At 45.8% G+C, this 70,731-nt stretch overlaps 2 protein-coding genes and 1 long non-coding RNA gene across 5 annotated transcripts; 2 read left to right on the top strand and 1 right to left on the bottom strand.

Moving 5' to 3' along the window:
- Positions 1–15,774: 15,774 nt before the first annotated feature.
- On the top strand, positions 15,775–30,462 carry DYNLL2 (dynein light chain LC8-type 2). 3 transcript variants are annotated; one of them, XM_079955943.1, is made up of 3 exons: positions 15,775–16,097; positions 25,581–25,719; positions 28,842–30,462. In XM_079955943.1, exons 2-3 carry the CDS (start codon positions 25,588–25,590, stop codon positions 28,977–28,979), a joined length of 270 nt encoding a protein of 89 aa, XP_079812069.1. In that variant the 5' UTR covers positions 15,775–16,097; positions 25,581–25,587; the 3' UTR covers positions 28,980–30,462. The 3 variants fall into 3 exon arrangements, with proteins under 3 accessions (XP_079812069.1, XP_079812070.1, XP_079812071.1); XM_079955944.1 differs by having other exon boundaries at positions 15,796–15,899; XM_079955945.1 differs by having other exon boundaries at positions 15,820–15,843.
- On the bottom strand, positions 29,235–31,301 carry LOC307204324. Its single transcript, XR_013833583.1, has 2 exons — positions 30,791–31,301; positions 29,235–30,614 (listed from the first exon to the last, which is right to left on the bottom strand). It is a non-coding gene; the product is annotated as an uncharacterized lncRNA (long non-coding RNA).
- Positions 31,302–47,809: 16,508 nt separating this feature from the next.
- HEATR6 (HEAT repeat containing 6) lies at positions 47,810–68,616 on the top strand. The gene is made up of 20 exons (XM_079955426.1): positions 47,810–48,074; positions 48,435–48,542; positions 49,611–49,751; positions 50,011–50,126; positions 50,221–50,335; positions 52,273–52,374; positions 53,475–53,612; positions 55,067–55,347; positions 55,558–55,735; positions 56,363–56,569; positions 56,894–56,993; positions 57,370–57,734; positions 58,437–58,559; positions 59,275–59,361; positions 59,864–59,998; positions 60,535–60,657; positions 63,938–64,062; positions 64,759–64,855; positions 66,274–66,478; positions 67,603–68,616. Exons 1-20 carry the CDS (start codon positions 47,847–47,849, stop codon positions 68,154–68,156), a joined length of 3,528 nt encoding a protein of 1,175 aa, XP_079811552.1. The 5' UTR covers positions 47,810–47,846; the 3' UTR covers positions 68,157–68,616.
- The last annotated feature ends 2,115 nt before the right edge of the window (positions 68,617–70,731 follow it).

Below are 70,731 nucleotides of genomic sequence, written 5' to 3'. Positions count from 1 at the left end.
TTGGTGGGGTAGTGTCATGGACTGGCTGGACGCAAAGGAATGGTGGGAGGAGCCAGCTGGATAACTCCCAAGGGAAGAAGGTCCAGAGCCCCAGGGATGATGATGAGTGGTCAGAGGGAGAAGAGGGAGAAGACTGGGAGAAGGAGATGTCAGAAGCTGAAGAGGCAACAGGGCTTAGTGAGCTGGGGGAGTCCGTGGCAGAGAGAAGTCCAGAATCAGAGGCAGAAGCTGAAGCAGCAGAGGAAGGAGGCCAAGAGGCAGAGATGAGTCTGGCTGGTGAAGAGGCATGGGTGTCTCCCCCTCCTGCTACAACAAACTCCCCTTCCCCCTGTCTCCCTGAACCAAGAGAGACATGAAAAGGGGGGAGGAGAGGTTGGCTGCATGTGGGCTTAGTCTCTGATTGCTTGGGAAATGCCTTGGAGAAGAGGGAACTTAGGTGGCTGTTGGGAGACAAGGTGCCTAGTGGTCATGGAATGTTGGGTGTCTGTTGGGGAGAAATGGAAAGCTAAGGAGAAGGAGAGTGGAATAACCTGGAGGCAGGCTGGAACCCTGAGCAAGAGAACTCGATGCCGCAACATTTTATTGCAGCCCCCAGTTGCAACCTGCTTATTTGCAAATGTGCAGGTTGAGCAATGGCCTAGCAACCCCAACATAGTAGAAGATGGCACCAAGAGGAGGCAGAGATGAAGGGGGGAACTGGTGTCTGAATGCTGCAGCAAGTTTAAAAACAAAAAATGTTGGCCTTCACCAGAGTATGTATGAGTGCGTGCATCAATTTCAATTTCTCTCAGATTCTTCTTTTTCCAGGCTTAAGTTCAATTCTCCACACTTCCACACCAGTTTGCAAGCTCTGTTTTTAAAAAGTCCTCATGAGAACCCATCATGTACACACACAAGATTGTATGAAATTTTGCCTAATATAGAAGTTTTATTGCAGAGCGCTTCCTCCCAACATAATGCCTTTTCATATGTTGGTTTCATAGATATACAGTGGTACCTCGGGTTAAGAACTTAATTTGTTCTGGAGGTCCGTTCTTAACCTGAAACTGTCCTTAACCTGAGGTACCACTTTAGCTAATGGAGCCTCCCGCTGCCAGTACGCCGCCGCCACACGTACAGGAGTGTCTGTAGCCCAAGGTACCACTGTATATATATATGCCATTTCATGCACACTTTACAGCAGCATATTTTTTTGCACACAATGCTCGGCTGGAGAACTTCACTGCAAAATTGAAAAGTGCAGATTTTGAAGGATAGCTGCTCTTCAGATCTCGTCTTGTAGGTGAGAATCAGGACAGTTTGCTTTTAAGCGTGCGCAGAACCAAACTGAATCAAATCTCTTCCCCATCCCTAGAGAGAGGCTGGGATGGTGGCAGTTACAACCCTTCCTGCAAAAAGGACGCTTGCCCGAAACCAAAATGCATCCGCTTTTCGCTTTGCCATCCTCCTCTCCTCCCTCAGGGCACTTCTGACAGTTCTGAACTCCTCCGGCTGCCCTCTTGCTCTGTTCAAAAAGCATCCCTCTCTCTTTGATGCAATGTTTGGGTTGCAGCTGTGCAGAATGCTGATGAGCACACTGCTCAATGCAGCCACAGCTCCTCACCCCTCCAATGGGCTATATATCTTGCCGGCCTGCCGGTGGCATCTTGACCCAATCCTCCCTCAGCTTTTCTGTTTATTTATTGGGCTGGGTATTTTGGAAATGCAGCTTAATTATGCCATGTGTTACATCCCTGAGCTCGAAACCCTGGCAGGTTTGTGGAGGAAGATGGAGATGAAGGCTTCACCAACCTGACGCCCTCCAGATCTTCAGGCGAAGGGTGGAATGCTAAACAGACAGACAGACAGACAGACAGACAGACAGACAGACAGACAGACAAGACTACAACTCCCATCAGCCCCAGCCAGCCAGCCCCAGCCAGCTGGCAAAGGCTGTTCTACCCTATCAGTGCAAAGACCCTGGGGGAACTGACGGGCAGTAGGATCCTTTTAAAAATAAAACTTCGCAAAGTACAGACTGCGGTCCTATGCACCAGGAACCGTTGAGCAACTTAACGCAACTGAATAACTTAAACACATCACTCTGCCTGCTTCGGGAAAAGGTAAAATTTTCAGAGGAGAATATTATTTTGAACTATATACCTATTGTGTGGAAGTTGACAACTGGACAAGGAAAATGGATTCTACGAGCCCTGACTGTGGCCAATAGACTACTACCGATGAACTGGAAGTATGAAGATAAGATTTCCTTTAACTAATGGGTCGACAATATGACAACACTCGCAACTTAAGAACGGATTGCTTGCAGACATAGACTTTGGACAAATATAGTGATATTGGAATGAGTTTATGAAGAATGTAGGAGGTTATGAATAAGCACATTTGTATCAGGAGTATAACATCATTTAATTCTATAGAACAATGTATGGAAGTGTATCGATTTTACCTATTGCATTATTTTTGAACCTTCCTTTCTCACTCATTTTTCCTCTTTTCGCTTTATCACTTACTTCTTTAGAAATAAAAACAATGGCCACCAGTACAGAAAACATGGCCACTGCTGCTATTATTATTTTTTACCCACAATACACCAGAACCAGAAATCCCAGAGTTTTGTATTTGGAGAGAAATGCAGATACAGTGGTACCTCGGGTTACAGATGCTTCAGGTTACAGACTCCGCTAGCCCAGAAATAGTACCTCAGGTTAAGAACTTTGCTTCAGGATGAGAACAGAAATTGCACGGCAGCGCAGCAGCAGTGAGAGGCCCCATTAGCTAAAGTGGTACCTCAGGTTAAGAACAGTATCAGGTTAAGAACGGACCTCCAGAATGAATTAAGTTCTTAACCTGATGTACCACTGTAATGGGCTGCAGTTACAGACAATGAAGAAAACATCCCTTCTCCCTGGTGCCCAGATAGGAGAGGACCCTAGGACCGCATCCTGCCAAGGGTCTGCAAAATCCCTGGCGCGGATCTCTTTATGAGGAAACCGAGGTGCCTCTCCCTGTTCTTTGTTGCTTCAAAATTGCCGAAGCGTCATAATGTCACTCCATGGAGGGACTGAAGATTCGTCTGCAGAGCTAATGGCAATCATTGGCTTTCCAGACAGTCCTTGAAAAGGATGGCTTTTGTGCTCATCCTTCAAAGTGGGTAGGTTTTTCGTTGTTGTTTTTTGGTGCCAATTTCACGAGCTGCACTCTCTCTCAGGAACTGGACTATAAAGTGCTCGCAAAGTTACTGCACTTAACATCATTCCGGTTGTATTTGAAGACTGAACACTCTCAAGAAGCCCAGAAGCAAAATGTGTGTGTGTTTATGAGAGAGAGTGGGGTGGGGGGGGAGAGAGATATATAATGCTTTTATTAAGAGGGATGGATTCAACACAGAGAAAGTGAAAGCTTCTGGGTGACTGTAAACAGTTTCTAATCTGTTGAGTGGTGGTGTTATTTTGGGACCTCTTCAGACCTTTATTTTTATTTATTTTTTGCTTTGTGAGTGTATCCTAACTTGACACAATAAAAGTCCATTAGTGTTGGATTTATGCTACACTGTCCAAACATCGTTCCACTTTATTATTTGTTCTGTGGTGCTTCCCCTATGTTACTGCATTACTGTACTGTCATCTGGAGAGGAGCTCTTGCCCTATAGCACAGCAGAAGTGGGAGAAAATTTAAAACACAACACACACGCCCTGGAATGTTTGTGATACGGAAAGTTACAGGAAACTATGGGACATGCACTGATTGGGAATAAAAGCAGTGTGTCCGCCCCCAAAAGCAATAATAAATGAAATCACAGAAAGCAATCATTTTTATCAAACGAAAGCATCACTCCAAAGGTCTTCATGGTCTGTGTTCATTCAAGGTTGCCTATGGGATAAAGCCATGGCACGTGGCATAAAAAAGACTTGGATTTTTTGGCTGCTCTCCTTTCTTGTGAATGAGTTGTTTGCTTGTCCATTACTATCAGGTCCCACAACTGAGAAAGCCATGCTTCACACAGGTCTAGTCATAAATTCAGTGCACCACATTTTGCAGCAATTTTACAAAATAAAATAAAATTACATCTTCATGAAAATTCACCAGCATTTTAGTATAAATTTCTTCTGATAAACCCCTATGTATAAGTGTTCACATTTTTCCAAGCAATTTCCTCTGGTATGATGCATTTTTACATATTACTTTCTCTAATATACTCATTTTTATGCATGTTCTCTGCAGATATATGTGTTTTTGTAAACATTGTCTGGCTGATGAACTGCATCACAACATTCAGATAAGTGCGAATTTTGCAGGACAGCCACACTTTGGTTTGCAACGCACAGGTCTGATCATTTTGGCTTTAAAATGCATCAAATTTCCCCTTCATCCCTAATCCAGGGCAAGAATGTATTTTCCTGATCATATTCAGAAGGATGCAGCGCTGAATTCCCTGACGCAAATGCAACTGTAAACAGAGCTAGCTCTGCCCCAGATACCAAAGCCTTAAAGGGATGCCACGTTTCATCAGATGTTCCCATCTACTTTGGCAGGAGAAACATTAAATTTTCCATTAAATTTTTCTCTGATTTCTGTAGCATCTTGAAAGTGTAATAAAATAAACCAAAATAATAATAAAGACTCGTGGACTGAGTCTCTGGCCTGATGCTCATGAAAAGACCAAAAGAAGCTCAGCTAACAGAGAAATTGACAGAGGGAGAGGATCAGTTAGTTTTAGAGGGATGGAAGACAAGAAATGTCCGGCTTTTTAATACTAGCATGGCAGCAAGATTTGGTAAGAGGAAGCCGACTCGTTCAGATATCCTTTCATCATAATGTTGATTTAATTTGCAAAAGCCTTAGCTCCCCAGCCCAGGATAGTTGGCAGTTGTTCTGCAATGGATTTTCAGAGATTTGCCATGTAAACAGCTAAGGAGTTCAGGAGGGAAGAACCCCCCCTCCCATCAAATCTGATTTAAGCAGTTTTAAGATTATCCTCAGGAGTTCTGGGATATATTTTTTTAAGTCAAGAAGCACTGTACAATTAGGGTTTTGCAACCAGCTTTGGATGAGACATGAGGCAGGACATGAAAGCTCAAACTCCATTAGGAATCGGTTATGTACTAAGCTTGGATCCTAGAACAATAGGCAAGTAGGATCCTAGAATGCAACAACTGATTGGCCTGCAGGAAAAGACCAATCAGGCTCCAGGAGGGAAGCAGAATCAGCCAATCAGACGGGACTCATTGTATAAATAATGTATATAAAAGCCTGATGTTTGGGGGGCAATTCAATCACTGTTTCATAAGCTGCAATAAAGAGCATGAAATCACTACACCCCAACGATCAGAGATTGGCAAACAAAATTATTCGAATATGTTGAATTAACAAAAATGACACAAAAAATTAGAAACCAAAAAAATACAAAGTTTATTAGTGACTGGAATAAATTTATGGTATACATCGAAGGAAATTATAGAAACTTAAAAACTATAGCAGGTTTGATATAAATCTTACGATGCGCAAACCATTAACAATTAATAGCTGCAGAAAAAAGAAAGAATTTTTATTAAGAAGCCCGGAATTGGGAGTGAAGGAGGTCAATAGGTGCATAGAGGAGAGATTTAAATATCTAAAGATATAAAGAATCAAGGAAGAAGACAAAGGACTGTAACGGAAACTGATGTTATTTTTGTGCTATGTATGGATATTTCTTTTGAAATTGTTGATTTGTGTTTTTCCTTTTGGTTATTTAAGTGAAACTCAATAAAAAGAAATGGAAAAAAAAAAAAGAAATCACTACAGGACTCCAAATATATTTCAGAATCCAAACCTCCGGTTCTCAGTTCCTGACTCTCACCGCTGTTGGCTATCCATTCATCTTGACTCGTTTGATCCATAGCTGAGAACTGCTACCTTTTCGAAGCGAGTGTAGCACATGCACAAGGGCACCGACTCTTCACACTAGGACACTGCTAGATCAGGGCTGTCAAGCTTGCTGCATGGAGAGAGCCCCTTCTGCCAGGGTGTGTGTCAAGACCCTGAGACTAGATTCCCTTTCTTTAGGGAATTTGATTGGAGAGAAAGCCCCAGAAGCAGGACCCTGTTATAGGAATTCTAAGGTCATAAAAGTAAAGGTAAAGGACCCCTGACAGTTAAGTCCAGTCATAGACAACTCTGGGGTTGTGGTGCTCATCTCACTTTACAGGCAGCCAGCGTCTGTCTGCAGACAGTTTTTCCAGGTCATGTGGCCAGCATGACTAAGCTGCTTCTGGCGCAATGGAACACTGAAACCAGAGCAGCACAGCGCACGGAAACGCCGTTTACCTTCCCGCCTGAGTGGTACCTATTTATCTACTTGCACTTTTGGGTGTGCTTTCGAACTGCTAGGTTGGCAGGAGCTGAGACTGAGCAACGAGAGCTCACCCTGTTGCAGGGATTCGAACCGGTGACCTTCTGATCGGGAAGCCCAAGAGGCTCAGTGGTTTAGACCACAGCGCCACCTGCGTCCCTCTAAGGTCATATATATATATAAAATAAATGTTCATAAATGCACAAGGCAAACACATACATAAGTATATCAACATGTGTCTGAAATAGTACAGGAGAACAATCCTGAAGCCATTTTGACTCTCCCAAATTGACCTCAAATATTTCTCTGCAAGGAGGAAGGATATGGGAAAAGCTTTCCAACTGACTTTGGACTGTAGGGGCTTACACCACCCTGTAAATGCAGTCTGGCAAGTATCTGTTAAGCTGAGCACACTATCAATATGCGTAAGAGATTCAGCAACTAAGTATTCGCCATCTCAAAGGAATGGCCAGGCTACCCAGAAAAGGCAATCAGATAAGGCATTATCAGGTATGCTGGCAGTCAGGAGAAAAGCAACACACTCAAATTTCTGCTGGGGACCACCTCTTTGTGTGATGTATGTATGATGTTTTTGGGGGTGGTCCTGAGCTACAGGGGAGGCAATTTCAAAAGTCTATAAGAACTTCACACCGATGTTCTGGGTTCCTCCTCCCTCCTGTGTTTGGGGTGTGTATGTGAGCACCCTGTTGCAACAGTTTAATAAAGATCAGGCTTATTAGCTGTTTTGCTTCTCAATATTCTCTGGTTGACCTCTGTTATTTTCTCCTACTGATAGAGAACCTACATAAGGACTCTATACGGGCTCTTGGGTACCCCATAAGGGAAAAGGAGCAGTCATTGGGTGGTGGTGCCCCTGGTACCAGTCATTGGGTGGTGGTGCCCCATGGCAAGGAAGGCAGGGAGCCCAACAGTAAAGGTAAAGGTAAAGGTAAAGGTAAAGGTAAAGGTAAAGGTAAAGGTAAAGGTAAAGGTAAAGGTAAAGGTAAAGGTAAAGGGACCCCTGACCATTAGGTCCAGTCGTGAGCGACTCTGGGGTTGCGCGCTCATCTCGCTTTATTGGCCGAGGGAGCCGGCGTACAGCTTCCGGGTCATGTGGCTAACATGACTAAGCCGCTTCTGGCAAACCAGAGAAGCGCATGGAAACACCGTTTACCTTCCCGCTGGAGCAGTACCTATTTATCTACTTGCACTTTTATGTGCTTTTGAACTGCTAGGTTGGCAGGAGCAGGGACCGAGCAACGGGAGCTCACCCCGTCGTGGGGATTCGAACCGCCGACCTTCTGATCAGCAAGTCCTAGGCTCTGTGGTAGAGGGAGCCTAAGCCAATGATAGCCAAGGCCACTATTTTGAGTTTTGTTCCCCACTTCCTCCCTGCTGAATTCTACAATGCTGAGATTGAGGAAGAAGAAGCTGTCAGCCCAGACGACTCCCAGACTGATAGTCTGTAATAAGGCAGGCGGGGGGGGGGGGCAGGTTGGCTGAAGGCAGACTGATCAGGTGGTCTTTCAAATATCCTGGACTCAGGTTGTTAAGAGCCTTGCAAATGAATGCAGGCGCCTCGAATCTGGCCCTGTAGTGTACCTTGTATGGGCAGTTAGTGCAGACTTTTGAGCACCAGAGTTATGTGCTGGCTGTAGTCTGTCCCCATCAGCAGTCCAGCTGCAGCATTTTGCACCAGCTGGCAGCTCTGGACCAGGTCCAAGGGTAGCCCCACACAGAGAGCATTGCAATAATGGAGCAAGGAGGTTGCCGGCGCATGAATCACAGCGCAAGAGCTGCCGTCGTTTGTGAAGCAGGCCTAGCTGGTAAAAGGCACTCCTATTATGTTCCCTTCAGAGGAGAGGAGCTCCTCCTTCAAACACACCAGGCAGCCTGCCGACTGAAGAATTTCTTCATTCATGCCTTTATCCAAAAAGGCAGCTCTCTCCACCTTTGCCAAACTGCCCCATGGAGAGGAAGTCATTTTCTCAGCCCCTCTATTTGAAACCCGTTCACAGATGAACGGAGGAGCAGCAGGGAAGTTTCGTTTTGATCGCGTTCTGAACTTCAGGAGTGAGTCGGCGCCAGTGAAGTCCCTGTGTCCAGATTGCCCTTCAGCTAATTGGCCCTCTGGAAGGCATTTTATACCAATGTGCCTGAAAACGGGCAATCCCACACTGCCCTTCCTTTCATTTAATTCACTGCCGGTATTATTTTCTGTGTGATGTATTATTGGAGAGCTGCATCGACCACAATGCAGAGTGAAGATCCCAAACAGGTTGGAATGCATCCTGGAGGTCAAAGGTCTAGGATTTGTAAGTTTCATTCCCAATAATTTTGAAGGCTGTTTTTTTGGGGTTTTTTAAAAAATCAAAATCAAATACTATGACTCACAGTAAGAAGTCCCCGAAGCAAATTAAGCACTTTTCCCCCAGTACATAATAAAATATTAGTAAATAAAATATAATAAAAACTTTATTTTTAAAAATGGTACGTGTTCATCAGACCATTTTTTAAAATCAAGTACTGTACAGTGGTACCTCAGGTTAAGAACTTAATTCGTTCCGGAGGTCTGTTCTTAACATGAAACTGTTCTTAACCTGAGGTACCACTTTAGCTAATGGGGCCTCCTGTCGCTGCTGCTGCACGATTTCTGTTCTCATCCTGAAGCAAAGTTCTTAACCCGAGGTAATATTTCTGGGTCAGCGGAGTCTGTAACCTGAAGCGTCTGTAACCCGAGGTACCACTGTACTGTAGTTTATTTTGGGGTCTGCCCTGTGAGATTCAGTGAAGTGTTGTTTCCAATGTCATGCTATGCAACTGCTCCACCAGCACAAGGTTTTCTGCTTGAGCGATGGCACAGTTGCCCCCTCTTCTCCCCCTCCACCCCCAAATCTGTTTTAGAGGTTCCCCAACCCTCTGGAGCAGATCTGGAGAGTGCGGGGGGGGGAGTCCCACTTTGCAAGAAAAACTCATTGTTCTGACAGGATGCCGTAGTCAAACCCTGCCCATATGAGCCACGTCCCACATTCGGAACATCCCAACAAATTGATGATCTCAAGCCTCCTTATTTCCCTATGTGGCTAATTGCCAGTTAGCTGCCACTAGAAAATAGATAATCATCTCTCTTTCATATTTTGGCAACTTGGGCAGCATTCAGCTAAGTTTTATTCAGAGTAGACCCGTTAAATGAATAGGATTAAATTAAGTCCATTGATTTCCAGTAGGCCTACTCTGTGTAAAGACATAGCCACCCGCCTTTGTGTTTTTACATTGCCAAATAATGCAAGGAACAGGGTCAAATTTCAGACTGCATCCTGCCATTTCCCAGACGCCATCCAGGAATACTTCCCAATATCTCTTGATATTCAGCGATCAATAAATTGCACACTATCTGATCTATTGCTTCGGGATCTCAAGATTCTAAGGCAGAGATGGGGAACCTTAGGCCCAGGTCCAGGCCCTCCACCTGACCCTTTGAACTCTTCCCAGGCCATATCCCTCTACACAGACTTGCATCCTGGTCTTTACCTGTACTGGAAAGTGTGGGGTGTGCCCCCTAATGTTTTCCTGATGCAACCCTGTTTTAACTTCCCGGTGCACCAATCAGAATGAACACTCAGCCAACACCTTGTGCGGCAATCAAATCAGGATGAAGGCTGAATAATCAGGTGGTCTGGAAGCAACCAGGGTGGTCTTTGGGTGCTAGCAGATTTCACAAATTAATTATCACTGACAAGTGTCGCAATTTGATGAAAATGGGGCTGCAAGCAGACAGTACCCTTCCAGCTCATTGAAGGTGGCATGGCAAAGGCATCACTGTCCGTGGTATTCATTCATCTCTGTGTGGTCTCAGGTCAAAGAGGTTCAGATTTTCAGTGTGGTTAGCAACCTTCATAATGAAAGGGGACAGAGTTGGGCTTTGGTAGGGCTGCCACGTGTCTGGAATTCTCCAGATTCGCCCACCGAAAATCAGTTAAAATGTCCGGGAAAATCCGGGCGTATGGCAGTCCATATGGGAAGTGTTGATACTTTGGCAAATTTCCTTTAAAAACAGCTCAAAAACAAAACAAACAAACAATTTCTCAACAACTCTTCTTTTGACATTTTGAAATATGGCAACCTGAGCTTTGGGCTATAAAGTGTTCTACAATCTGTTGTTATGCAATAATCATGCATTATTAGTTGATTTATACCAGGCTGTCCATGTATCGTTCTGCGTTATTTGTTCTGCGATGCTTCGTGAATGTTGCTGTGTTATCAGGACCGGCCTGCCCATGAGGCGAGACGAGGCAGTTGCCTTGGGTGGCAGATCTGGCCTCTGAGGAGAGAGCCATGGATGCCTCTCTACAGATGCTCCTCACCCACCACCAACCGCCTGCCTGCCTCGTCCTCTGTTGTTGGTGTTTAGTCGTGTCCGACTCTTCGTGACCCCATGGACCAGAGCACGCCAGGCATGGACTGCAGTCCTCTGTACCTGCCTGCATCTGCCCACAGCTGCCTCCTCTGTGTCTGCCCCACAGCCGCCAGCACCTCTGCCACCACTCACTCCAAGGGGGCTGCAAAGGAAGAGGTGGTGGCAGCCGTGCAGGCTGCAGAAGAGTAGGTGGCGGCACAGAGGCAGATTTAGTGTGACGACTTCTGCTGTGTTGGAGCCAGGCCTAGGAGGTGCGGTAGAGCATGGCAATTGTTGTTGTTGTTGTTCAGTCATTTAGTCGTGTCCGACTCTTCGTGACCCCATGGACCAGAGCACGCCAGGCACTCCTGTCTTCCACTGCCTCCTGCAGTTTGGTCAAACTCATGCTGGTAGCTTCAAGAACACTGTCCAGCCATCTCGTCCTCTGTCATCCCCTTCTCCTTGTGCCCTCCATCTTTCCCCAAAACAGGGTCTTTTCCAGGGAGTCTTCTCTTCTCATGAGGTGGCCAAAGTCTTGGAGTCTCAGCTTCAGGATCTGTCCTTCCAGTGAGCACTCAGGGCTGATTTCCTTCAGAATGGAGAGGTTTGATCTTCTTGCAGTCCATGGGACTCTCAAGAGTCTCCTCCAGCACAATAATTCAAAAGCATCAATTCTTCGGCGATCAGCCTTCTTTATGGTCCAGCTCTCACTTCCATACATCACTACTGGGAAAACCATAGCTTTAACTATATGGACCTTTGTTGGCAAGGCGATGTCTCTTGCATGGCAGGTAAGTCATAGTAAATTGAGAAGAATGGAAGGCGAGAGGCAGGAGGCTCCAAATTTTGACCTTGCATAGGGTGCTGCTGAAATCTGAAAGACCCAAGTCCACCCCTGGCTGGTGGCTGGCTAGGTGGGGGGCAGGGCTAGGATTTTGTTTTGCCTGAAGCAGCAACCTGTCCAGGGCCAGCCCCACACAGCATTGCCATCGGGAGGGGTACTCTTGCCCTATAGTGCAGCAATAACCCCCACACACACACAACCTAGAACATTAGTGATATTAAAAATTACAGGAATTCAGCAGGAAGCTGTGGGAGATGCGTTGACTGGAAACAAAAGCAGTATGTCTGCCTTGAAATGTTTGCAGCTGTAAATAGTATTGAAAGTGGGATCATGTATCACCTCCCTGATACCATTCATAAGCTCAAACCATCATGAACACACAATAAAAACGACGTCTGGAGGTGCCCAGAGAAACGAGGTTGGTGGGCCAGTGCCCCATTTGCCCTAATGGAGCAGCCTCTACTGACTTGTCCCAAATAAATAAATATCTGTTCATTGCCACTGCAAATTCTTCTCTTTGTCTGTCTGTCTGTCTGTCTGTCTGTCCTATCAGGCAGCTAGCAGAGGGGATTCTGCAGCCCAGCATTCCATCCCTCGCCTTCAGATCTCGAGTTTCATTCCTCCTTCAATCTCCCCCACTGCCCATTAATTAAGATGAATTAGATGGTGCGCGTACCACATTTCAGCTTTCCTGTGTGTTGGCAGTCGTGACACCTTTGTTTAATGAGTGAGTCAGCGAAGCTCAGGTGTTGCTTATACATATTTTTAGAGACGTGTAGTAAGTTTAACGTTTTGCCTTCTTTCATCCATATCCTCGTTCATCCTCCCCCAGGCCCTCTTTTAATAACAGCACTGGAATGAGCGTAAGAGACCATCTGGATCCAGCCTCTTGGCCGTGACAGGTACCTGTTCAGCTCTACTGTCCTTTGAAAACATCTCTGGGTGGGGAAGGAACAGCAGTGATGGCAAGTGAAAAGGGAGATGACAAATATTCATCTAGCTCACCGTTTCCCAAACTTGGGTCTCCAGCTGTTTGGGACTACAATTCCCATCATCCCTGACCAGCTAGGGATGATGGGAGTTGTAGTCCAAAAACATCTGGAGACCCAAGTTTGGGGAACCCTGAGCTAGCTCAATATTGTTTACATCAGGTGTGGGGAAACCTTGACCCTCCAGATGTGGCAGAAATACAGCTCCCATCATTCCTTGGCACTGGACATGCTTGCTAGGGTTGAAAGGTGTTGTAGTTCAGCAACATCTGGAGGGTCAAAGGTTCCCCACACCTGAGTTACACTGACCAGCAGTGATTTTCCAGGGTTGCAGACTCTCCCTCAGGTCTGCCTAGAGATGATGTGGGTTGAATCCAGTACCTTCTTCATGCGGCTCAGAAGCTTTAACCACTGAGCTATATCCCTTCTGCCTTTTGGAATCACCCCAGGGGACATCTAGTTCAAGCCCCGGCAATGCAGGAATCCTCTCGTGCTCTCCAGATGTTGCTGGACCCCAAATCCCATGAGTCCCAATGAGGACTGCTGTGTTCCTAAGGAAATCCTGTCCTTTGCACCCCAGTGTGCAAAGCCAGTGTGGTGTAGTGGTTAAGAGCGGTAGACTCGTAATCTGGTGAACCAGGTTTGCGTCTCTGCTCCTCCACACGCAGCTGCTGGGTGACCTTGGGCTAGTCATACTTCTCTGAAGTCTCTCAGCCCCACTCACCTCACAGAGTGTTTGTTGTGGGGGAGGAAGGGAAAGGAGAATGTTAGCCGCTTTGAGACTCCTTCGGGTAGTGATAAAGCGGGATATCAAATCCAAACTCTTCTTCTTCTTCTGTTTCCTGTAATGGGAGAAGCGACGCTGTATAAAATCTCCCCGTCTGTGCCTTACACAAATCCTTGCGGGCCTGGAACTTGGCCAAACTTTGTTGACACCCACACCAAACATTTAAAGCCCCTCCCCCACCAGGAATCATGGGAACTGTAGTTTACACCTCCTGGAGCTACAATTCCCAGCACCCTTAACAAACTACAGCTTCCAGGATCCTTTCGGGGAGGGGGAAAACCATTTGCTTTAAATATATGCTCTGCAGGTGACCTTTGTCCAGCAAATGAAATGTTCGCGGAGAAAGTGTTTCACTCATCGAATTCTAAGATACAGGAGTGGGGAGGGCAGGTGTTTGGAGTAAACATGTATTGTCCTCAGTGGACAGGGGGAATAATTGTCCCTCTGTTTTCTGATCTCCGCATATATGGGTTGAGGGACGTCAGGCCTGAGGTCTGAATCAGGCCTTCCAGGTCTCTCTCTGGCCCTTGCCATCCTCCCTGGCTCCCTGCCCAAGCCACACCCAGTCTCCCCAGGCCGCACCCCTCACTAGCCCTGCTTCATACCCTCCTTGAGCACTTATCAAGTTAGAAGGGACCATAAGGGTCATCTAGTCCAGCCCCAATGTGGGGACTGAACCCACAACCCTGAGATGAAGAATCTCATACTCTACCAGTTGAACTATTGTGCCTGGCTGGAATTTTCCCATTATATGATAATACCTCTTGCTTGCCTGGATGGAAGATAGACTAATATTTACAGGGAGGTAGTGGCGTAGCGTGGGTTGTCAGCACCCGGGGCAAGGCAAGTAATTTGCACCCCCTAACCCATGGATTTGCGCCCCCTAACCCGTGGATTTGTGCCCCCTAACCCCCAGATGTTGCGCCCGGTGAGGCCGGCCCCCCCTGCACCCCCCATGCTACGCCACTGCAGGGAGGTGGGTGCACAAAGGAAACCACTAACTATTCCATAGCTGGAATGTAGCCAGCTGCACCAAGGTGAAGATTATACCTCTGGTGTATGCCATTTTTACCTCTGGTCATGCAGCCCCCAGGGCGGAAAGAGGTTCCTCACCTTTGCTGTTGACTGATTCGATTTCCAGGGACCACCCCCCAACAAACAAAATATAGCTAACTTAACTTTTAAAAAACAAATATTCACGAATATTTCACATCCTGATATTTTCATTGTGGAATCAAAAGACACAGCTGTTTCTTAAACAATAAACTTAAGAACCATATAAATGAGTGTATCTGAAGAAGTGTGCATGCACACGAAAGCTCATACCAAGAACTAACTTAGTTGGTCTTTAAGGTGCTACTGGAAAGAATTTTTTTATTTTGTTTTTTCATATAAATGAGGTGTGTGTGTTACATTCTGTTTTTCCCTGCTCCAAAGAAGTCCCACTTCACCTCCCATTCAAACAATATTTGCAAATAACACCCAAGCCAGTGAGACTTCCAGTACAATTCTATGGGCATCTACTCAGAAGTACAGTGGTACCTCGGGTTACATACGCTTCAGGTTACATACGCTTCAGGTTACAGACTCCGCTAACCCAGAAATAGTGCTTCAGGTTAAGAACTTTGCTTCAGGATGAGAACAGAGATCGTGCTCCAGTGGCGCGGCAGCAGCAGGAGGCCCCATTAGCTAAAGTGGTGCTTCAGGTTACGAACAGTTTCAGGTTAAGAACGGACCTCCAGAACGAATTAAGTACTTAACCCGAGGTACCACTGTAAGTCCCTCTGAGTTCCATTGGGCTTATTCCCACCTAAGCAAATGGACGTTGTACCCTCTGTTACCTAACCCAAAGGATCTGGCTGCTACCTACAGGCAAATTATCTCTCTCCCCCCACCAGCTGCATTTCCTCATCCCAGCGCTCCTTTGAAAGGCAGCAATGCAACAGGTGCAGCTTTAAACACCCCCCCCCAGTGATGCTGAGATAAAGCTGCACCTGTTGCAGTTCTGCCTGGCGATGCAGCTGTTCCAAGCAGCTCCCTGCCAGGAAACAGAGAGAGAGGCAGAGCAGAAGAAGAAGAAGGAAGCAGAGGGAGAAGACCCAGATCCTGAGCAGGGAAAATAATAATAATAACGCCCGCTTCTTCATTGGCTCATTTGTGGACGCTCTGTTTTAATAATAACAAACAAAAAGCGAGAAACTCCAGCCCCACCCCTAGTCTCTCTCCCCCCCCCTACACATACAAAAAAATTGGTTCTGCAATTTCCTCGTGGCATTATGGGATGAAATAAGATGTAGACAGAGAACAGCGAGAGGAGAACGCTACGTCGCTGTGGGCCGAGGCTCTGCGGCAGCCAATGGAGGCGCAGCGTGGCTGAGCTACTGCAAGGGGAGGGGCGCCTATTTCAGCCCGGGGGGGGCCGGGGCAGGCAGCCAGAGGAGGCTCGCGGGGGGAAGAGAGCGGAGGGCGCCGGCGCTGCTGCTGCTGCTGCGCTGAGTAAGCGAGCGACGCTCCAACCACCTTCGCCGACAGCAGCATCGGACGCTTCGTTGGTGCTTTCCCCCTTTTTTCTTTTTGCAAACGGGGCAGGAAGGCGCATTGGAGCCCGGGCGTCGGGAGGCTAGAGAAAGCCTTTGCAGCGTTGCCTTTCGACGTGCCGTGGGGGGGAAAGAGCGCGCCCTCATTTATTATTATTATTTTTTAAAACATATATATATAAATAATCGGAGGCTTTGCCTAACACTGTGAAGGTAAGCGGTTGCAAACGGGTGACTTATTCATTCGTTTTATTTGCTTTTTTCCCCATTGCAGAATTGGATGGGGCGAGTTTGGGGCGGAGGGGTTGATTGGGGGGGGCCGCTCAAATAGTTGCGCGAGCAGCGAGGGGTTCTGGCCATTGGAAGTGATGGGGATGCTTGATTTTGGCCGCCCCTCCTTCCTCCCTCCCTTCTTATTTTTCATTTTTTTTCCTGTTTTAGTCCACGCCCCTTGGGCTCCTGCGCCTAGTGCAATCTCATGCATGCCTACTCGGAAGTAAACCCCCTTGAGTTCAGAAAGCCCCAGTGGGACTTTTATATATATATTTTTACACAATTATTCAAAGGTAAGGGTGCAGAGGATTGCAACCCAGGCTGCTCCCCCCCCCCATCCACTCTCCCCCAAAAGCGGGCAATGCTGCTGGGTATTGAGTGTACCTTCCTTTGTACCAAACTTGGCAGACGCGGTTTCTGTGGATCTACCTCTTTCTGCTAACTCTGAGCTATACCCTCCCAAATATATATATATATATAGTGTGTCTGTGTGTGCAAACTGTTCATCTGCTTGGCTTTCTTGCTCACCTCTGCAGTAGTTGTGTGAGTGTTGATTGGGATGCAGCTGGTATTATAACATTTCATTCTGGAATCAAGTAGCCAGTTCTTTCTCTCTCTCTCCCCCCCAATATATTGATTTTTAAAATCGGATAAATTAAATATTAATACTATGCCCCCCCCCAAAAAAAACCCAAGGTCAAGCCTGAAATCAGACTGGAGACTTTTTGGAGTGCTGGTGAAAAAATAAGATTCCTAAAGCCTTGCTAGGAAGCCCCTTTGTGACATAGGAGCTGGAAGAAGGATTGTTTAGATCCCCATGGGGGGGGGGGAGGGAAACCCCTCTTGCAAAGGACAGGTTCAGGTCTGTGATGGTTGCCTTTAAGGGTGGGACAAACTTAAAAAGCTGCCTTTGCTCTTCCTAGGAGGGTTGCAGCAGAGCCAATGGGATTCTGTTGGTGCTGCCCTTGGCTTCGAGGTCCAGTGACGTCCCTGTCAGGGATGGAGGGAACCGAGATCATGGGATTGAGCATGGATCCTTCTAGAGTAGGGACTTGGAAGGCTTTAAGAAAAAAAAAAGGGGAGGGGGAAAAACATTGCCGAGGCCTTTTTCTAGCTGGGGAGGCTGTTGCCACCTTTGGAACCTGCAGGTGGAGCTGAACTTGGGCATGATCCAAGGAAGATTGTATGTGTGGTGTGGCCTCTGGGGCTTACTCTACAAGCCACCCTCTCCTTGCTTCTCACCCCCCCCCCCAAAAAAAGAGATAGAGGCTGTATTAAAGGGAAACTCCCCATTGCAGCAGCCTCATAGTAAGGGAGGATGCTCACCAGAGGAAAGAGAATCGCCACCTCCCAAGTGCCGTTTTATTTACTATTGTGTTTTTACACCCCACTTTTTCTGCCAAGGACCTCGGAGTGGCACCCGCCACTCTCTTGCTTCCTTCGCCCTCCCGCCAACCCCGCCAGGCTGCTCAGACTGGCACTATCCCTGCAAGAGTAAAAGGGACTGGGTTTTAAATGGCTGATGTTGTAAACAAGCCTTTTGTGGCATTTGTGTTTGGCTGGGCAGGTGATAACGGCACACACACCTTCCCCACCCCCATGCATGCGTGAACATGAGTCAGGACATTGGTCCAGCATTGTTGATGCCACCTGGCAGTGGATCTCTAGGGATCCAGGCAGAGATCCTTTCCTGGCCCTGCCCAGAGATGCTGGGGATCAAACCTGCATGCTCTGTTTTTGAGCTGCATCCCTTCTGCAACCCAGGCTTGTGGTCCTCCAATTACTGTCCTCCCTGTGACTTGGCTGTTGGGGGATCGGAGCAAAACTCCCATCACTGAGACATGAGGATGGTGTATATTGCAAGGATTCTGGGGGACGCGCCCTGGGATAATGTGCCTGCCCACTATGAGCATAGCCAGGATTTTTGTTGGGGGGCGGGCAGGACGTTTGTTTGGGGGGGGGCAGAACTGACGTGATTGGTCAGTTAAGTATTTTGATTGCTTTGCTTCATCCGGGGGTGGCAGTTGCCCCCCTGGCTACGCCCATGCTGCCTACCCCATTGCATTCTCCTCCAAAGTTTCCCTGTCATTGCAGAGGGGGCGGTCCTGGCCAAGGAGAAGACAGCTTCCTTTATGATAGGGCTTTTGAATGAATCCCAGGGTCCCTGCTCTCCCCTCCCAGCCCATGCCACACAAATTATTGAATTGTCCTCACTGTTCTAGAAGTGATGTCCATAGTAAGGGCAGATGGTGCACAGGGACTCCCTTTGTCCTGAGTCGGTCTGTCTAGCTCAGGTACCCCCAAACTCGGCCCCCCAGATGTTTTGGGACTACAACTCCCATCATCCCTAGCTAACAGCACCAGTGGTCAGGGATGATGGGAATTGTAGTCCCAAAGCATCTGGAGGGTCGAGTTTGGGGGTGCGTGGTCTAGCTCACTGCTGCCTGCACTGACTGGCCGATGTCTCTCCCAGCTCTACCTTAGCATTGAACATGGGACCTTCTGCATGCATGGCAGGTGCACTAACCACTGAGCCACAGCCCTTTTCCCCGGTGCTGTTGCAAAGGGCCTGCATGCATGTATCCAATGTAAGATCCTTTGGGGGTTCTACCCCTGCACCCCCATTATTCATGCTGTAAATATTTTACGGAGAGGCTGGCTTACCCTATTAGAAGAAACTACGTAAATGCCTTCCCCGGTTTTTGTGTTGTTTTTTTTAAGTTCATCTTAGCCGAGATGGGTACTGATAAGCTTGGTGTTGAGTTCAAGTGGAACTAATACGCTGCTGGAAGACGGGTGACCCCAGGACACGTCTGGCTGGCGGGACGGTTTGGCCCTTCAACCTGTTCTGGCAACATCCCTGGCTCTGCAGCAAGTGTTCCCCTGAGGGCGGTGCTTTGAATTTCTTACAGGCCAGACTTTTAGAGGAGAGGGTATAGCGACAGCAGGTCCCAGGTGCAGTAGTAGGCTATATGGACTGTGTTGTTTGATTCAGTATATAATGCAGCTTCCTCAATGGAAGAAAATAAAAACGAATTAACTTGCTGGGGGGAAGTGTGCACTTTGGGACCCCAGTGGAGGGGGGGGGCTAATCTCTTTGCTTCCCTCGGTGCCCCTCGATCTTTCAAAATCGGGTTGGTTTTCATTTGGGCTTCTGTTTCCAAGAGCATGGTGGGACACCATCGCCCTCGTCTTGGATGCTGTTCCTAAACTTCCAGGGTGCTTTCCGCTCCTCCTGCAGGGAAGGCCTCTCTTTACCTCATCTGTGAAATGGGAGCAAGTGGAAGCCGAAGAATGTGGCTGCTGGGTTGAATCAATTTCCTGCATCGGTGCCAAGAGGCCTTGCAGGCTAGCAATGACAGGCTGGCTCTTCTTCTGTCTAGGACAGGTGAGGGGAACCTGTAGCCCCGCAGGTGTTGCTGACATGCTTCGCCCCATCAGCCAGGCTTGCTGGGGCTGATGGGAGTTGTAGTTCATCAACATCTGGAGGGCCACTGGTTCCTTGTGGCTGGTTTAGGACTGTAGCAAACCCCATATCCTTTCAAAGGTTTTTTTGTGTGTGCAAAGTGGGAGTCTTCCTCTTGTTCCAGTTCCAGTAAATGTAGCAGCTCCTTCATGGTAAATGCAATAATGTTGTTTTTTAGGCAGAGAGGGATACACAGGGTAGCCTTCAAACTGGTGGGCAGGGGGGATAACAAAGGTTTGGATAATTGTAACCTTGGCCATGGCTATTATGTAACGGGTTCCGGGTTCCTTCCTCGCTCTTGGATAGCGATATTTTAATGGCTGCAACAAAGCTATTCCTTCTGTCCCTTTTGAGGGCCTGCCAAGAGACGGGAATCACTCTCAGCATGCAGTCTCAGTGCTTCCAGACGGAAAAACTCTTCCTCTTCTTCTTCTTTTTTTTTTTTTTTAGTAATTGTTCATTTGTGGCAGTTATACCCCAGACTTAATGCACAAAAAAAGAAAAAGGCTTTATGGAGCAGCTTGCAGAAATCTGTATTAAGACAGCCCCTGCCCTCAGGCTTACAACAGAAAAGTCATGACACACGAGGGAAAGGAATGGGGAGGGAGGAGGGGAAAGCAAGCTCAAGCACATGTTCTTAGTAGTGGTTGGCCTATAAGGAAGCTGGCTTGCTTGCCTTAGTTGCCAGTGGGTGGTGCAGCGTGTAAAAAGCTGGATAAGCTGCTGACAATATAGTTGAAAATTTTCCCAGTAGCTCTTTCATAGAAGGACTGTGTATGTGTGCAGGGGTGGGGTGGGGTCAGTTAATCAGCTTGCTGTGCACACCCTTTGTTTCTTGAGTATCACCTTGCTGGCTGATTGCCCCAGCCACATCTCTGCTACGAATGCAGGGAGCTGCTTTATACCAGGTTAAGACCGCTCGTCCATCCACCTCAGTGTTGTCTGCTCTGGCTGGCAGCAGCTACCTGATCCTCTGCTTAATGGGAGATGTCGTGGCCCAGGTGCGCACCCAGCTCTGGGTGCTCTTCTGCTGAGCTGGGCCTCCTTCCCAAATCTTTGAATCTGATAGTTACGGCTATTTCGAGAGCAAAGGGTGGGGAATTTTTTTACCCTTTTACAGGACCTTCCAGAGGCCACATGGCAGTGGTGGGCGGGGCTGGAGGAAAAGTGGGTGGGGCCAAGCATATAAATGTTGACTTTGTAGTTTGTACATCAGGGCTGGTTTCTACACATGCGCGCGCACACCTGTTCTCCATTCATGCAAGCAAGAGGAAGCATCAGAGTTCCAGGGCACATTCCAATCTGCTGTTCCTCACTCCTGTTCAAGAGATTCCTGCAAACTGTGGTTCTGGGAAGGCTCAGGGCTTCTTGTTAACACCACCCTGTCTTCCACTTTGCAACCATTCTGGCATTTCTCCTTAACACTGCAGGGGTCTGGGGAACGCTCACGATTCTGGGTGGATAAGGTTTGGTATTTGCAAAGTCAGTTTAACTCCTCCTGCAGGCAGGGGAATCTGGATTGGTGTCCTCTGAGTAAACTCTGGCTCGCTCATTGCTTGCTAAATGGCTGTGGATTAGAGAATCCCAGGAACTGTCGTTCTGCATGGTTGCTGGGGAATCTCCTGATTGCGATGAGCTTCTGCCAGAGTGAAAGCTCTTCCAGAAACCTGCTTTTGAAGAGCAGCAGAAAGACCGGCTAGTCAGTGTCCTGTTCTCGCAGTGACCAATGGGAAGCCCGTAAGCAGGGTCCCCCCTCCCCCATGGATCCCCCTACACCTGGTATTCTCACCTGGTGTTCTGCCTCTGACAGTAGAGCTAGAATTTACCTATGGCTACCAGCCAAAATGGCTATCTATTTGCTTATGCTAAGTTGCCTGTGACCAAGGCACAGAGGCTGTTGAAACTTGCACATGTTGTGTGGCACAAATTAACAGGCTGTGGATTGGCAGGCGGGCAGCGTGTCAATCGTGTGGACTAGTAACTTAGGTTTAAAAGTCTGGCTTAACTGTCACGGGATCTACTCTCTGTCATGGGAATTAACCATGAATTAACTGTTGGGTGGTTTCTAATGTTCCTAAAAGATGTCAGTTGGGAAGGGGTGTGAGTGATGTGATTGAGCAGCCTTTATAAAACAACCACAACCACAGCCCTGGTTATTATATTGGTCATGTGGACATGCCCACAGAGACAGACCTCACTTCTTCCTTGCAGCATTTGCATCTGTGGCTCAACCCTTTCGTGGCTCTGCATTGTTTGTGGTCAAGGCAGCTGAGTAGAGAGACTCTCCACCCACTCCAGTGAAAGTCTGTGGGTGATTGGCTATGTAAACTGCCATTTATGAAGCTCATGTATGGCCAAGTTATTTCAGTGGGTGGTGGCTGCATGCATTAGTGTGGGCATTGAAAGCTTTGGGAACTGCAGCTCTTAGGATCTGTTGGTGGAGGCTTGCAAGAAAATGCTGACCTTCAGCCTTTGAATGTTGGCTAGGGAGGGTTAAGGGTCCTGTTTATTCTGTGCCAGTGTGGGGTGTGGTCTGCAATGGGTGGGGAACCTTTTGGCTCCCTGGGCCAGATTCTTTTGGGATCGGCCTTGCTGGCCAAGTTTGACAGGCGGGCAGAGTTGCCAGCCTGCCAATTACCTGGCGTCAGATGCAAAGTTCTTTGAAGCTGGGGTTTCAAAGCACCTTGCAAGGAGCTGCTAGAACCAGAGGTCCCTTCATTTTAGCAGGGGGTTCCATGCAAACTCCTTGAATCGGGAAGACGTTTGCATGGAATCCTGAAGAACTGAGCAGGATTTAACTCCCCGGGCATCTGCTGGTGAGCAGGAAGTTAAATCCCGTTTGCTTTGTCTGCCCATGCCTGTTCCCTGCTGAGTGTGCAGCCAATGCAGGATTTAACTCATGAGATGGGTGGGCAGTTGTGGCCTTGAGGAGCTTACAAATCTAGCATTGCCCATAAGAAATGGAAATGGAGGTGAGAGCCAAAAATGGAAAAGTCTATATTCATTTCAGTTACATGTACTTATAGCTCAGTGATAGTGGAGTAATGGAGATGGGGGTTTTTGATATGAGAGAGAGATATATGAAGGGAAGAGATGGCATTGTTCTGATTTGTTGTCCTCAGAACAGTACCAAGCAGAGTTTAAGGTGCTCCATATGCACACAGCCCTATAGGCCTTGGGATCAGGAGGCCTTAAAAACTGTCTCACCCCTTGTATACTCAGCTGATCACTGTGCTCTGCAGGAGAGAGTGTCTCTTGCAGAGACCATTTGAACAGAAGGTCTGTTCTGCACAGAGCAGGAATTGGACCTTTGGGGTGGATTCCGCTATCCTTTGGGATTCCATCTTGTTGTGTATCAGACGGGCGCCATCTCTGTTGTTATCTTTGGTGCCTGCTGGTCCCTCTTCCTCTTTCAAAGAGCCTTCCAAGTGGAGATTTTTGTCCCAGGTACATGTTTTGGATATTTAAATGGTGTTCACACATGCGGTTTTAACTGTATGCTGGTAGGTAAGAAAAGGGTTGAATCTGCCTGCTTGAGGGAGGCCAGGATGGGGAATCTGAGGCCCTCTCAATAATCCCCAACCAGTATGGCCAGAATTGGTCAGGGAGGGTGGGAACTGGCAACATATGGTAGTCCCACCCACAGAGGTTAGATCCTTCACCAGGTTCCCCAAACTTGCACCCTCAAGGAGGTATATGTGGTTCTCCCCCTCCCCATTTTATCCTTTCAATGACCTTGGAGGTAGTTTAGGCTGATGGCCCAAGGTCACCCAGTGACTTGCTTGACTGGGTGAGGATTGAATGTCCTGGTCTCCCAGGTTCTGTTTGAACATTCTTTAACCACTGCACCATACTGCCTGTCATCCCTGGCTATCTGCCATCCTGGCTGGTGGGAGGTGGGGAGTCCCAGTGACATCTAGAGGACATCAGGTTGGGGAACTCTTTCTATTTTTATAAAAGAGGCCCAGTGTGGCAGTGCAAATCTGCATTAAAACGTCAAGGATTTCAGCTGTGGTGTCCGGTTCAAAGAAGATGCAGAACAGGGGCTTGCTGAACCGTTGCACCTGAGGCTGCCAGTGGACTGTTGCCTTCTGGTTTTCCTTTTCCTCCTACCCAGTAAAGCCAGATCTTGATTGCACTAAAGTCCCGTCTGCAGTATACATTTAAAGCAGTATCATACCACTTTAAACAGTTGCAGCTTCCCCCAAAGAATCCTGGGAACTGTTGCTTTGTTAAGGGTCCCGGGAGTTGTGAAGAGTCTCCCTCACAGAGCTGCACTTCCCCATCATTCTTCCCAAGTGATTCTGGGAATTCTAGCTCTAGGAATAGGGATTTTTTTTGGGGGGGGGGGAGCCACGACTGTTTAAGGTGGCAGGATACTGTTTTAAATGTACAGTCCCATTGGGACCTAGCTCTCTAGAAGTGTCTGATAAAAGGGAACAGCTTATTCACCCCCTCCGGGCATATTTTGGACATGTTAGCCCTTCCTTGCCACCTGAAACAGCTTTACAACTTGACGTCTGCTGACCGGGTGCACTGGGCCCGATTCTGAGGCCCTATCCAAAAGCATCTTAGGCCCATAGGAAGCAGCCTTAATAGTGAGTCATAGCATTGGTCCTGTCTTGTTCACTATTGTCTAAAAACCAGGCATCCCCAACCTCTGCCCTCCAGATGTTTTGGGACTACAATTCCCATCATCCCTGACCACTGGTCCTGTTAGCTAGGGATGATGGGAGTTGTAGTCCCAAAACATTTGGAGGGGGGTGCCTGATCTAAACTGACTGGCAGCAACTCTCCAGGGTTTGGGGCAGGAAATCTTTCCAAGTCCCACCTGGAGAGGCCAGGGATTGGACCTGAGACCTCCTTCATGAAAATCAGATGCTCTACCAATGAGCTGAGGCCCCTTTCTCTTCGCCTGAAATCTTGCTGGTCTGGCAATTACAGAGCATGTGGTGTTACAGGTCTGACTCCGTTGTTGTAGGTTTGCTGGCTAGGTAGAAATAGTGGTTTTGCAAGCAACAGCCTGACTTAATCAGATCAGGAGTTTAGGTGCCTGCAGCCCTCTAGATATTGCTGGACTACAACTCTGGTCATCCCTGATCACTGGCCATGCTAGTTGGGGCTGATGGGAGTTGTAGTCTTAGCAACACCAGGTACCCTATCCTTGCTATAGAGTGAACAATACAGTGGTACCTCGGGTTAAGTACTTAATTCATTCCGGAGGTCCGTTCTTAACCTGAAACTGTTCTTAACCTGAAGCACCACTTTAGCTAATGGGGCCTCCTGCTGCTGCCGGAGCCCGATTTCTGTTCTCATCCTGAAGCAAAGTTCTTAACCTGAAGCACTATTTCTGGGTTAGCGGAGTGTGTAACCTGAAGTATATGAACCTGAAGCGTATGTAACCCGAGGTACCACTGCAGACGATTTCTCCAAGAACTCTAGCATCTACTAATGGCAGTGGAAGTGAGAGCAGTGGAGGTGTGTTTGCAGTGTTCAGTCCTTGCGTTGAGAGTGCATTTGCGTGGAATCCTGGTGCTGATAGATCAGGCCTGCACAAAATGCGAGACACCAAACTGCCCCCTTCCCTAGTCACAAAGGGAGGGCCACTTGCTTAAAAACACACATTTTCTCAATCAGGTTGGACTGAAACAGATGGAGGGAGGGTCGCTGGCACGCCAGTATAAATGGCTGCCGATCAAGCAAACAAGCCATCCCACTGCTTTTACAGTGCAAGGTGTGCTTTTCTTGTGGACTAGCCCCATGCGTGAACCTGTTTTGAAAGCTGATAAAGCAGCTGTGGCGGCTCATTCGTTGGATTGGACGCAGCACAGCTTCAGTCTGCCCCTCAACCCAGCCCTGCCTCCTTGCAAGCCGTCATTCCCAGGGGTGGCGCCGTGGCAGATCCCGTGGTGATCTGCAACGTGACTTGACCTTCCTCTCTGGCTTCCTCCCGGCAGGTCCATCATGTCTGACAGAAAGGCAGTGATCAAGAATGCGGACATGTCCGAGGACATGCAGCAGGATGCTGTCGATTGCGCCACTCAGGCCATGGAGAAGTACAACATAGAAAAGGACATAGCGGCATACATCAAAAAGGTATTGTGGCGCCCGCACTTGGGAGAGAGAAAAAAGAGCCTTGATTTAAGGTTTAAGGTGCTGGTTTTAACCTTTAAAGCCCTATACAGCCTCGGACCCTCGTACCTATGGGACTGCCTCTCCTGGTATGTCCCACGGAGGACCTTATGGTCTTCAAACAAAAATGTCTTGGAGGTCCCGGGCCACAGAGAGGTTAGGCTGGCCTAAACCAGAGCCAGGGCTTTTTCGGCTGTGGCTCCGATCTAGTGGAACGCTCTGTCCCAAGAGACTAGGGCCCTGCAGGACTTGACATCTTTCTGCAGGGACTGCAAGACAGAGCTGTTCCACCAGGCCTTTGGCCAAGGCACAGCCTGACCCCCTCCTTTGGTAATTCTTCACAGAACTCTAGCCCAGTGGTTGCCATCAATTTGATTTGAATTAATTTTATAATGAAATGATTTGAGAATGTTGTATTATTTTATTGTTGTTAGCCGCTCTGAGCCCGGCTTCGGCTGGGGAGGGCGGGATATAAATAAAAATTTAATATTATTATTTATTATGGATTGGGTCATCTCAGGGTTTCATCAGTCGCATTCTGCCATGGCAAGACAGAATCTCTGAGGAAGTGACTGGGGCATGTGGTCCCCCCCCCCCATTCCTGTTCTTCTAAGCCAGCCCCTTTCTTGGCAGCTGGCAAGTTCTAAACCAGTGCAATGTAGGTTCGGATCCCCACTTGGTCTTGAAGCTTACTGCGCCAGTTACTGCCTCTCTCAGCCGAACCTACATTAATTGGCTGTTGTGGGGATTGAATGAGGAGGGGGAGAAACATCTGCCACCTTGAGCTCTTTGGAGCGAAGGTAGGATGCAAATGCAGTAGAATAATAAATACCGTGGTACCTCGGTTTACGAACTTAACCCGTTCTGGAAGTCTGTTCTTAAACCAAAACCTTTCTTAAACCGAGGCGCACTTTCCCTAATGAAGCCTCCTGCCGCCAGTGCCCTTCCACCGTTCGACTTCCGTTCTTAGACCGAGGTAAAGTTCGCAAACCAGGACACTACTTCCGGTTTTGCGTAGTCCGTAAACCAAATAGGGGCTGTTCTTAAACCAAGGTATCGCTGTAAAAATAAATCATGCTATTTTTTAATTTATACCCCGCCCATCTGGCTGGGTTGCCTCAGCCACTCTGGGCGGCTTCCAACACATATAAAAATTATAAAACATCAAACATTAATATTAACAATCTGATCCAGTAAGAATAAGATAAAACATATTGTGTACTTAGAGAGCTTATTGTGTGTTACCAACTTTTACCCTGCGTGTTTTAGAAGGAATTGAATTGATAAAGCACAACTGTAGGCTGCTATCCTTGATGGATTTGTATAATCCCATTTTTATTTGCTTCCAAATTATTTATTATTACAAGTACTTAATTAATTAAATCTGTATGCTGCCCTTCACCTGTAGATCTCAGGGTGGTTCACAACATAAAATTGCAATATTAAAAACACACTGTGTGTACATAATAACAGTGTACATAATAAAAGCAGTGTACATAATAAAAATAAGAATGGAAACAAACCAGTATCGCACCCCCCCCCTTATTTCTTAGCTACTTCCCTGCTGGGAAACAATGTCAAAGCATCTTAGAATCATAGAATTGTAGAGTTTGAAGGGACCATGAGGGTCATCTGATTCAATCCCCTACAATGCAGGAAACTTTTGCCCAGTGTGGGGCTCAGACCCATGACCCGGAGATTAAGAGCTTGCAAGACCTCTTTAAAATAAAGCCCTTGACTTGGTACATGTGCTAATGGACTTCATGTGGCTGGCTTGGCTGTCTGCCTGTCACAGAACAGCCAGGCAAGGGTGTGGCAAAAGTCAAGGCTGCCTTTTTATTTCAGCGTACAGTATTAATATTTATATCTGGCTTAATATGCAGAATCAGCCAGCAATTCACATAAAACACCAGTAAGTTCATCTGCCCACCCCCCACTAGCCAGAAATACACAGAAACCAACGGAAACAAAATCCATGAAAAAGAAAATATAGTAAAATGGTAAATAATAAGACAACACTGTAATGTCTCCTGTGAGCAGGGGGAAACCTGCCTTTAAAAATAGGCATTCAGGAGGCCTGTGACACTTTACACTGCTTCTGCCTTGATATAAATGTTTTGTTCTGGAGATTATCTCGCCACTGTCAGAGGAAGGAGGCCTCTGAATATCAGTTTTTGGGAAGAGTTACTGCTACCCTCTGCACTCAATATTCCTGCATCGCAGGGGGTTGAACTAGATGGCTCTTGCGGTCCCTTCTAACTCTGCAATTCTATGAAATTAATTATAACCGAAAGGCTTTGCTCATCGTATTTATATCGCACCTATTTTTCCAAGGAACTCAAAGTGGTGTATGTGGTTTTCACCTTCCTCATATAATCCCCACAACAGCCCTGTGAGGCTGAGTGTCTGTGACCAGCCCAAGGTCACCCAATGAGCTTCATGGCTGAGTGGGGATTTGAACTCAGGTTTCCAAGGTCCTGCCCCCATGGTTTGCCCCGATTGGAAGCGACCTTATACTGACCCATTGGTCCATCTAATTCAGTATTGTCTACGCTGACTGGCAGTGGGGTTTTGTACAGGGAATATCCCCCAGCCCTACCCGGGGATTGCACCTGCAACCTTCTGTGGCTGGTACTATATTTTTAGAAGATACTGACTGACAAAGCCACGCGCCGCTTGGGGATGAGTTGCCTAACTGTGTTCTGCGCAACGCTGCAAAGCATTATGGGAGGCACCTCTTCAATGTAGCTGTTAGGGCTATCATTATGTCTCAAGCTGGTCTCCGGGTGGGTTGGACTCCAGGACTGTATTGATCCACTGCAGAAACTACCATCTTCTCCCTGCCCCCAAGCTGAAGGAAACAAGGCAGGGGTTGCCCAGGAGCAGGATTGTGTGAGGATGGGCCTAGCGCCAGTGCTTGGCCAAGACAGGCTCTGGCTGAGGGCCTCTGGACTCCGAAACACACTTCCCGATTCCTGTATTGTAATCTCCTTGGGGCACAGATCTGCCTCCTTTTGATGCTGTTGCATTTCAATAACTTCCTCTCTCTCCCCCCTTCTCTCTCTGTCTCCCCTCTCTCCATTCAGGAATTTGACAAGAAATACAACCCCACTTGGCATTGCATCGTGGGCAGGAATTTCGGCAGCTACGTAACGCACGAGACGAAGCATTTCATTTATTTCTATTTGGGCCAGGTTGCTATTCTCCTCTTCAAGTCGGGCTAGGAGGCAGGCAGACGGCAGTGGAGGGGGGGGCGCAATGACGGCGGGCGAGGAACATGGACTGTAGTGCACTGAAGGCAGGGGCCCAGGAACCCTTCAACCATGGTTGCGCCGCTGCATGGACTGTAAACTATATTTAATGTGTATATGTTGCAGTAAAAACACCACCTAAAATTCTGTTCGTTTTTTTTGTTTTTGGTTGCCTGGGAGAAGTAAGGCAGCAGCATCTTTTTCATGTTCCTTGTTTTCGGTTTCTGCTCTTTTCCTTTTCCTTTTTAATTTTCTTTTGCACTAGGAGAACTGTAAAAAAAAATAAAATTAAAAATGCTTCAACAAATGGCCTTTAAGCGGGAAGGAGAAATGAAATAAAAAGAGAATCTCTAAAATTCCATTAAAGAAATCCTTTGGTTTTTAAATTCCTTTTGAAAGGTTCAGAAGCTGGCTGTAAGCAGACCCCCAAAAATGGCAATTAAGGGTCAGAATCTGGCTTGAAATGAGGTACTCAATGTTTTGTTTCTTTAAAAAAAAATCCAGCCAGCTTTTCTGTCCCCAAAGAGTGCATTGTTCTCCTTGTTAAGTTGCCTTGGCTGTAAAAGGGGGAAAAAGGTGGTCTTCTTTGTTTCTTCTTGATCCAAAACAGTCTCTCAAACATGCCTAATATTTGACAGTAAAAATGGGAGGCAGCTGGTATTTAGCTGTAAAATGGAATTTTAAGTGCCGTATTTCCGAAGTGGGTTATCTTGGTCCGAAATACATTATTGCACCCCCACCCCCAGAAAACCATTTTGAAGGGAGCTGCCTCATATTTTTGTGCTGGAGTATTGGCTGGGCACGTGGCCCAGGCATGTGTCTTCATGATGCAAGAAAACTGTGACCAGGCCTCTCCTCATCCCAGTTTGAGTCAGCCTTGCCTTATTTGCCACCTCGCTTCCAGTCACTTGTTTGTGTGGGAAGATCCTGTTCCAAATCGGTGGCTCCGTGTTGGCTGTGCTTGTAGTCTGCCTCTGCTTTTACTTGGAGATACTCAATCTCCACATAACTCCCAACATGGTGGCTGATGTACAGAAGCCCTTTCCTGGTCGTTTTGTGTCTCCCTCACCCCACCTTCTCAACAGTTAGCTGCCTTTTGAGAAGCAGATTGTATGATTTCAGTTCTATAGCAAAGGTGTCCAGTTGCTCCAGGGGCCCTTCTCTGTTTTTCTTTTGCAAGATCATTCCTTGGAAGTGCTTTAGCCGAAACATCTAGTTGCTTTTGCAGTTAAGAAGTCTACAAATTAGGTGGGGAAGGAACCACTCCGACCTCCCCACTCCTCAAAAATCACCTAAGGAGTTGGAACTGACTCCAGAGCTTAGATCATAAGGAGATGGGGATTCATCTGTGCTTGTATAACCTGGGATTTGGCGGGAAGGAAAGCATGTCAATAACTTTTTCTCCCTTTTGGCTGTGAAAAAATAAACAAGGGTGACCCAGACTGTCTCTGAAAAACACGTTTGTGGTGTCTGTGCGACAATCCAAAGTATGCCTAAAAGTATCATGCAGAGTTTTGTTAGAACCAGCTTGTTAACACCCCCTTCCTCCGAAAAATACACACACCACAGGAGGTGGATGTAGCTCTTGAATTTGATTATAACTTGTGTCTCCCATCTACAGTGGCGTAGCGTGGGTTGTCAGCACCCGGGCAAGGCAAGTAATTTGCGCCCCCTAACCCTGAGTGAGCCAGGTAGGGGCAGAGAGCTGCGAGTGCGAGCGCGCCCCCCCCCCATGTTGCGCCCAGTGCGGCCGGCCCCCCCCTGCACCCCCCACGCTATGCCACTGCCCATCTAAAGATGTCAGGGGGCGGAAGAGGAACTGCCTTGGGTTAAAGTGAGGTACTTCAAGGGTCATGCTCACACAGAAAATTCACTCTCCAGAAAAGGAAGTTTCCCACTGTCCCAGCCTGCATGAGTCTTAACTTGGGAATATGTTGATACTTCATGGAGTGGGGGAAAAAAAGTTTCCTTCCTAGGTGCAGTTGCTTGAAATTAAACATTTCTTTTTCAAAAACATTAAAACACACTGAGAGAGCAGGAATTGGCACATTTAAGAACAGTGTCCAGTTTGTTTTACTACTTGCGGCTGATGAGAGGCTAGAGTGCAAGGGATTGTGGGATGCGTTTTGCACCTTACCCTGGCGCTCTCCAAGGGTAAAATGGGGCTGTGGGGGAGATAGATATTCAGACATGTAGACTGCATACACACCAGGCATTTAAAGTGAATCCTTGGAGCTGTAGTTGGGAGTGTTAGGAATTGTAGGGGTAAACTACAGTTCCCAGGATTTGGGGGTGAAAAATATGTTCTTAAGGGACGCGGGTGGCGCTGTGGGTTAAACCACAGAGCCTAGGACTTGCTGATCAGAAGGTCGGTGGTTCAAATCCCTGTGACGGGGTGAGCTCCCATTGCTCGGCCCCTGCTCCTGCCAACCTAGCAGTTTGAAAGCATGTCAAAGTGCAAGTAGATAAATAGGTACCATTCCGGTGGGAAGGTAAACGGCATTTCCGTGCGCTGCTCTGGTTCGCCAGAAGCGGCTTAGTCATGCTGGTGACATGACCCGGAAGCTGTATGCCAGCTCCCTCGGCCAATAAAGTGCGATGAGCGCTGCAACCCCAGAGTCGGCCACGACTGGACCTAATGGTCAGGGGTCCCTTTACCTTTACCTAAGATACGTTCTTAACTTAGAGTGTGTACATGGTCAACACTGTCTAATTTCTATGCAGAGTGCAACTTGAGTTACTTTTGAGGGGCGGGGTATTATTTATAACTCACACCCCAACTTTCCTCTAAGGAACTCAAGGTGGTATAAATGGCTCTCTCCCTCCCCATTTTATTCTCACAACAACCCTGTGAAGCAGGTAAGGCTGAGGGGGTTGTTGCGAGTGGCCCAAGGTCACCCAGTGAGTTTCACGGGCAGGGATTTGAACCCTGGCCTCCAGCACTCTTAACCACTACCCAACACTGTCTCCTGAGGGAGATCTCAGCCTTCGGAAACCCCCGTGTGCTTCTAGAGGGGCACTGTTGTTGACCATTTGCACAAGTTCAGAACCTGTTCCTGAAAGGCAGCAGAGAAGTCATTTAAGGATAAAAGTGCTTTTCTTCTGACTGGGATATCTTGGGGTGAGATGGCTTGGTACTGCACCTGGTGTTAGCAAAACTAGTCCTCATTGTGGCAATAGAAATATTCAGAATTAACTATATTAAACCAAGTTTGTGGCTGGGTTCCCTTCCCCTCCTAAATGCTTCTACAAAAGAAGGCACATCTCAATGGGAAGAGGAGATGCTGTAAAGACCCCTGGATGCAGTAGCATTTAGGAAGCTAAATGGGTTCTAGATGGTTTTCATTCACACTTCAGGTAGAGAATTACAGGTTGGAAAAGCATTCCGTTTTTTAATAATTATTTTGACCAACGTGAGGAGAGGCTGTTTGAAGTGTGATATACAATTACATGCAGATTTACACAACACATGCTTCAGAATTCATTTTTTTCAGGCTGCAGAATTTGGGGTCTGTGTGTGGTAGAACTTTTTAATGTGTTTCAGCCAAGCAATAAAATCAAAGGTAGTTCACCTTCCCTTTTACCCCCAAGGGGCACAAATCAAATAAAAATTTAAATGAGGGGTGTAACAGGCCTCAGCAGTTCTAATACAAGGAGGACCCTGCAAATTATAGAGGTACCCAAACTGTTGCACCAAAAGGTTGCCTCTTACATACCATCATTCAGGGTTATGCAACCAGGCTAAAATATGAAGGTGTTTTATTTAAGGGGGGGAAATCAGGCATTCTGGAGTCTGCTTTCCATATGAAACTCAGCATTGATTTTTGAAGTATTTTGTTTGATATGGAGAGTCTGCAATGATAATGAGGCAAGTTGAGTCCACAACACCCTGGGCTACTTTAACACTCCAATTGGAGGCAAGGGCCGTAGGTGGCTACTAGCCACAATGGGTAAGGCAGTCTCAGGTGGGAAGAGCTGGTGTTGAGCTCAGGTGTTGCTTGCGAGCCTCTCATTGAGGCATTTGATTGGTCACTGTGAGTGAAGAGGATGCTACATGGGCCTTTGGGCATCATCCAGCAGACAGGCTTTTTCCCTTGCTCAAAGGGACGCAGGTGGCGCAGGGACGCAGGTGGCGCAGGGACGCAGGTGGCGCTGTGGGTTAAAGCCTCAGCGCCTAGGACTTGCCGATCAAAAGGTCAGCGGTTCGAATCCCTGCAGCGGGGTGCGCTCCCGCTGCTCGGTCCCAGTGCCTGCCAACCTAGCAGTTCGAAAGCACCTCCGGGTGCAAGTAGATAAATAGGGACCGCTTACCAGCGGGAAGGTAAACGGCGTTTCCGTGTGCGGCTCTGGCTCGCCAGAGCAGCGATGTCACGCTGGCCACGTGACCCGGAAGTGTCTCCGGACAGCGCTGGCCCCTGGCCTCTTAAGTGAGATGGGCGCACAACCCCAGAGTCTGTCAAGACTGGCCCGTACGGGCAGGGGTACCTTTACCTTTACCTTTAAAGTCTGTTCCTCAGTAACGGTGGTCAATTGATAATCGAAGAGATCCACCCCAGGAGGCAGCTTGCCTGCAACTCCTACCAATTTGTGTGGCTGTAGGGGAGACTGCTGTTTTGAAACTGACATATGTCAGTTTATGGGGATGGGGCAGGTAAAGGCTAGGGCAGCCTGCCACAAATACTGAGCAGGTGTTCTTTGCCAATCACCCCACAATCCTTCGCCACTGAGCTGGTGCAGAAAGGATTTGCAGAAGTCAAAAAGCCTGGAAAACATTGGCTGTAGCTGAATCAGAAAGACCTACTACCTTACCTGGTTGTTTTGAGGTGGTTTAATTATGGTGCTGGAGGAGACTCTTGAGAGTCCCATGGACTGCAAGAAGATCAAACCTCTCCATTCTGAAGGAAATCAGCCCTGAGTGCTCACTGGAAGGACAGATCCTGAAGCTGAGGCTCCAATACTTTGGCCACCTCATGAAAAGAGAAGACTCCCTGGAAAAGACCCTGATGTTGGGAAAGATGGAGGGCACAAGAAGAAGGGGACGACAGAGGACGAGATGGTTGGACAGTGTTCTCAAAGCTACAAACATGAGTCTGACCAAACTGCAGGAAGCAGTGGAAGACAGGAGTGCCTGGCGTGCTCTGGTCCATGGGGTCACGAAGAGTCGGACATGACTAAACGACTAAATAACAACAAGTTCCAGTGAGTTGTCAGTTAACCTGTGTCTGGCCTGTGCCACTTTAGCTCACGAGGCTGAATCCTCCTCCAAATAACAATATTCCCTGCATGTAAAAAACTAGCCTCTCGGCTGCACTGAGAGCTGTCTTGTACTACCAGGTCAAGCTATTTATCCCTCTGGTCCAGCATTGCCGACTCTGCTGGTGGCTCTCAAGAGTCTGGAGCAGGGAGGAGTCTTTGCCATCGCCTTCTACATCAGGTGTGAGGAATCTGTGGCCCTCCAAACGCTGCTGAACTACAACTCCTATCTTCCATGGTCATCCTGGTGTGGTTGATGGGAGCTGGAGTTTTCCAACAGGAGAAGGGCCAAAGGCTCCTCACACTTGATCTATTACCGAATCCTTTCAACACAGGTGTGGGGAACCTCTGGTCCCCAGACGTTGTTGAATGACAGCTGCCACCAGGCCCAGCAAGCATAGCCACTGGCTGGGGGACAATGGGAGTTGTAGTTCAGCAACAGCTGGAAGACCAAAGGTTCCTCAGGCCCGCTTTAATACAAGAGATGCTAGAGATTGATCCTGGGCCCTTCTGCATGCCAAGCACCTCCTCTGCCTTTGGGCTAGGCCTCCCCACCTCACAAAAGAAATTTCTGCTAATATTTTGGAAGTTTGCATCAACCAGTGCAAGATTAAATCAATAACGGAATGAGTTCCTCTACTGAAGTAGATAAATGATACAACCAGAAAATAGAACGTTGCCAAATAACAAGACTGCCACCCACATTCAAAGCACATGACTTTCCTCAAAGCATCCTGGGATTTGCAGTTTATCCCCTCTAGAGTTGCAGTTCCCAGAATCCTTAGCGAATGGCAATTCCCATGATTCTTTGGGGTTGCGGGGTGGGAGTTGCATGCCTGGAATGCATGCTGCATTTGCCACCACCTATGTGGCATCAATAAGGGTGGTGCTGTGGTCTAAACTACAGAGCCTAGGGCTTGCTGAACAGAAGGTCAGCGGTTCGAATCCCCATGACGGTGTGAGCTTCCATTGCTCAGTCCCTGCTCCTGCCAACCTAGCAGTTTGAAAGCACGCCAGTGCAAGTAGATAAATAGGTACCGCTCCGGCGGGAAGGTAAATGGCGTTTCCGTGCGCTGCTCTGGTTCGCCAGAAGTGGCTTAGTCATGCTGGCCACATGACCCGGAAAAACTGTCTGAGGGCAAACGCCGGCTCTCTCGGCCAGTAAAGCGAGATAAGCGCTGCAACCTCAGAGTCGTCCACGACTGGACTTAATGGTCAGGGGTCCCTTTACCTTATGTGGCATCAATGCAGAATAGGGTGGGGAAAGGATGTGTAGAATTGTACCCAGCAACCTGCTGCGTTCTTGACCAAATGAATATGCACTGCTAAAAGGAGAAGGAATTTTAACTCTAGCCTCTTAGACACATCCAGAATAGTCAAAAACACGGTGTATAATGATAGAGGTGAAAAAAAGAGGTAGCTGCATAATGGAGTTTATGAAAGCATTATAAAAAAAAAATAGGAAAATGAAGCAAAACCACAAAGTGCTTTAAAAGATTCCCAGTGTTAACATTACATCAGACCCAATATTAATAGAAACCAGATTAATGCTATCTCATATTATTTAATGAGTAGGATTGCCAGGTAAAGAGCATCCCAGAGCTTGAGATTTCAGGGCACAAACCTGAGATGTAGGGGCAAGCCCCCCTGGTGATGTTGTAGGGCCAAGCCCCAGTGATATCACCTGGGTCCATTAATTTCAATGACTCTACACTGCATAAAATTTTGCTATGTACAACTCTGTACATTTAAAACACTCTTATATCACTTTAACAGTCACAGCTCCCCCTGCGGAATCCTGGGAACTGTAGTTAGTTTGTCACAGAGCTCCCAATCTCAGCACCCTTAACCAACTACAGTTCCCAGGATACTCTGGTGGTGAAAGCCAGGACTGTTAGAGTGGCATAAGAGTGTTTTAAATCAGGTGCCAGGAACCTTGAGCCCTCCAGGTGCTTCCGAACTGCAAGTCCCATCTTCCCTGGCCAAGGGCCTCGCTTGCTGAGGCTGTTGGGAATTGTAGTTTGGCAACACCTGGAGGACCAAAGGTTCCACATGCCTGCTTTGCATGTAAGGTGTAGATGTGCTCTCCGATTGGCAGCCTAGTCTTTCAACCAGCATGCTACACCGATCCTCTAAGGTGGGGCTCCTTCCTCAAAATTTATTGATGTTAAATCTCTGAGCATGTGGAGGATGCTTTATGTTTCCGGGGTCTGCATATGCTTCTAAATCAGGGGTCAGCAAACTTTTTCAGCAGGGGGCCGGTCCACTGTCCCTCAGACCTTGTGGGGGGCCGGACTATATTTTGAAAAAAATATATGAACGAATTCCTATGCCCCACAAATAACCTAGAGATGCATTTTTAATAAAAGCACGCATTCTACTCATGTAAAAATACCAGGCAGGCCCCGCAAATAACCCAGAGATGCATTTTAAATAAAAGGACACATTCTACTCATGTAAAAACACGCTGATTCCCGGACCAGCTGCGGGCTGGATTTAGAAGACGATTGGGCTGGATCCGGCCCCCGGGCCTTAGTTTGCCTACTCCTGTTCTAAATGGTTGCACAAGCCACCAGCTGAAGGGGGAGGGCTGGTTTTGATCTGTCAATAGTATACAATAGGGCAATTATGTTTTCCCAGTCTATTTTTAGACCCAAAGAACGAGCATCCTCTTGGCTCTTTAAATCAGGGGAGGGCAGGTTCTTGCAGAGCAAACAAGTGCAGTGTTCAGCAGGGAGAGCAGAGCTTTCAGTGATGTGGACACACACACACACACACACATACTCCTGCAGACATCTTAGAAATGTCAGTTTGACGGCGATGACTGTTGCCCGTTGTGACTGGTAAGGGAGAAGAGCCGCAGTTTGTTAAGGGTGCTGTGAACTGCCACCCTCTGAGGCCGCAGCCCTTAACAAACGATTGGTAATAGTGCTTTTTCAAGTGCATATTGTGGCTGAGAGACAGGGCTCATCTGTTAGGACCTGGACCCCAGTGGTGGGCGGAGGCAATGATACTTCTGAATGGGAGCTGCCGGGAATCGCAAGTTGGGAGAATACTGTTGCTTTGGGGCTTCCCATAATCATCTGGTTGGCCACTGTAGGGACACCTGGTTGGACTAGATGGGCCATTGGCCTGATCCAGAAGACTCTGAATGATTTTCCAGGGGAAGGCAAGTGTCCCTCCTTGGAGGATATATGGGGTCTCCAGGAGAAAGCATATTTTGGAAACAGGATGCCGAATGAGATGGACCAAAGCCTGACTCAGCGAGGAAATTCTTCCATTCTTAACTACCAGATTTCCTTATTATAAGCAAGTAGGGACTGTGGTAAGAATGTTAAATATAGCAACTGCAATATTTTAGATGTGTGCATGTGAGGGCATTATTATTATGCCAACTAGATGAGTTATTACAAAATCTAGCAAACAATATTACAAGTCAATTACAGCAAAAAACAAAAATGGAGAGGAACTGTTTTCCTCTTCCTCCTCCTGACAAGCCAATTTACCTTAATTAAAGGCTTTCATGAGATACGTTTGGAGGTGTTTCTTCTTCTTCTTTGGATGAAAAAGCAACCATCCTTGGTAGCTCAGTTGGCAGAGCATGAGACGCTGAATCTCAGGGCTGTGGGTTCGAGCCCCACGTTGGGCAAAAGATTCCTGCATTGCAGGGGGTTGGAGTAAATGGTCTTCGTGGTCACTACCAACTCTATGATTCTATGATCCCATCATTCAGGGATCAGGAACCTGCGGCCCTCAAGATGTTGGAGTTCAACCCCTATCAGCATGGCCAAGGGTTAAGGATGATGGGAGTTGTAGTCCTAATGTCTGGACTGTGCCACATTTTCCCTGCCCTTGCCATTGCTTAATGACAGTGCAGTAGAATTCTACCCCTCGCCAGGATCCAGCTTGCAAATGCTCCAAATCCTGGCTGCAGAGAGAGTGCTAAGGCCAACATGAATCTCCATATGCAATAGGATAACAGAGCTTATTACAGTGGTACCTTGGGTTACATACACTTCAGGTTGCATACGCTTCAGGTTACAGACTCTGCTAACCCAGAAATAGTACCTCAGGTTAAGAACTTTGCTTCAGGATGAGAACAGAAATTGTGCTCCGGCAGCACGGCAGCAGCAGGAGGCCCCATTAGCTAAAGTGGTGCTTCAGGTTAAGAATGGACCTCCGGAATGAATTAAGTACTTAACCTGAGGTACCACTGTACCTATTGAAACCTGTGTGCAGAGTGGCCAGCGTTTAAACTAGTGAATCTCAGTTTGAAAGTAGACTTTACCTGTTGCAATCACACAACACAGGTGACTACAGGCAAGAAAATAAAGAAGTTGCTTATCAGGAACGGACTTTGGGAATCCTTCGTAATATGGTGCCCTGAGTGTGCCCAAAATTTGGTGCCCCCAAATGGATCTTCTCAATTATGGAGCTTCTCAATTTTGAACCCATCGGTTTGGCGCCCAATTCGTGGGAACCGCTCGCACCTCAGTAAATCTGGCACTGTGTTTATTGTAGGAAATACGTACTGTAGGAAAGTGTTTTTGCTCTAGTCCATAGCTGTCAACCTTCCCTTTCTTTTGTGGGAAATTCCCTTATTCCAGCGCTGTTTCCCGCTGCTATCCCAGATTGTTAGATATCCCCAGGACAGGTGAGGCTGCTGATCCCTTATTTTCAAATCTGAAAGTTGACAGCTGTGCTCTAGTCTAGAGAAGAACAAGGCAGAGAGAAGTATGAGAAGCTTGTAAGCAGAGCACAATATGAGAACATCTGTCTAACATGGGAGAGACAGCGAGGTTAATAATAATGATAATAATAATAATAATAATAATAATAATAATAATAATAATAATAGTTTTATTATTTATACCCCCCCCCCCCAATCTGGCTGGGTTTCGCCAGGCTGAGGCTGGCTCAAGAGGTTAAGGATGCAGGGTTTAGTCTGGGAATCTGGAGGTCCCTATCTCTAGCTGCCTTAACTTGTGCAAAAAACCTCCTCCTGCAAACTGAGTTCCACCCAATCTTCCAACAATAGGTTTGTTATGTGCACACATTTAAGACAGCGCCCACAGTCTTTTTTGGTACTCTTGCCCAGGCTTTCAATATTTTTGTGTTTGTGTGCTGATTGCATACAGTCCTTTCATATTGCTTTAGTGAAAGACAAGCATATGGCAGAGCTTTTCCTTTAGTAAATAACACATTAATACAAGGTGCATGCAGCTGCGATGAGAGGTGGCAAGCACCATTCTATGACTCTGCATTTTTTAATCCAAGCTTATGCCTTTTTTCTTTTTTGCAGAACTAACCCGCATGCTATGCTAAGCAACAGCAGGCAGGCAGCTTCTGCTGCACTTGTCTCTCATCCAGTAATTTATACAGAGAATCCTTAAACAGAAAGATCTGGCAAATCATCAACTAAAGGAGTGAGTAGTTTGCATGATAAATGGGGCAGCCCTCCTCAGGTTTTCTTTCCCCTTCCTTTTCTTTTTTTCCTCCCCTTTCTCTCTCTCTTGGATGCCGAGTCAGAATCCAACTCGAATTCCTATTTCAAAATAACTGTAATTATCTCTAATTGCCATGATTATTTCAGATTTTTAGTATGCGCGGAGAGTGAAAAATGGTGAGTGCTCTTTTATCAAGTTGGGTGGCAGAGATTTGCAGCTAAATTGCTTAGATGGGGGGGTGAGGGAGGGAGAGAATATTGCATCTCTGTGTAGCCTGCTGATATATAGGTTAGGAAATGCAAATTTAGTTTTCTTCTTTCTCTTGGTAAAGGAGCAAAATAGGTTTATTTTTCTGCCGTTGAGCAACCAATGACTTCAAGTATGCTAAAAAGCTTTGGGCAGTTGCTAAGGCGGATTTCTTTCTAGAATCGCCAGACAGTATCAGCACCGGAGCCCTCTGGCAGGTTCCAGGGGTCAAAATGTCCTTGTGGGGCTCACCAGTGCTATCTGTTGTCCTAGCAGTAAGATTGTGGCACCTGTGGCTGAGTCTGGGAAACCACCCATCATTTTAAATTTTCAACAATGCCCCAATTTGATGCAGCATAGTCCTAGGGCATTGTGGGGAATTTAAATTGAGCACCCCAGACTTAGCTGTTTACAAGCGATGATTGTCTCCCTGCTTGTTTGTTTTTTTAAATAAAAAGGCATTGCTTGCTGTATTAGTTGTGCAACTAAGACCTATAGTGACACCTAGTGGCAGAATGTAAACATTGCAAAACAGCTTTAGTCCTTTATTGACAAACTGCTTTTCCTTCTAAAATGTAAGACAGTTTATTAGAAAAGTAGTAAGTGCATTATATGTTTTTACAAAAAAAGTTATCCAAAAACGAATCCTAATAATAAAATGAGAATAAAATCAATTACCTAAAAATGTAGGTTTTTAAATGATTTTACTAAATTTGGATACCACCCCAGGCAGCATGAGGGGAGCTGCAATCCAAGAACATTTGGAACGTCCGAGGAATCCTTGGAAGGAGAGTCCTCATGAGAACAGGAAACTGTCTTATGCTGACTCAGACTCATTGATCCATGTAATTCTGTGTTTTCTACACTGATTGACAGCAGCTCTCCAGGGTTTCAGGCAGGAAACCAGCCTTACCTGGAGATTCCAGGGATTGAAACTGTGACCTTCTGCTTTCAAGGCAGATGCTGTGCTGCTAACCTATTGCCCCGAGGAGGAAATATATCCCTTCTCTGGTCCATATCACATGGAGTTGCAGTCTTTAGAGAGCCTGCACCTACTCCTCTGAACTCTGAAGAGACACCTTTGCTGCCAGCATGGCCAATGGAGAAGCACGATGGGAGTTGTAGTCCGATGACATTTGGCAGGACCCTTGTTGGCTGTCCCTGCCCTAAAGCTTCCTTTATAATATACTTGTTAGTCACCTAGGCTGCTCCGCTTGCGGAGGAAACCTTTTCAGGCGGTCATGATCACCTGTACCATGGCAACTGTGATTTATTTTTATTTTATGTTTGGCTTTCTAATCACTGCCCCCCTTTGTCAGGTGGAAAGAGGCTTTAGTGCGGAATGAGCAGCGGACAAAGTCTAACTCGAATAATGAGAAAGTGAGCAGGAACGCGTCCTTTCTGCCCTCGGCCAGCAAGATGATTAAGGATGGGGAGAAATTTGGTTCAGTTTGCCTTTAAAGGCAAATCTACCTAGCACACCTTTTCCAAAACGATGTCTGAAATGAAACACAGCCAACCTTAAAAAGCACACATGTGCTTTCCCAAATGTTTCGGTGCAATTCTCCAGCTAAGCAATGTGTATAAAATGCAACCGTTGGTGTAAAGTGTGGATATTTATTTATTGGAATTATTGGATTTATATGCCACCTTCCTGCCAAGGCTCTCTAGAATTTAAACTCTAAAAAACAGCATTATATACAAGGAAGCAGGCGCGGCCCCACGGCAGTGGGTGCCCAGGGTGTGACATTTAACCTTCCCACCCAAAAGTCTGGTGTCAGATCAGCAGTGGTTGGGTGCCACATCCTCCTCCAAACCGTGGCCTATAACACCCAGCATCCTTGCCCCATTTTCTAGCGATCTGTGAATCCACCAGTTTCTATTTCTCCCCTATTCTCATTGTTCCAACCTCAGGCTGGCAACTGAAGTTCAGTTCAGTTCTCCATACTGCACCCACAAGTTTGCAATTTATTCAAAATAGACTGCATGCATTAACATGCAGAAAGTGCCCAAGGACTTTCTACTAATTATTCTGTTTTTAATCTTTGGTGTTGAGTCTTTTTTGGTTTTTCGCTTTTGGCAAAGGAAGTACCTTATGAAAGGGACAAAATATTGGGGTACGGTTTAGGGAAGTTTTAATATTTGATGTTTTATTCTGTTTTTAATCTGTTGGGAGCCGCCCAGAGTGGCTGGGGAATAAATAATTAATAATAATAATAATAATAATAATAATAATAATAATACTTAATTCATTTCCCAGTTTCGCTAGGGTCTAGCCCTGTGGGTTCAGAATCTGTCCGGTTCAAGCAAGAAGACCTCATCCAGGCAAATTTGAAGCGAAACAGTGGCTAGGAAGCCTGATCATTTATCGCTGCAGTAAGGTTCCAAGCAAAACAAGGAAGAAAAAGCCCAGAACGAAGGGCACTTGGGTTCTGAGGAGTTCCCACGATTTCCCATAATGCATTTCACACAGCATCATCAAAACACCATAAGTATGTCCTAGAAAAGGTGTGGTGTCAGGGGGGAAATCTGAGATCCAGACATGTGCTTGTCAATCATGCATGGTTCAAGTACCCAAGTACTCAAGTACTTCACACAAGTTGTTGGAAATACCGTATTTTTTGCTCTATAAGACTCACTTTCTCCCTCCTAAAAGTAAGGGGAAATGTGTGTGTGTCTTATGGAGCGAATGCAGGCTGCGCAGATATCCCAGAAGCCAGAACAGCAAGAGGGATTGCTACTTTCACTGCGCAGCGATCCCTCTTGCTGTTCTGGCTTCTGAGATTCAGAATATTTTTTTCTTGTTTTCCTTCTCCAAAAACTAGGTGCGCCTTGTGGTCTGGTGCATCTTACAGAGTGAAAAATACGGGTATATTTCTTGCATAGGCGCTGACTATGCAGGGTCTTGGGTGCCTGAGCACCCACAAATTTTTAATGAAGGGGCTGGGGCCTCCCCCAAGGTTTTACTCAGCAGTGTGCACGCGCCAGAAAAAGGTGGCAGCCCTAATAATGCCAAAACAAGGCAGCAAACGGGCTCAGGGCAGCTGGGAGGGGCAGCAGATCCAACTCCTGTGCTTTTTGGCAGATGGGTGGTGCATGGCGACAGGAACGCAGCAGAGACGGACGAGGGGGAGGCCATGGTGGGGCGGAATTTTCTGTTTTGCCTCCGGCAGCAAAATGTCTTGGGCCAGCCCTGGCTCGAAATAGTATGTTTCTCTGCCAAATGTGTAAGAATGTCATTTTGCATATTGTTGTTGTTGTTTGTAGGGCAGGGTTACCCAGTGGCGTAGCGTGGGGGGTGCAGGGGGGGCCGGCCGCACCGGGCGCCACATCTGGGGGTTAGGGTTAGGGGGCGCAAATCCACTGGTTAGGGGGCGCAAATCAACCGGTTAGGGGGCACAAATTACTTGCCTTGCCCTGGGTGCTGACAACCCACGCTACGCCACTGGGGTTACCTCAGTGAGAGTTGCTGCCCTCCCAGAAGCATTCACATACGGGGCCTTACGATTGCTTTGTGGTGATAATGAGCCATCTCTCCCCAACCGCCGAAAACCCAAGATGTTCCTTTATGAATAATAACAGGAACATGGTTTGCCAACAAGGCCTGAGAGGCATTCTTAAAATGAATGAAAAATTCAGCAAGTAAAGCGTTGTGGCGGGATATATATATATATATATATGAGAGACCGACCTATTTTGCCTCCCCTGACAGCTGCCTTGTGCTGCACAGCTCACTTTCCCCCCCTTTGAACTGCGCAATTTCTAATGACATATACGTCCTTTGAAGTCCGCTGCAGTACCAGAGGCATTTGTGTAAAGTGAGCAGTGCTTAGCCTGCAATTGCATTTTTAAATATATAAAAAAAACCCCACAAGAACACCAAAATCCACCCTTGGTAACTGGAGATGCTTGTATAATTTGCTGAGGATTTTCCAGCGGTGGGAATACAGGGCTTAAAGTGAAAGGATGCAACAACAGATTTGGCCATAGTGCTGACTCCAATCTGATTGGCATTACTGGATTCAAATTGGCACCATACGTTTAAAGCACTCTCCCCAAAGGATCCTGAGAATGGTAGTTTATCCTTAATGGAACTATCATTTCCAGAACCTTGGGCAAGGGATGTGTACTTGACATGTATTGTGTGTATGCAGCCTGAGTCTGTCTGCCTTCGTGTTTTTCCTTGTTGTTTTCTGAGAAGCCCACTCACTGTTTCTGTTATGTACTGAAGTTCTCACCCTGGGCCAGCAGGGGGATACTGTAGATAGTTATGCAAATAAGGGATTGAAAGTGACATTCAGTTATTGGATAGTTTTAGAAAGTTGTTACAGTAACGTTGTACTGGAGCTCTATATAAGCAGGCTGACTGAACCCTTCAGTTCTGTTCTGTTCTGGCCTGTGAATAAACAAGAGCTGTTTGAAGAATTGTTGTGTCGTCTGATATGTTCACCCACAACTTAACAGTTTCAGTCTCAGGCCCCAAAACAGATCTCTTGGGAAGTAAAACAGAGAGAAAGGTGGCCACAGTTCCCACTAAAATCCAGAGAGGGCACAGCCGTATTTATCTATCCACAGTATTTACACCACTAAATGAGCTGAAAGAGCTTCCAAAAATATCAGTTCTAAGACGGTTCTTGCTCTCAGGCTTGCAATCTTAAAGAAAAGAAGGCATGACACATGAGGAAAAAGGAAGAGGAGGGAGGAGGGAAAAGCAAACTCAAGTACAAGTCCCTAAAGTTACAGTTCTTAAAGCTTCAGCTGATGACAGTGGTGGCTCTGGCAGCCTTTCTGTTGATATGGAGCACTATCTCATCCGAAGGACTCTTCTGAACCGAGATCAAATCCAGGAGCAGAGCTGGTGACAACATCCAGGAAACAGAAAAAAACATGTTCCTTGAATGTGCTTAAATGGGGAGTTGCCTGTATCCTAAATACATCACAGTCTCCACTGACCTTCACTCCAAGGAAACCGAACCCCAAAAGAGTTCTTAGAACCCCTGGAGTCTCTCACTGCTCAGAAAAGTGTAACTATCTGTATCCATATGCCATTCTTCCTTATTTCTCCCCTGGCGCGTGTTCTGCTACGCAGTGGAGATGCAGGGCCTGGGGTGATCATTCAGCCTTAAAGCAGGAAATGTCCTACAGGGGCCTTAACTAACCAAAACAACTAATATGCTGCTTTCTAAGGAAAGGTGCTCCCCAGGGCAGGAAGGATTTCTTTGTTATGGCTGTGCCGCAGCAACACCACAGAGGTTTGCGAATGCACACCTCCGTGCCCCCTTTTGCACTACAAAACACTAATTGGAAAGGTAATTGCCACATTAAGATGCAAGGCTCCCACACAAAGCACAAAGGCTGTGATTTGCCACACTGAGTCACAGCTGAGAAATTGTGCAAAATGAACGGTCCCTTTCCCATTCATTCATTCATTCATTCATTCATAAAAGTTACCTGGCTCGTCTTGTGTAGTTATCCTACTGTCCTTGGATGGCTTTAAAAGGAGATGAGAAAAAGTTATGGAGGATAAGGCACCAGAAACAAATTTTGGGGCAGCAACACAGAAGGAAGGGGTAAAGTATATTTCCAGGAGAGCAAGTTGTGACCTCCAAGTTAAGATCTCTGAAAGAGAAGTAACGGTATATGTTAATGACAGGAGTCCAGCAGACTCTCCAAGTGTCCCTATTTTCCAGGGACAGTCCTGGATTTACAGAAGCCATCCCGGTTTCTGATTTGATCTGGAAGGTCCCGCTTTTTCCTTAGGATGTCCCTATTCTACCATCAGAGAAATGTTGGAGGGTATGGAGTTATGCGACTCCCGAGCCAAGGAGATAAGTAACCATACAACCTTTAAAAGACGTCTGAAGGCAGCCCTGTATAGGGAAGTGATATGTACTGAAGTGCTCACCCTGGGCCAGCAGGGGGATACTGTAGATAGTTATGCAAATAAGGGATCGAAAGTGATGTTCAGTGATTGGATAGTTTTAGAAAATTGTTACAGTTACATTGTACTGGAGCTCTATATAAGCAGACTGACTGAACCCTTCAGTTCAGTTCTATTCTGGCCTGTGAATAAATAAGAGCTGTTTGAAGAATCTCTGTGTCGTCTGATATGTTCACCCACAACTTAACAGTAAGTATTTTTTAATGTTCAATGTTTCATTATGTTTTTATATATGTTGGAAGCCGCCCAGAGTGGCCGGGCCAACTCAGTCAAATAGATGGGCTGGAAATAAAAAAAAAAAATATTATGGAATAGGACATCCCTATTTTCATAGGAGAAATGTTGGCAGGTGAGTCCAACACTGGGGGGGGGGGAATGGGGATGCATGCTTCTTTGTTTGGGGAGTGCTTCCCCCCTTCCCCCCTGTCCTGATGCTGTCCATGCTAGTCACAATGGCTGTGATGCACCTCCACTGGTCAGAGGCAGTGTGTGTTAAGTTGTGGGTGAACATATCAGATGACACAGCGATTCTTCAAACAGCTCTTGTTTATTCACAGAACTGAACTGAATTGAAGGGTTCAGCCAACCTGCTTATATAGAGCTCAACTACAAGGCAACAGTAACAACTTTCTGTAATTATCCAATCACTGAATGTCACTTTCAATTCCTTATTTGCATATGTGAACCTGAGTGAAAACTGAATCAGTATCCCCCTGCTGGCCCAGGGTGAGAACTTCAGTACATAACAGTGTGCCTCTGAATAACAATTGCTAAGGACCACAAATGGGGAGGGTGATGTTAGGCAGATCCAGGCTTTCCAGGTGCATCTGGTCGGGCACCATGAGAACAGCACACCTCTTATGTCCTTCAGCACCCCACCCCTTCTTAGGGTACATGGTCCTGAGATGATACTTGGACGGACAGAACTTCAATTAGAGGACTGCCCCCTCTCAAACATGTCCACCCTCATTCTCAGAAATATGATAAGATAGGCTGTATGGCATTTCTGCTGCCGTTTTTTTTTGGGGGGGGAACAGGGCAGATCCAGCCAAAATGAAGCACCCATTTTTAACCCACTGGGGGGGAGTTTTAAGACTGAGCATACTGGAGTCAAAGGCATGTGAAAAAACATCTTCGTTTTGTCAAGGATCATGGCCTTTGTTTTTAAAGTTTATACAGCCGCCACGAAGCACTCTTTTACACATTATGCAAAAGAGAACGATCAGCAGCACTGTTGTGAAGGCAAAATTGCAGCTTTTAGGCAGATAGATGGTTGCAAATATACCCGGGCGTTTTTTGTTTTGCTTTTTTCAGTCATTTGTGTGTCTGTGACTAACACGGAGGGAGAGGGAAATGCAAGGAGCAAAAAAAGGAAGGGGGAGACAACAATTTAGGGGTATGGTGAAGGGATAAAAATATTTAATGTAGCGGATAATAATTTAAGCTCAACAGAGAGATGGTGGAGATTATACAAGGAGATTAATCTGAAGCTCATAGTGTTTCCCCACCCATCCTCCAGAACAGAAGCTTGTGTTACAAATCTCAATGCTGTCCAAACCGTGCTGTGCAAACCGAGACACTTAAAACAGCGATCGCCAGTATCATCGAGTGTCTGTGCCAGCCTTTGCCAATGAGCTGCTCTCCGGATATTTTGGACTACATCAGCCAGCAATGTCCAGCTGTGTCATAGTTTTGTGGTTTGCTTAGTTTCAGACTTAAGTCCTACAAGCCAAATGCCAAGCTGCAACCAGGGGGCGCTCGAGGACGTGAGGCCTGCCCAGAGAAGCGAATTCCAACGCCTGGCCTAGCGGGGCTTTCCACCACAGAGACGTCGCCGCCTAGAGTAGCGCCCACTGAGACTCGGGCACGGCTAATGGCGGCTTTTCCATTCTCCACCGGAAGTTCCGGCTGCGCGGCTCCGTCGCCTTGGCAACCGGCAGCCGAGCTGGGAAAATGGCGGCCGAGGCCGCAAGGCTAAGAGAGGGAGCGGCGGGACTTGAACCCGCGCCCTTCCTGAAGCGCTACCTCGCCCGTCTTAGCGCCCTGCGGCTCGGGGGCGACGCCAGCCATGCCCCGGGAGGCGACAGCGGCCGCCGCACTGAGCTCCACCTGCTCTTCGACCAGCTCATCTCCGAGACTTGCGGGCCGGGGGGAGCGGGGCCGGGGGCGCCGAGGCCGGAGGTGAGGAGGAGGGTGTAGAGGTGGGCGGGGGCGCATGAAGGGGGGGAGCGGGGTGCAATGGGGGCGGGAGGGCGGAGAGTTCAGGACGGGAGAGCCCGGGGTTCAAATCCTCCCCGAGCCATGAACCTGGGTGGGCAACTTACGATGGGCTAATCTCTCTTCCCTCACCCTCCCTCGCAGGGTCCTCGTGAGGATACAAGATGAAGTGGGGTCGGGTTGTCAGCTCCTTGGGAGGAAAGGCCAGCTGGAAACGCATGTTCTGTTCTGAGAACCGCCCTGAGACCTCCTAGTATAGGGCGGCATATAAAGTCAATTTTAAAAATAAAAAATTAAAAATCTTGAATGTGCCTTACTTCGCAGGATGTCTGTGATCTACTTGTTCAGGCTTGCAAGCTTGTACCGCTTAATCAAGAACACCTTGTCAACAAAGTTTGCCAGCTGATTCATCACTTGCTTAACAGATTTCCGGTAAGAAAATTAATTTCTCCCACCCCGGCCTCCCCTACTTTCTGATCCAGTGTGTGAATTGAAGCTAGGTGTGCGTTCACACACATGTGCAATGTTTGTGCCCCCGTGTGGTTTTTGCTCAGCTGTTTCTGGGACCAGACAACTGAATGGTTGTTGCGCGGCAGTATTTATTGCAGTATTCCGAGTTCTGTGGAATACTGCAATAGATACTGCAGCGCAGGTTCTGCGGGACCTGACATCTTTCCGCAGGGCCTGCAAGACAGAGCTGTTCCACCAGGCCTTTGGTCAGGGTGCAGCCTGACTCCCTCCTCTGGCAATCCGCACAGAATTTTGCTTAACGGTTGCCATCAATTTGATTTTAATTAATTTTTATAACGAAATGTTTTTAGAATGTTGGATTATTTGATTGTTGTTAGCCACCCTGAGCCCGGCTTCGGCTGGGGAGGGCGGGATATAAATAAAATTTATTATTTATTATTATTATTCTCTGAAATGGGAAGGGTCCGTAGGTGACTGGTAGAGTATATGCTCCAACACCTGCAGTTATAAAGAGGATCATGAGCAGGTATTGAGAGGGGCTTCTGCCAGTTACCCTGGAGAGGTGCTGCCCGTCGGAACAAGCAGTATTGGGCTAGGTGGACTAGTCTGATCTCAGGTAGTTTCCTGAGCAAGTATAAAGTTATGGACATTGGGGCAAGAAGTCCTAACTTCATATGAATGGGGTCTGAGATTTGGGGTTCATTGGGAATAACCGTGTGAGAATGATGACTCATTATGCCGCACCTATGAAAAAGGCACCATGTTGAGGGATGGTTAGATAAATTTTTGATACCGTTCCTTTCAATACAAATCCATGATGTGACTACATTTGGGGTGCTGTGGGCAGTTCTGGTCTCCTCACCTCAAAAGGGATATTGTAGAGCTGCAAAAAGTACAGAAAAGGGCAACAAATAAGATCAAGGGGCTGGAACAACTCTCATATGAGAAAACATTTAGGACTTTTTAATTTAGGAAAAGGTAAGGTGAGATGTCATAGAGGTTTAAAACAATTTCTTTATACAATCACAGGTTATAGTTGATGAGGAGAGTCTGAAGTATCTTCTGCCTTATTTTATCTCTGCGTTGAAGCAGTGCAGCACTTGGACGCATGTTGAAATCCTGCAGGCCTTGGCAGCTTCTGTCTACAACACTGGATCTAAGTGCCAAAAGGTGGGTTGAGAACAAGGTGGAACCATTCCCCTATCAGTCATCTGGTTTCAGGAGCCTTAGCAGTTGCCAAGGGGGGTGTCTGAGGATGTCATGTTGGGGCCCCTCATCATTGTTCTATTTTTATCTTTCATGCAGCTGAGTATTAGTCTGTTTTGGCTTCAGGATATTATGAGATATTAAGCCGTTTTCATTTGAATAATAATAATAATAATTGGTTCATGTATCTAGCAGTGTGGGGACTGGTATTTTATATTTTTAGTATCTTCCGGATTTGCTGGGAGAAAATGGACTTCTGGTGCAACTCAGCAGCCCTGCTCAGACCGACTCCGAGCTTAAGAGGGCCGCAGTGCTTAGCATGGCAAATCTCTGCCTCAGGTAAGGAAAACTGCTCTGGTGGTGTCTTTTTTCTCTGTAATAGACGTTCTCGCCTGCTCTGATTTGGGCTTAACTGCTTGTTGTTGTTTTTTAGCACACCTGGGCAATCAGGTCTGGAGGAACCTTATAGAGAACTCTGCTTTCAGACTTTTCTTAGTGTCCTACAGTCTTCAAAAGGATCTGGGGTGGATGACATCACCTTTTGCATGGTAAGCAAATGTGGCCCTTTTGTCTGAGACACACTGGTAAGCAGCAACTTTCCTGATCACTTCTGGGGATGGTTTCCTCAACTGTAAAATGCAGCAATGCCCTACAGCAATGTCCCTTTTATTTAACAATAACATTCCTTTTCCCAAGCCTAATTGCTTTGGAGCAGGGTAAGAGTCTGCATGTGTGTTGAACATACATGTATGTTTGTGGTGTACTTGTGCCATTTTTGACACCACCTGCTCTGTCCATGCCTGCTTTTTGTTTTGGCTCCACCTGTTGCTGGCATATGGCTCCCAGAAGGTTGTGCATGTGGGAAAGTGGCCCTTGGGCTGAAGAAGATTCTCTGTGCCTGTCTTAAATTGTGTAACCAAACAATTAAACACCTGTGTTGTGAACAATTATCAGTAATATCCAAGGCAACACAATGACCAAGTACAACAATGCAATATCAATATAAACTCTTTATATATCTATATGGAACATTGAACAATATGAAAAACCAAATAAACAGAAATCTTATAAATCTCTGAAAGTCACAAAATGTGCACTCTTGATGGATTCTCTTGAAAACATAGAACCAAATAAACATGAGTCTTATAAGTCTCTGAAACAGATAGGTAGCCGTGTTGGTCTGCCATAGTCAAAACAAAAAAAATTCCTTCCAGTAGCACCTTAAAGACCAACTAAGTTAGTTCTTGGTATGAGCTTTCGTGTGCATGGTATGAGCTTTTCGTGTGTATCTGAAGAAGTGTGCATGCACACGAAAGCTCATACCAAGAACTAACTTAGTTGGTCTTTAAGGTGCTACTGGAAGGAATTTTTTTTGTGAAGTCTCTGAAAGTCTTTGTAGACTATGCAGGTCTCTGAAAGATATACCCACTGTTTCATAGAATTCTTCTTCAGCACAGCAGAAGGATACAGAAATGCTTCATAAACCCATCTATATGGTGAATGGAATTGTGTAACAGCAATATCAATGGAGCAGTGGTCATAAAGTTATAACTTTCTGCTGTGCCGAAGAAGAATTCTACAAAACAGTGGGTATATCCGGAATCATTGTTCACTATGTCTGTTTGCAGACCACTTCGGCAGCATCGGACATCATAAAACAAAGCTTTACAGCTTCTTTTCATCAGATAAGAATCTGACCCATTGCTTCTTTCAGAGACTTGCTTAGTCTACAAAGACTTTCAGAGACTTATAAGACTCATGTTTATTTGGTTCTATGTTTTCAAGAGAATCCATCAAGAGTGCACATTTTGTGACTTTCAGAGATTTATAAGATTTCTGTTTATTTGGTTTTTCATATTGTTCAATGTTCCGTATAGATTATATAAAGAGTTTATATTGATATTGCATTGTTGTACTTGGTCATCATGTTGTCTTAAATTGTGGTCAACCTATTGCTGAAGGAGCATATCAGCTTTGCTTGCAGTCATGTTTTGGAAAATGCTCCAGGTTCTCGGAAAGAAGTCTTTTCCTTGTCCGAAGTACAGGAAATCTCTTAACTGGAACTGGGATGACATATAATGGAATGCATATGCTCTGTTTCACAGTTATATCCCTCTCCAATGAGTTTGCTTGGAACTCATAATTAGTTGGCCAACTCCTCTTACTTTCCTGTTTTTAATGTTGCAGATCTTGCCGGTGAAACAATCTGATAACATTTTGAAATTGATTTAATGTGCAGTCCTGTATCATAGGCCCAAAGATTCTTATTTGGTCAAAGCCACATGCTGAGCTTGTGACTAAATTTGGGTGTGATGCTGTGAAATACTTTCTGGCTTTTGGGAAAGATTTGCAGATGAAATTCAATGAAATTTGATGCTTTACACTAATAGTATCATGTGCTACAACATTGTGACTTCACACAGTGCCAAGTTGATGGGCCAAGTGGCTAATGTTGTTGTTCTCTCCCCCACCCCTGGTCTTCTAGTTGTTGCAGAATGCCTTGAAAGGAATCCAGTTACTCTTAAATGGTGGGAAGATGAAGTTGACACAAACTGATCATCTGGGTTCCCTTCTTGCTGTATTAAAGGTGACTTGTTTAAAATGGAAGTCCTTTCCCCTTTGTCACAGAGGAAGGTGAACTTTCTGGCCAGGATGCTTCTCATAATCTGCACTGCAAATACTTGTCTTAGCAATAAGATCCTGCCTTTCAACCTCCTGTATTCCATTATTGCAGTCTGCTTTTGAAATTCCTTCACTTTCTAGGACTAGATTTGTGTCTTGAGTTTGGACATCATGATAAAACTGTAGTGTATCGAAGCATTTCCAAACATGGTGTTCTCTAGATCTGTTAGACTACAGTTGAGATTTTGGGAGTTTTAGTCCAGCAACATCCAAAGTACATCAGATGGGGAAGTCTGGTGTATCAGGACAGAAATGAGCCTCGTTCCCCACCCCCTCCCCCAGGTTTGAATGCTGCCCTGTCCCCTCTCCTTTATTGCAGCTGCAAGGAAGACTTGGGAAACTCTCACTTCCATTTTTTTAATTAACTGTCCTTTGTGTCACTTTAATCAGCAAACTTGTTAATCTGTGGTCATTTGAAGCAAGTCCATTTTAAACCATGGATTATTAAAGCAACGTTTCCCACAAACCATAGTTAAGATTTGCCACATTTTAGGGCTAAACTCACTAACCTAAAATGAAAGCAAAAGCTTCTGATCTCTCTATGGTTGTGCCAGAGGAGAGACAGGGAACACGTGAGCCTCTGGTGGAGGTTAGGCTAATTCCCATTAGGATAAACCATGGTTTCTTCTTCATCATCATCTTCTTCTTTTACATTTGAGTGCAGCTTATGTGGGCAGGTTCTAGCTGGGCGTTTTCAGCTGAGTTTGCATGGATAGATTTGGTTGGCATGCTTTAAAAATCCTACAAGGAATTTTAGAGTAGCAAAGCTGCGTTTTTTTAATGTATAGTGAGAAATCTGAAGTGAATTTAGGAATGTTTAGCAAAAGATTTAGGAGGGATGACACGGGAATCCAGAGACACCTTGAAGAAAGAGGAGGGTAGCTTTTGTCTGGAGCCACTAAAGTAGACCATTTCCAAAAAGAAGAAGGGACCCACTGAGCATTGATTTGCTGTCACCAAATAATGCAATTCTCATAGGGGGTGGGGTGTTGTTTCTCATTTTAGAAGTGCATGTTCCATGGGCTTCCTGGACTGAACATAGAAATGCCGGCCGTTTTATATCCAGCATTGCTTCCTCAATATGACAGCAGGTCGCCAGACAAGCAGGAGAAGTCAGACCTGAGAAATGCTAAAATGACTGGGGTAAACATATTTTTGTATTGATCTTTCATTTGTGTAGATCTACCATTTAAAAAGGGACGCAGGTGGCGCTGTGGGTTAAAGCCTCAGCGCCTAGGACTTGCCGATCGAAAGGTCGGCGGTTTGAATCCCTGCGGCGGGGTGCGCTCCCGCTGCTCGGTCCCAGCGCCTGCCAACCTAGCAGTTTGAAAGCACCTCCGGGTGCAAGTAGATAAATAGGGACCGCTTACCGGCGGGAAGGTAAACGGCGTTTCCGTGTGCGGCTCTGGCTCTGGCTCTGGCCAGAGCAGCGATGTCACGCTGGCCACGTGACCCGGAAGTGTCTCCGGACAGCGCTGGCCCCTGGCCTCTTAAGTGAGATGGGCGCACAACCCCAGAGTCTGTCAAGACTGGCCCGTACGGGCAGGGGTACCTTTACCTTTACCTTTACCATTTAAAAATAGTTCAAACGCTGCATCCACACAGACTGAGCACATTTTTAATACACTCGCTGGCCTCTGCTTCACCATGTTTTAAGGATGTCTAGGCAATGACACTTTGCGACAGAGGACAGGAAGGGCAGGGGGCCATCTATAAAACAGAATAGTAAAAATACATGCCCTGCACTCCCCTGGTTTGTATGCTTGTCTAGAATCATTAATCTCTAAATGCATGGGAGTTTACAGAATTCAGGGGAAGGAGAGGCAGGTCAATGGGTGGGATATGCTTTTGTTTCCGTACAGATGACTGTTTTAACTACAAGCTGAGTTTCAGCATGGCCTTGGAATCGGGTTTTGGCAAAGGCGGCTTGAGGGGGAGTTTGAAGGGAATAAGCAAAGAGGCTGCTTTTACCCTTTTAAGAAAGTTTTGCCTACTTTGAAAGGGGCCAGACTTTCCTCAGAAAAAGTTGTGTGATGGTTAACCACATGAGCTGTGAGCTAGAAGCCTCTGGTTCAAATAGCACCTCAGTGTACAGGGTGAGCTCAGCCAAAGCACTTTTTATTGATCACAGTGTCTCCTCTGTAACACAGGGCGTGTGTGTGTTTGTGTAGATTTAGACTGAATCTGGTAGCCAGTTATTTCTCCTTGATTCCTTGTGCATCCAAGATTAGACTGTTTAGTCAGATTGTTGCCAGATTCAAAGTGACATTGCATTTTATAATTTCCATTATGTCTGGAGTTAATAATGTTGATCTCCTCTACAGAGCCATCGGGATTTCTGGGGGAAAGTGTTAAGCTCTTTGAGCACTCAGGAAAAGCATTACCCACATACATATCAGTGATCAAATTTTGTATATGAATGACATTTCTGACAAGATGCTTTCTTGGGCATGCAGGAATAAAACCTTAAATTGTGCTGAAGAGGTTAGGGGAAGTTGTTGTACTCTGGTTGCTGATGCAGATTATTCTTGTTTTGTTATATAAAACCAAAACTCTGATTACCCCTCTCTGTGCATGATTCTCTTCTCAAACAACAGAGCAGGAAGAAAAAGCCCAAAGGGAAGCAGAAGAAGGGAAAGTTGGAGGAAGAGCTGAAAGGGCAGCCAGAAAGTGACAGAGGAGGTAAACCAGAGAAGCAGAAGTTACGTGGAGATGCACTGCAAGATTCTGATTCAGATGTCTGGAATCGAGCTTCCAGTGATACACACTCGTCATTTGGGAATGACCATGTACCTCTGAGTGCTTTGGGCTGGAAAAGAATTAGCAGCAGCGACTCGGAGTATTCTGATGCTGAAGGGGGGATGCAGAGTAAAACAAGGTTGGTGTCAGCCTACAAGGTATACTTTAAGATTATTTTTAACACTATTATTGTATGGTTTTTATCTTTTCGATGTTGTAAACCACTTTGATATCTTTTATGATTTAGCGGTATATAAATACTTTTTATAAATAAATAAATCTAATCCAGGTTTTTAAATCCATTATCTGTTCTGTGCACCTAAAAATGTATTCTCTTGTTTTGTGCAAGGTCTTTCCAAGCTAAAGTTCGTCAAGGGGCTTTAACTTGCTTCCTTTCCACTGTGAAATCAATAGAGAAGAAAGTCCTCTATGGTTACTGGTCAGCGTTTGTTCCCGATGTGCCTGGAATAGGAAGCCCACAGTCTGCATCCTTGATGACTATTGCTTTAAAAGATCCTTCTCCAAAGGTAAGAAGGTCACTGGCAGCTGTAGACTTTCACTGGCGGATTTTCATTCTTGGTTTATCCAACCTTTCCATGTCAGACTGCCTGTCCTCTTTATCCCTTGAATACCCAGCTTTGGTGCTAGCACTTGTGCCTTGTGGTAACAAAGAGGTAGGCTTTTTCACTGGTGGCTGTACTACGAGAGGCCTCATCAGTATTGGCATTCCACTGGCTCTTCCACCTGTTTGGGAAGTCCCAAGTTCAAGTCTTACCTAATCTAATTTTTTTTTAAACTATTAACACTTTATAGCAGGCTTGTTTTATTGTGTATTCTAATTGTGCATGGATTTCATAACTGATCTTGTAAACCACTTAGAAGCCATTTTGATGTGTAAGCGATCTTATTTTATTATCATCATTATTAAGTTGTAGGGAGCTGATTTATACCAAGTCAGACTCTTTATCAGTCCAGCCCAGCATTGTCTATTTTTGACCAGCCATGGCTCTCCAGGGTCTTTCCCCATTGCCTGATCTCTGTTCCTTCTAACTAGGTGATGGTAGGGATCAAACCCAGGACCATCTGTCTGTAGGGTCTTTGCCTTACCATTGAGCTATTGTCTTTCCCATGAAATGAATCCCTCCCTCTTCCAGACACGGGCCTGCGCCCTCCAAGTTCTCTCGGCCATCTTGGAAGGCTCCAAGCAGTTCCTTTCCATTGCTGAAGATGCAGTTGATCACCGGAGAGCCTTCACACCCTTCTCGGTTTCCATTGCATCCAGCATCCGAGAGCTCCACCGCTGTCTGCTGCTGGCCTTGGTGGCTGAATCCTCTTCCCAGACGCTCACCCAAATAATCAAGGTAAACCTTTGCCTGCAGGAATTCCCTTTATGTTGTCAATTCTACTAGTTTGCTCGCCAGCAGGTTTTAAAAGTAATTTTTTGCAGCATGCATTGTTTCTCTAGCAGTTGTGCAGATTCTCATAATCAGTGGCTATTAGCCATGATGGCTATGGTCTTGTTGCTAATCCATAGACAACCAGAAATAAGGATTACTAAGCCTATTACTGCTACTAGTCCTTGCCCAAGACAGTCCTTCTGTGAGTACTAATACACAAGAAGCATACATGGTGTCTGCTTTTTAAGTGACTTGCTAACACCTTCTCTTTTCCTTGCACGTTTCCAGTGCCTTGCCAATCTGGTATCGAACGCACCATACAGCCGTCTGAAGCCTGGGCTGCTGACAAGAGTATGGCACCAGATAAAGCCATACATTAGACACAAAGGTATGCGCAGGTCCCGGTTCTCCTTGGGGGTGTGGGTTTGTGCCACAGTCTTGCATGTTAATGGTCTTCTGTGTATTAAACTTCCATTCTGAGAAACTGACTGCTGCATTATGGCATGTAACCCATCGGTGTACTTGTCAGTTGCTGCCGGAAACCCTGGGGAATGGTGTCAAATATTTCTGCTTCACGAATTGGAAAGCCCCAATTTGGGTTGGCAACAGGGGGCTAGCCAGGGGGAGTCACATTTGGCCCTAGGGCTTCCAGTTGCTGATCTCTGCATTTTAAGACTTACCATGATGCCAGACTATACAATGCATACAAGGTAGTGGCCTTTACTGCAGCTGCCTCACAGGTGCTCTTTGTTTCTTTCTACTAGATGTTAACGTTCGAGTGTTAAGCCTCACACTGCTAGGAGCCATTGTATCGGCTCAGGCTCCTTTGCCGGAGGTTCGCCGCCTTTTGCAGCCTCCCAGCTCTTCAGGGCTCAGTGATGGCCGCTCTGCCATACAGCATTCAGTTACACGCTCTGACGTACCTGAATGGCGCAAAGAAGCCCCAGCAGCTCCAGGAGAGGAGCCCCTTGCTGTGGGAAAAGAACCAGCAGAGCCCTGCTGGCTCCTAAATCTCTGCATCTCTCTGGTTGTGCTGCCCAAGGAAGACAGCTACTCAGATAGCGACACCAGCTGCCTGCCAGCCACTAGCATATACGAACCCTCTCCAGTTCGGCTGGAGTCCTTGCAGGTAAGTCAATGAGGCTAGATGACCAGAATGGTAGCCTCCTTTTTCCTACAGTTAAAAGAAGGGAGTCCTCTGGCACATTGAAGACCATAGCTCAGTCGGAAAGCACATGCTAGCCCACCTGTTGATCACCTGATGTCACAGGGAAGTTGGTTGCAAGGCGCTGCCAAAATGAAGTTTTCTCCCTCTGTTTTAGCAGGCGTTTCCATTCAAAAACCCCTCCTGAATCAGGCTTCAGCCCCAACTTATGAACTGCTCAGTTGGGGGCTATTACATTATGGTGCTCTGGCTGTGCCCTTTGAGAACAGCCAATACAGGAATTATCCCTGTCTTCCTGCCCATCAGGTGACATTTTAAGTGACATCAGTTGATAAGCAGGTGGGTGTGGTTTTGGGGAAATGGCCTTGCAGACTAAATTAGACCCAGGACTAAGCTACATTAGTTTTTTTTAAAAAAAAGTTATAAATGCGTTATAACACTGTGACAATGGTGTAGAGCTAAAATTGGAACACTATGAAATTTTCCATTGTGAACTTTAAAACAGTTTTTTGCAGAGCGTTTTCAGAGTGTTTTTTATAGCTGTGTAGATGCAGATACTGACAGACCAGGATTGGCCCATGACCCAGAGGATTCCCACTGCTGGAGTCATGTAGCTGCCTATGTTTATCTGACACATGCTTTTCTCTCCATCTTTATCTATTACAGGTCCTAGCCCTACTTGTCAAGGGGTATTTCTCAGTCTCCCAGAGCTATCTGCTAGAGCTTGGTGAAGTGGCTTGTAAGTGCATGGAGGAAACAGATCCATCTATCCAGCTCCACGGGGCAAAAGTAAGAGCTTGTAGAGTTTGTCCAATGTTGGTGTTGTATGGTAAAAAAAATAGCTTCTGTCCAAACTTCTTTGGTTTCAGATAAATGCACTTTTTTGTTCATTGAGTACAGGAATTCATATATATTCAGCCTAGCTCTTTGAGCAGTTTACAAACCCATGTAATAACAAATCAAAATTTAAGAAATGGCAATAAAGACAGCAACACCAATTTATAAATAACACTGGTGTGTGTTTGTGGAGGAACCTAGCATAAGAGCAGCTAAAATCTAAAAACCTGCAAGAGGAATAATTTGGTTCAAGCATCTAAAAGTACCAGATGACTGTACTCATTGTGTTTAAGAGACCTGTAAGAACAGAAGAGCATTCTTTACCTGGCTGGTAAAACACTATTGTGTGGCTGTCAGACGAGCATCTCTGTGGAGGGCATTATACAAGTTAAATTCCATAGTTGAAAAGGCCGTCCAGTTAAGCTAACAGCAGCTTCCATATTATAACTTGAAAAACAACATTTAAAGGACACCACAACAACATATATATTGTGACTGCCTTGTCGTTTTTCCTGGAGGTTTTTTATTTTCTAAATTGGGGGGGAATGGGAATTGGTCAATAAGACAGATCAGTAAGAAAGTTACCAGGAGCCACATGATGTTTTGTTCCATATACTTGTGGATGTATTTCAGTTTATTCATTTTCCTTGTATGTGTGTTTTGTCAGCTCCTGGATGAGCTTGGTGTCGGTATAATACAGCAGCACAAGTCAGATGAGGCTGTCACTGCAGATCAACGGGTGCCTGTTGACCTGGTGTGTATAATATGCATGTGGTTGATTACATTTTTCAAGCTTTTGAAATAGTGTCTGAATGTAGATCCTTTGTTTAGCAATAAATGAATGGGTGAGGGGTCTGGAAACCACCTCTTGTAAGAAGTAGTTGGCAAGAAATTGGGTATCTTTAGCCAGGAGTAGAGACGATTAAGGGGAGACATGATATTATGCCTACTGGTTTAAGGAACAGACTTATTCTCTGTTACTCTAACCAGCAGGGTTAGAACTTAATGGATGGAAACTTACAAGGAAGCAGAATTTGGTGAAGTCTCAGTATAAGCCTCCTTACAGCTAGAACTGGAGGATTCCCTTTCACTGGATGTATGTAACAGACAGTGCCTGGACAGTCTCCTGTTAGGGATGCTCTCATTGAACCCTGCATTGACTGAGTGATCTCTTCCAGTGCTGTGATTCTATGTAGCAATTTACTGAAAGACTCCTAGGGGTTATAACTGCAACCAGGCTTTTGCTTTCCCTGTAGGTTGTAACATTCTGGACTAGAATGCTGAATGGACCCTTACTGGGTGCACTCCAAAACGCCCAACATCCAACACTTCAGACTAGCTCTTGTAATGCTCTCTCTTCCATCTTACCAGAAGCTTTCAGTGGTCTCCCGGTAAGCATGTTGCTAAGCTTTACATGTCAGTATTCCTGTGGGAATGAAAGAGGCAAAAAGTAGGTGGAGCAATGGATGTAAACGCTGCCTTGGTAAGGATGGCTGGTTTCTACCTCTCTGTCATCCAAGCAAGCAAGATGCTGCATTGTCAGGGACCAAAGACACATTCCAGCCTGGCAAAAAGTATTCAAGGAGGGTGTGATTCAAGGCTGGTGAAAGGGGTGGCCTGGGGTGAGAGGTTGTGACTGTGCGGTGGTGTGTGGCTCAGGGTGAGGTTCCCCTGGGCTCCAGGTTCTTCACCCCTGCGGGACACCAGGATACAAATCCTCCAATGTGGTTTGCCATGATGCCTTTACTGTGGCTCACTGTGACTTGGTTTAAAATCCCTTGGCAGTACCTTCAGTCTGTTAGACTTCCATATTTTCTGTTTTTTGTTTAATGTTACCATTTTAACCCTGGGCTGAAATCCTTTCAACAAAATGAGTTTGGCTGCGTGATGTTTGACTGATGACTTCTCTCCTTTTGCTGATGGGCAGGGCGACAAGCAAATCCTCTGCATCACTATTCTTCTTGGGCTCAACCACAGTGAGAATCCACTGGTGAAAGCTGCTGCCGCTCGTGCGCTTGGGGTCTACGTTGTCTTCCCATCTCTCCAGCAGGTCATAGCTTGATCTCTGTTTCCTCTGTTCCTTTTGGTTTTGCTCTGCATCTTGTTATGAAATGAGAACAGTGTTGTTGTTAAGTCTAGCCTTGTAAATAAGCCCCCAAAACTTACTAGTGGGGGGGAATTGTGGGTTTTTTTTTTGCTCTTCTGCTTTTTCCATACAGATGAAACCTAACTTTGAGCTACTAGACTCAGGGTCACCAAGTGAAATCCAAGGCAGGCAAGATGTAATTCTTCACTCAACATAAGAATAATAATTTATATAGGAGCATAGCAAAAGCCCTGCTGGATCAGGCAAGTGGCCCATCTAGTCCAACAACAGCAGCTTAAAAAGAGCACACTGGATCAGGCCAATGACCTGTCTAGGTCAGCATCCTGTTCTCACATTAGCCAACCAGATGCCTATTCGGAATCTGACAAGCAGGACCTAAGCACAGTAGATCTCCCTGCCTGGGATTCCCAGCAATTGGTATTCAGGGCCATAGGGTTTCTGACAGTAAAAGATAGATTTTAGATAGGCAACTTCAGGGATGAGAAGAGGGCTGATTCCCCTTTAAAGCTGTCAGAACAAGAGACCAGTACCACATCTTATGACAGTGAGTTCCATGAGAGGATGAGGTCTGCTAGTGTGTTCAGTCTCTCACTTTGCTGTGGCATTGGCAAGTGTAGTCCTCTGTCCTATTTTAAATCAGTCTTCAGCGTTTTAATTTACAAAACGTTAAACATGTGCTGTGGGTCATTTAAATTGTATCACTTACAAAATGCATACACAGTGGTACCTTGGTTCTCGAACTTAATCTATTCCAGGAGTCCATTTGACTCCCGAAACCATTCGAAAAGGCACAGCTTCCGATTGGCTGCAGGAGCTTCCTGTACTCAAGCAGAAGCCATGTCGGATGTTCGGCTTCCGAAAAACGTTCACAAACCAGAGCACTTACTTCTGGTTTTGGGAGCCTATTTGTTTTGGCAACTAAGCCCTTCGAGAACCAAGGTACGACTGTACACTAACCCTTACAACTGCAAATTTCATACACTTCATAAGGTTTTATGGTTCTTTTTCACTGCCATGAAAATGTTTAAATGCATTCATGTCCGTGTTGAATTTCTGACTTGCATAGAAAATGAAAGGGGTCCAAAAGCCCTCAAAATCTTCTGTTTTTTCACCACCACCACCACACACAAATGCAAATTCTGTCACTTTTGCCACGAAGGGCAGATTGCAAGTCTTAATTAAGCCACCTGTAAAATCACTGCTATATTTGCACCAATGTCTTCAGCCTCTTCAAATTTTGAACCTTTTTGCTCTTAGCTTCTTTCAACATGGGACTGAAGCAAGTATACAGGTCTAGCTACTTGGGTCCTGGACAAATGTCCCCCTTCTCCAGTGGGTGGGACATGGATATTATAAATTTCTCCTGTATATAACTGAGTATAACTACTCACTTGACAATCCTTTGGGCTCTCAAAGCACAGCTTGAGATCAGCATTTCTGTTCAAACCTCACGTCTATGTTTGCAAGTCCTTTAGTAAGCAGGCTGCTCTTTCAGAGAGCACTGCTAAGCTAAACACCCAAACAGCTGAAGCTAAAAAGAGAGTGTGTGTGGCTTTTTTTTTCTTTAAATGAATAATAGTAATGGCAAAGAAAGGAGAAGACAAATGGAGCGTGACACTGAAGAGCAGATTAGAGTTGTAAGGTCACTGGGGAGTACTGAGAAGCAATTAATTTAATGATAGGTTGTGATTAGTGAAAGGATAAGATTAGCGGTTTGGGGTAATTGCACTTGATTTCAAGTAGCTGGAGCACCAATTAGATGAAAATGTACTCAGAGGCCCTTGTATTATCAGGAGACCAGTGAAGTTTGGGCACCTCATACAACCAGTCAGTAATTAACAGTCAATCAAGGTGACGGGGTATATTGGATAAAATGTAATACAGTGTCGGTAATATGTAGAGGAAGGCCAACTCTGCATTTAGTGATGCACCGGATAGTCATAGGCAACCAGGAATTCCGTACAGGCAACCACTCCATTCTTCTTCCTCCAACCTGCTGCTAAGAGGCCAGTAGCCTGTGATTCCTTGCCTACCAAGGAGCAGGGGGCTTACTTTCCTTCATGGCCAACATGGAAATTCAGGCAATTAGCCTCTTAGCAGCCTGTTAAAGTTTGCAGGCTAGTAACTTCTGCAGGCTTCTTTACAAATCTGAAGGAAGGTTGGCTTTTGAAAAGCTTAAATCACTAGGACAACTTTGCCACAGGAGTAGTGACCATGCCAAGAGGAATAAAATGAACTCCATATCCAAAGTCAGCATAACTCCCACTTGCTGGGGATAAACAGGGGAAAGATATTGCCTTCCTGCCCTTGTAGGCTTCTTGAAAACAGGTAGCCGACAGCTGTTTTGAGACAGAATGTTGGTGGACTACAACACCCATCATCCCTTACCATTAACATGCTATCTGAAGCGTATGGGTGTTTTAGACATCCGTAGGGCTACAGCTTCACTGCTGGCTTATTTGCTCTTCAGTTTTCTTCTTCTGTCCCCATTTCCTGTCCTTTCTCATGGTCCATACTCTGTTCAGTTCTCTCTAATTGCGCCATCCCTCTCATGGGTAACCATAAGAGCAGCTTGGCCAGTTGTAGGTAAAAGCAGAGTAAGAATGCTCAGCCAGTGACAACCAGCAGGAGAATTTAAGAAGAGCCTGGTGGATCAAGCCAGTGGTCTATCTAGTCCAGGATCCTGTTCTCCCCAGATGCCTATAGGGATCCTTTCTGCCTGTGGTTTCCAGCCACTAGCATTCAGGAGCCTACTGCCTCTGACAGTCGAGGCAGAACTTAGTCATTGTGGCTTGTAGCCATTGATAGCCTTCCCCGAATTTAGCCAATTCTCTTTTAAAGCTATCTAAGTTGGTGGCCATCACTGCCTGGTGTGGAAGCAAATTCTTTCTGCTTCCTTTTGTCTGTCCTGTATCTTCCAGCATTCTTCTTTTAACGGATGCCCCTGAATTCTTGTGTTAGGAGACAGGGAGACCTTTTTGTTGTTATTACTCACTTTCTCCACACCACTCTTAATTTTATATACTCATGTTGCCTCCTGCTTACCTTTTTTCTAAACTAAAAAGCTGCAAATGTATCTAGACACCCTTGTGTGGTAGCTGAGCTAGAACCTCCTACAAAAATCCCTTGCTGGGTTGTGATATATAAAATCAGCCAAGCAGGGTTCCTGGTGAAGAGGGTGAAATCAAGTGGACCAAAAAAAATGGTCAATATCTATCCTTAGGATGTGATGTTCGTTGCGGACACAGCCAACGCAATCCTGGATTCCCTCTGTGACAGTTCTCCAAACGTCCGTGCCAAAGCAGCTTGGTCCTTGGGCAACCTGACAGACACTCTGATCATCAACATGTATGTAGCAAACTCCTTTGGGACCTTTTTTTTTTTAACATCTTATTAAATCATTATTTAAATGACATTTGGAAAAACAGCAACTGAACCCCATAAAATTAAAATTTAAAAGAAACAAGTGTTCGGGAAAGGGGGAAGGTTCTATTCAGTGCCAAAAAGATAACACCTCGGGGGGGGGGGAGTTCTAAAGCTGATGGGTCACCACAGAAAAGGCCCTGTCCTCTCCCTTTAGTGGTTTGACCCAGATACCAACCTTTAAGATGGGTTTTGGTACACAAGTCTATTTGTGTGTTGTTTCCCCAGTGGCATTTAAAATTCTACTACCTGCCTATACCAGACCCTGGTTTTTGATACTGCTGTTTTGTCCTAATGAGATTGTGTGTGTGTGTTTGCAGGAATTGGGCAGGTAGTCCATAATGAATCTGATTTTGGGACTTCAATTTATATCACTCATTTCTTATTTTTTAAAAAAGCAGTAAGTGGAAGTATGTAGAAGAACAATCAATAGATTCCTAATTTAATTGTGGATTCCCTTCCCACAATTTGAAATGGCCAGTCCAAGGGCTGTTTTGTCTGATGCAAACTTAACAAGTTTCATCTTTTACTCAGGTGGGCAATATGTGTGCATTTCTTGCAGCAGTTCTAATTATGATCTCTCCTCTTTTGATCCCCCCCCTTCCTGTTTTGGGAATGCAGGGAGTTGTTGGGACAAAGTTTCCAGGATGAATTCTCAGACCTGCTGCTTCTGAAAATGCTGCGGTCGGCAACTGATGCGTCAAAGGACAAAGACAAGGCAAGTAAATTGTATTTGGTGGTGCTGTGGACTTGTGTGTAGCTCTTGGATTCAGACACCCTTGAAATACTGGGAGTGCCAAGAGTTCCAGAGTTGGTGGCCAAAATGTGTTTCGTTATTTAGACGCATTGAGGTATCCACTTAACCATTCAGCAGGACCAGAACAGGAGTGCATTGGAATGACCAGGGCGTTCATAGAGGGCAGTGATGTCACTCTGGCTGGCTGAAGTGGTGAGACTTTGCAGTTGAAAGCAGGACCTGTAGTTGTCGTCCCACATAGACTAAGTGCTGGAGTGTTTTGGGAAATGCAGTACATTTTCCTCAAGATGTTTCCTGCCTCCAGCTTGGATTTTGCATTGTTGGAGAGGCAAGCAACTATGATTGTAAGCAAGCTCCAAACTGGTTCTTTTCAGGGGAATGTGAAGTCTGGTACTGCACTTCTTTGCAGTTCTGCACATGACCTCTTGCCACAAGGGGGCAGGTTTTGTGGCTTCTTTATTTCCCATCTTTCCAGCTTTTGTGGCACCTGAAATACAAATTTACTGTGACATAAGCTTTTATGAGTTTAAAATTCACTTCATCAGAGCTAAAGTCAACTTCGTCTGTTCTTCGGTGCTTAGATGTTTTTGTTGTTTGAGCAGTATACGAGTCTTGTCAAATAAACAAACTGGCTTGTAATTCACAAAGTTTATGCCGTAATAAATTTGTTAGTGTTTAAACTTATTTTTATTTATCAAAATTTATATACTGCTTGATTGTTACAGAAAAAAGAGGTTTACAAAAATAAATGCTATGTGACTTCTTCTTTTGCTGCAGCAGACTGACGTGGCTGTCCCTCTGAAACGTTTATCTCCTCTCTTAGCAACATTATGGAGTAGTTTCACTTGAGAGTGGTTGTTCTGAAAAGTTCTGGGGCCGAATTGCAATTTGAACCTGGTTCAATATGTGCACTCCTCAGTTTAAGGAACATAGATTGAAGCTGCTTCCCAGACTTTGCATGATTCACCAGATCGAGTGTGGAACTATTATTTCTACTCCAGCTCATAGGTACTTGGCGTGGCTTTGCAAACACATATAATAAAGCAAAGCTCTTTAAAATGCACACAAAAGTAAATTAAAAGTAGCAATCTAAAACACAATACAAATACCAGCAGTAGTTGGGTGTGAAAACCTGTTTTTAACTCACAATGAAAAGAAGCCACAGAGGGAGCTGGATAGATTTTCGAATGGAGGGTATTCCATACCTACAGCGCTACCACCAAGAAGGTCCTGTTTCTGATGCTCAGTCACCTAAAGGCCCAAGACAGTGACACAAAAGGCAAAGCCAGTCATCTTACAGCCTGGGTGAATCTGTGACTGAAGGCAGTGGCAGCCAGCATTTTGTTGCACATACCAGAATTTCAAAATCTCTCTTCCAGGTGAAAAGCAATGCTGTCCGCGCCCTTGGAAACCTCCTTCATTTTCTGCAGCCGTCACAGATTGCTAATCCCAGGTTCAGCCAACCCATTGAGGAATCCGTACATGCCTTGATCTCTACAGTGCAGAGTGAAAACAGAATGAAAGTCTGCTGGAACGCCTGCTACGCACTTGGGAACGTCTTCAAAAATCCTGCCTTGCCGCTGGGTGAGTGCAAAACAATGGTTCGATGTTTCTGTGCCTCGTTTGTCTTGTATGTTACTGATCCCAAATGGATGTGCAAAATGAGACCTAGGATCATGTGTCCTTTGAGTGGATATTGGCAAAGATTTCCTTTCTTGTCTCTTCAAGGCACCTGGTCTACAGATCACAGGCAGTATGGTGTAAGAATCCACGGAAACCCCTGTTGTATTATACTGAGGGTGGCACTTATACTCAATGGCACACTGCCTCTGAAATTCCATTTATTCATTGCATTTTTATTTTACTTAAGTGTTTCAAAACCACTTAATATTCTGAGAATCTCTTAAGCCATGTACACTACGTACAATATGAAAACATACATTAAAATAAAATAAAAAACTTTTTATAAACCCAATGAAGGCAAATAAATCAGATGTTCAGGAGATTTGTACAAATAAATCGGGGGCCTGGTCTTATAGGCCAGAGAAAGCCCCAGCAAAAATGGTAAAGTCTTCACAAGACATCTGAAGCAACTGGCAATTGCTGCTTCACATATGGCAGAAAGTAAGGGCATTCCACAGTACAGGGGCAGTAACAGATAATGTCTTGTTTTCAGGTCACCACCGTATGATATTCTGTAGCGTGCAGTGCCGCCATGAGTAGAATTTCTCCCTGGTGATATAAGTTGGTATCTTCAATCTTTTCAGACCCAGGACCCATTTTTAACCCCCAAATGCATTTTGGGACCCATTCCAACCTTTTACCATATTTTTGTGTTGTGGTAGTGCTCCTGTCATAACCCACGTTGGATCAGGCCACAAGCTACTAGTGGGTTCTGACCCACCAGTTGAAGACTGGTGATCTAAGTGAACATGGGCAGGTGGTCTTTCAGGTAATCTGGTCTTGAGTTGTTCAGGCCTTTATATGTTAACAACAGGACCTTGAACATGGCCTAGTAGCTGATTGGCAGCCAGCACAGCTGTCATTTATATAGCAACAATAGCTAGACATTTATTACAGCAATTCTACATTCTGTGAGTAAAAAAAGCCCCCAAAACAGCCCACCTGTCTCTTAGATTTTTGGCAGATTGTGGCCGAGAAGCACCTTATCCAGTCTCCTGACCCTTGCTTTTCCCTGGTTCTTTTAGGAGAAGCCCTTTGGACCGCCCAAGCCTATAACGCCCTTACCTCTGTTGTCAAGTCCTGCAAGAATTTCAAAGTCCGCATCAAATCAGCCGCGGCCCTCTCAGTGCCAGCCGAAAGGAAGTGCTATGGGACCCCTGAGCAGTTCTCCCAGATCTGGAGTGCGTTGGTCGTGGCCTTGCAGAGAAGTGAGGAAGCCCAAGACTTCCTGGAGTTCAAGTACAGCGCCAGCCTGCGGACACAGCTCTGCCACGCTCTGCTTCATTTGCTGAGCCTGGCAGACGAGACGGACCTGCCGGCCATCGAAAAAGCAGTGGCTGAGCATGGAGAAGTAATTGGATCGTACATTTTGCAGTATTTGAAATCTGGAGTTTCCGAAGAGGAAGTGGGGATAGGTGAGAGTTTTCCCGAAAGGAGCAAATTCCTGGAAAGGGCTGTTGAGCATGTGCGGAGTATCGAGGAGCTGTTGGAAGGATGCCCGAAGAAAAGGGGGACAGTAGCTTATCTAGAAGACATATTGGAAGCCCACAACAGTGCCACAGGACTCTCGGAAGCTTAAAGGAATGTGGCCTAAGCAGAGGGCATCTTCTCGGGTGCCACAAAAGACAGCTTTGCTGTTGTCAGTATAAAACTGCCTTGAGCCTTCCTGTAGGAGGCTTAGACATGGCTGCCTTGGTCCCTCAGAAGCAGGAGCAGCACACAGCAAGTAAAATCAAGCCCCTTTCTGTAGATGAGTCAGTGCACTTTGACATGGATGGGGCAGGCTTTCAGGTTCCTAAGAACTCTTTCCCCAAGTGGGGAGCGTGATAGTGGAAGATACAGGCATTAAAGGAAAGGGAAGAGATAGTGGAGTGTTCAGTACTGTCAGCGAAAAGGGGAGTTAAATGCCAGACACAAATTCAGACCAAATAGAAAGAACCTGGTAAGAAAGATTCTCAGTCGCCAACTCTGTTCTGATGAAAAATAAATGGGTCATGTGCTTAATAATAATAAATCACTAATAAACTTTTCCCTTCCTATATGCAGTCACCTTATTTATTGGATTTTAGTGGCTCTAAATTATTGGTTGGTCAGAAAACCTGGGTTGCCAGGCAACTAATAAATTTAATCAGAAAGTTCTAGATAATTAAAATAATTAAATGAACAAAAACAACCCTTCCTCCTCTCCAAATATGAGGATTCAGAAACCGAGGGAAAGGGGGCCTTCCTCTACGTTTCCATATTTGTCACATGACCTGTTTGGCTACCGTCATATAGTTTGGCTACCGTCATATAGTTTGGCTACCGTCATATATAGTGCTATTTTTCTAGAAAAAGAGGTGCCGGAAATCAACCTGAACGCCTCCCTTGTTTTCTTATAATGGCAATAGCACCCACCTGAAAAGTGCCGGAACTGAGTTCTAGCTGACAAAAAGGCCTGGTCATATGACAAATGTTTATGTCCTTGGTGTTAAGGGACCGAGGGAAGAAAGTATCCCATTTTCAGAATTTTATAATAATCAGGGTGGATAAACTATGACTCTGTTCAGACATCACACCTAACCTCTATTGTGGTTTTAACCTTCTGTAAATTATCGTAATTTTTTAAGTGACGATTTTATTGTTTTACAGTATCTCTTTTGTACACCCCTTTGAGATTTTATCTACAGTCAAGTGGTTTATAAATTTTATGAAGTAAAACAAACAAGCCAACCATGGTTTGGGAAACTTAACCGTGGTTTGGAACGAATTGACATACCATATTTATGACTGTTCCTTCATCTCCCAAACCTCCTGTACAGTGGTACCTTGGGTTACATACGCTTCAGGTTACATACGCTTCAGGTTACAGACTCCGCTAACCCAGAAATATTACCTCGGTTTAAGAACTTTGCTTCAGGATGAGAACAGAAATCGTGCTGTGGCAGCGCAGCGGTAGCAGGAGGCCCCATTAGCTAAAGTGGTGCTTCAGGTTAAGAACAGTTTCAGGTTAAGAACAAAATTAAGTTCTTAACCCGAGGTACCACTGTACTATGGAGATGGGAGTAAATTTAAGAAACTGCAGCTATTCGACTGTCTGTTGAATATTTTCAAAGTTTCAACCATAGTTTGTATATTATACTAGACTTGGCACAATCTCTGGTTGCGTGTGATGCCTGATCTGAGCTAAAATATATCCAATTCTAGATTTTTCTCTCTCCCTCCTCCCTTCCCCCCTCCCTTTTTCGGTAGGAGTACCATAATTTATATATTGCTGATTTGGACTTAAGGTGACTTTGTGTGATTTCCATTTTGGCAGAATGCATTCTTTGTTATCTTACAGTTTTGCCTAACTTCTGTTTTGTGCTGTGACTAAAGCAGATCTGTCCGGGCAAACAGCCTAACGAGGCAACCACCCAACCCAGTTCCCAACATCTAAGCCTGAAGAAAAGTCCTATGACTCAATAGTTTGCCTCTTAAAAAAAATAAATCTGGTTTCTCCAAATAAAAGTATTGTCTCTCTTGCTCTGTCTCTTAACTTGAAAAAGTGTTGCCAAGTCAGTGAACCAGCTTCCGTTTATCGTTAGGAGTGCACGATGGGTTCGCTTACTTTGAAAAGGGGGTGGTTTGCGGGTCAGACACAAAACACTGGGGGGGAAATATTCAGGACCTTGAACAAGTTTGTAAAGTCACTGGCTCTTGTCAGATGTACAAACAACTTGAATGTAAACAGAAAGAACAGGAAGTACTAGAGAGGAATCAAACTTGTTGATCTGCTGCACTAGAAACAGATTTTATGAATATGGAGGGTTCATATTTAATGGCAAATAAATAAAAAAATAAAACACGAGTTTCAGAGATAACGGGAAAATCTATTTAAATATGTTTAAATAGTCAGGAGTGAAATACAGTTGGCAAACTCTGAGGAGTTTGCCAACGTTTATAACAGTTTGTATGGTTCCTGTTTGCCTCCCCCCGCCAAGACAAGATTTTTTGGGATACTGTGTAAATATCTCAGCACAGGGAGGTGAGCAGGAACATTCTTGAGCACTGCATAACCACAAAGGAGATTTTGGAAACGATTAAGCATCTTAAATCAGGCAAGGCTCCTAGCCTAGATGGTTATACGGCTTCCTTTTTCAGAATCTTTAAGGGTGTGCTGCTCCCACAACTAG

Source organism: Podarcis cretensis (assembly GCF_951804945.1).
Source record: "Podarcis cretensis genome assembly, chromosome: 15".
Taxonomy (NCBI): domain Eukaryota; kingdom Metazoa; phylum Chordata; class Lepidosauria; order Squamata; family Lacertidae; genus Podarcis; species Podarcis cretensis.
The sequence above is the reverse complement of the archived record's forward strand: the minus strand, read 5'-3'. Positions and strand labels throughout refer to the sequence as shown.

Excerpts from the sequence above, each read along its gene's own strand:
- DYNLL2 (XM_079955943.1), top strand. The coding sequence starts at position 25,588 with ATGTCTGACAGAAAGGCAGTGATCAAGAATGCGGACATGTCCGAGGAC. Across the intron at positions 25,720-28,841 it reads TAGCGGCATACATCAAAAAG|GAATTTGACAAGAAATACAA; the intron begins GTATTGTGGCGC and ends CTCTCCATTCAG.
- HEATR6 (XM_079955426.1), top strand. The coding sequence starts at position 47,847 with ATGGCGGCCGAGGCCGCAAGGCTAAGAGAGGGAGCGGCGGGACTTGAA. Across the intron at positions 49,752-50,010 it reads CTGGATCTAAGTGCCAAAAG|TATCTTCCGGATTTGCTGGG; the intron begins GTGGGTTGAGAA and ends TTATATTTTTAG. Across the intron at positions 53,613-55,066 it reads GAAATGCTAAAATGACTGGG|AGCAGGAAGAAAAAGCCCAA; the intron begins GTAAACATATTT and ends CTCAAACAACAG.